Below are 70,005 nucleotides of genomic sequence, written 5' to 3'. Positions count from 1 at the left end.
CCAAACCATACTTAGGTCGTGATATAAGGGCTCCATAAAAATTAGAAGGGATACGTCCACTCAAAAGGATAGCATCAAGATTTGCATTCTCTTGGGGGTGCCATGGGTTGATGGGGTAGAAAAAATTTTGAAATACTAAATATTAGAAGAGTTAACCCTTTTCTCAATCCTCAACATTGGTTGGATCTATTTGAACCATTCCTTTTTTTTTTTTTTGTCTCTAGAGAGTCTTTCATATGTAAATTTTGATTTACCTTTGATAAGCTAATGAGGTGGAACAAAACCAAATGTATTATTATCGTCTATATCTTCTTTAATTTTGAATTCAAACATGGACAATTCAGCAAAATTATATTTTTCATCATCCATGTAAAATTTAGCATCAGCAAAATAAGATTCTTCTTTGATGAATGGTACAGATTTAGTTACCACACATTTGACATATCCATCTTCGCTGTAATTGAACCATTGGTACCAAGTCGAAGATACCACTCTAGTTTTATGTAGCCAAACATGTCCAAAGAGTAGCTCGTAAAATGTTTTAGCATCAACGACTTGGAAGAGAGCTGTAGAAATTAACTTCTCTTTTCACAGCTTCAAGGAAATCATGCCAATAGCTCGTTGACTTTTCTGGTTGAATCTTTGAATCATGATCTTGCTTCTGATAGATCATCAACATTAATTTCAATTTTTTTCATCGTCTTGATAGGCATAATGTTTATGGCAAATCCACAATTGATCATTATCAGATTTATCCATTATTCTCGAATATAGCCACTAATATGCAATGGTCTATTATGTAAACGAGAATCCAATTGTAAATCTTCATTGTCAAATATGATGATAGCCATACAGTCTTGTCGGGTTGTGGATCCAATATATTTTAAGACTTTGCCTTCATATTCTTCCAAACCGATCAATACCGTGACTAAAGTCATTTGATCATCGTAGAGAAGACTAAGAAACTCTCATAAACTCCTATTGGAAGGAATATTGTTGAGTTGTGAGATATTTTTCTTCTGTATTAAACTTCCTTTCGATATATTCCTCACCTCATTTTCCTCTTCTATATTAATAACATTGGAGGTAAAACATTCATTGTCAAGGAACTCTTGAAAAAATAATCACCCAGAGTTGGTAGTCTAGAAGGAACACATGAAGTAGTTTTTACTTCCATTGATTTAGTAGATTCTCTAGACTTAACTTTAGACCTTCTCCTTTGGTTGTTGGTCTTGATTTCTCATCATAAACACTAAAATTTGGAAACTATAGAGCCTTTTGATGACTTTTTTTACAAGGGTCCATGCTCTCGATTTTCTTCTATTGTTACTTTTATTGTGTTGAATTTCGTACTGAATGCTCCCAGTTTTAGTTTATCAAGAGGTATAGAAGGTATTACTTTACTTATTTTGTCTGACATTTAACATTTCTCCTTCCTACTTACGAAGGTTGACCAATCATCACTGATCTCATCTTCAAACTTTAAATCAAAATCCAAAGCATTTTAGTCATCTATCATAATTTCGTAAAAGGTTGGACGATTAGGTGCACATGGTACAACCATCCTGGGTAGATGTATTGATGGCGATTTCTTCGCCATCCTCAAACTCAACTAAGATTGCTCCTTCTAAAAGTTGAGATCCAAACTCCTCAACTGATGATTTATTGGCATCTTATGTACAAAAAAATGTATGCTTCTTCTTTGCAATGAGAATTGGATCAAATGATACAAATGAAACCATTGAGCAGGTGACTATTCGATTATTTTTTTTTTGTTTCAAGTTTGATATTATTTTCTTTGGTGTTGGAAGTTCGATTATTTTTTGTTCAAGAAGTTGATCTAAAATTCCAGAAACTTTAGAATCTAAGAATGGATATTCCTTCTCTTCAAGTTCTTTCAAAGTCATATGCCTCTTCTTTGGGCTTGTCTACGTTAATCTGAACTCGAGCTTCGGTTTTGGATTTGAGCTCGACCATTGGAAGGCTATTTTTACAGGGATAGTAGAGATTGTCATAGCTTCTTCGGGCTTACTTGCATTGATGTCCTTCTTTATTTCTTTCTTAGGATCTTTCTTGTCATTTAGATCACTTGGTAAGTAACTCACATGCCTTGCAATGTAGAGTTTCAAGTCATGAGCACGTGTTGTCAACTCTTAAAAGGAGAGAGACATATTTTCTTGGAGATTATAGAGTAATCTCCAACATATGCATTGTACATATATGTCGATGGAAAATGTTTCACTTATTTGTCCTTTGCAATTAAGCATGAGATTTCTCCAGCATTTGATGTGCTCTACAATGGGCTCTTCTTTACTTTATTTCATTCATGCGGGTTCTAAAAGGCTGATGGTCGCTTGGTGTTGTAAAAGCATGTTAGGAGTTCTCGCTCAAGTTAATCCCAAATATCAACTGACCCATCCAATAAGTCTGTATACCATTTAAATGTGGTGCCTTTGAGGAAACGCATGAACTACTTCACCATAGTATCACTGTAAGTGTTTACATTGTTATACGTCTAAATGAAATGATTAACATGTTACTTCGGGTTGTCCTTTCCATCAAAACACTGGAATTTTGGAGGTTGGTAACCAAGTGGCATCTTTATTTATACACCAATTAAGATTTTAATGAATCACCATACTGGGCACAGATGATGTCTATAATCATATGTTGAAGTTGTTGAGCGGATAGAGAGCCAACAAAAACTTGAGTTGTATCACGCAGCATGTTTTGAGAAACTGGTCTATCGTGCATATCTTGCTTTTGTTGATATTCTTGGACTTCTGGATCTTTAGCTTTGGAAGATCCTGTAGTTTCTTAATTTCTTTAACCAACAGATTTTACAACTCTAGCCTTTGTTGCTTCATAAAGAATAATTCTTCAGAAACTAAATACGTTATAATACCTGGAAGGTAATACTCATTATTAGAGGATATATTGTCATGATTCCTGTGTTTGTTTCTTAAGAAGGATAATCAATAGGATTGAGTTGAGACATTAGGTAAAATATATGGACCAAGTGGGAGAATGTAAACTATTCATTTTCTTAAACAGGTAGTTTCTTCAATTGATAAATTAATGTGGTCCAACATTTATGGAATTTCAATTTAAGCTTAATGGGATTGCAGTTTCATACCGAATGATCGGAAAATATGGTAACGAAAGCCATAGCTTGATGGAAGCTTGGTTATATAAAGGGGTTTGGTCCCTAAACTCAAACACGACAACAATACAAAATATATACTATCAAATTTGGAGTATTGGAGAGCTTAGAATTGCCTAACCTAGAGAATACAAAAGCTTGTGGAATATCATCAATAGCCAGAAGCATTAACTTGATCTATAGGTTTTCGGTTTTCTCGATCCAAGTTGTTTCCGCATAATTATTATGGAACCATATTCATTCTTATACTGATATCCCTTAAAATACTTCTATATCATTATTAAAGTATATGGAGCATGAGTTACAGTGAGATTTATGAGTACGTTCGTACATTAGCATGGATATTGGAAAAGAAACAATGAACATAAGAGGTAATCTTGAGTACTCAGATATAACATATGGAACGAGAACATAAAAATGAATATAATGCAATCTTCTTGAGGGCTATGTACTCTACTTCGTGTCTGGGTAATATACCACCTGATCTCCATATGGTCATTAATGGCAGTCAATGATAGGTTGTTTAGAGATCCAGTGTCACTATAGGGTCGAAGTTGGGAGGTTCTTTGGTGGCTTTGGAATTAAGGATCGTCATGATTATCATGGTATGCATAATTCAAGTCTCAATCATATTTATTATAATTCTAAATGTTTTATCGTATATTCAATGTAAACGATAAAACACCACCATATTTATATAAATTACGCATTAGTTGTTTCTTGTACCTAACGAAATAATCAATGCAATCGAAACGAAGAGTGTACTTATCTCAACGTACCTTGGTCGAAAATATTCTTGCATAAACTTAGTGAAATATTGCTTGTCCACTATGCTTAATGGTAACTTGGCATTGATAACGAACTTCATCATTCGTTCACGGTATTTTTTTTTCTTTTGAATAGATTAATGTGCTTAGCGTAAAAGAATTAGTACCGGAGAAGAAGTGCCAAATTGAAGTTGTGTTTGTATTTGGCCAACAAGTCCGTGTTGGCCAAATGGGGTTGTCTCGATTAAGGATGCTCGATCAATGATTTGGGCATCCTTAATCAATATCTCTTATCTTCTCCTTTAAATATGAACAAATTGATTATGACCTTGTTTGTACAATTCTCTTGGCTATTATTAGTGCTTCATCCCTATATTCTATGTTTGAGCTCCATTTTTTTAAAATCATTTTTTTTTTCCTCAAAACTCATANGGCTATTATTAGTGCTTCATCCCTATATTCTATGTTTGAGCTCCATTTTTTTAAAATCATTTTTTTTTTCCTCAAAACTCATAAATAAGTACACATTCTCCCGTAAAATAACTTTACACATAAATTCAAACTTTTTTCCATTTTTAACCACATAATTTCCAAAAAGTCACTTTTTCGAAATTTATTTTTCCCAAAAAACAGAGATCAAAGAGAGCAATATATTTATTATATTTAGATATAGGTGTAGAATAGACTCGATCCAACCAACCAGTCTTAAGCCGTCCAACATCAAATCTGGTAGGATCTGAGGAGGCAGGGAAGAACGATAAAGTAGTCATCAATATTCTTAAGTTCGCAAACAAGACAGAAGCAGTTAGACAGTATCATGACTACTCTATGACTCTCTGTCTATCGGTGTTTGAAGACTCGGAACTGTCGGGCTATCTTCCAGCAGCAACCATATAATTCATGTTGATTGCATAAAGAAGTGGTTGTCGATCAAGCCAATTTGACCATTGTGCCGCAACAATAATGTTGGCCTAGATATAAGTTCTTTATTATTTTATTTTTTTAATTATTATTTTTATTTTTTATTTTTTTTGAATAAAAATCCCTTTAGTGAACAAGTATTCTGCATAATGTTTTCTGAATGTTAAGTCCGAAATAGGGCTGGAGATAGCCAATATCTTAAATTAAGGGTATCCCAATTTCCATCCATAATTTATATATATATATATATATATATATATATTCTACTTGAAGGTCATCCCTAATAAAATTTTTAATTTTATAAAAGGTACTATATTCATCCATGTTTATTCCAAAATTAACTTTATTAAATTCATTTATTTAAACATTGTATATACATGTTACTTTTATATATTCATCCCACTTTAAATCTATCAATATTATAATTTTAAAAATCACTTAATTTATCCCAATATTGAAACAATTGTTTTAATCACTCGAATATCCCGCTAAAATGTAATATGTACATTACTTTATTTTTCCCTGCCTCTTTTTTCAACCAAGTAAATTCAGATTGAAAGCCAAAATCCATAATCGACTAGGTCCCAAATCAAAACCAAATTCACAAAATGCCATCAATGATTATTGAATGAGTAAAATCGCTAGATCTACCAAAAAACAAATGTATATAAATATGAGGAAAATGCTCGTGATTCATTTTTAACTTTTTGACGAAAAAATTATAACGTTCTTCACAAAAAAGGATTTCTACACAAGACTGCACACATGGATGGATCCACCTGGGGTCATGGGGTCAAGTGATCCCACAATTTTTTGAGGTTTTTTCCCCCAAAAATTTGGTAGTTGTCCTAAGTATTCACCTATTGAAAAATATGCCTTATGTTTGTCTAAGTTACCTCATTTTAGTTAATAACCCTTTCTCAGCAGCACGGATTCCATCATTATTTAATTGTTTGAATGTTCGTACTATTGGGATTTCTATTAAAATAAAATGATAGACAACAAATTCTATAATTTAAAGCTCTCTTATTATTATTATTATTATTATTATTATTATTATTATTATTATATTTAATTTAATTTAATTTAATTTATTTTTTATTATTTTTTATTTTATTTTATTGGTATATTGTCCTAGACGTCCCATAGAAGTGGGAGACCTCCCTGTGACCATTTTGATTCTAGTCTCTAGTTGTAGGTAAATATATGAATTTAAAGTGAAAGAATTTATTTAAAATTATTATTATCAATTTAAGTAAATTTACATAATGTTAAAAATGTAATATATAAAACTTTAAAAAATGGATATATACATAAAAAAATGTGGATGGAAATAGATGCTCTCTAAATTAATTGGGAGTATGGAGTGTATTAAAAAAATGTTGGATTAATTTAGAAGTCAATTTTGTTAAAAAATATTGTAACTTCATTTTTTGAAAATACTATTAATAATTTTTAACTTATTACACGTTCCATGATTAAATAAATAAACTGAAGCCCAGGCGTCGCAAACATTGCCCCCTCCGTGAGGAGCTTTAATTTTACAATCAAACCGATTAACGAACGAACTTTTATAATTTCTTCATTTTGTACTGAAAATCTATTAAAAAGTTGAAGACAAGAAAAACTATTAATGACCGTCTTGTATGCAACCACAAATTGGACCATTTGTACTCCCGAGTCAAACAATAAAATGTACATACAAGTTAAAACAATAAAAAATGAACACCACATTTATTACGATGGTCCAACAAGAACTTTAACTAATACGAAATTACATCGATTGAATTAAAAAAAAATAAATAATAATAATAATTGTTGACCTCGTTAATTGGACCCTCCACGTGGCCAATCGATAGCTGCTCCACGTAATCCTCCCCACAGTCAACGCAAGGTCAGATGCACATGACCGGAATCAGTGGGGGTGGCAGCGGCTGCATACACTCCAACGGTCAAATTAGCTCCTGGTGATTGGAACATTGACAAGGTTGTGCAAAAAGAGTGGGGAGGAGAATATATATTTACTTGTTATGGAGAGCTAAGTGCTAAGAATTTCATTACATTTGACTCTTGTCAAACCTTGGGTATTTATAGTTGAGGAGAATCGTTAGATGTGGGACACGTGTATGCATTTGACGGTGTGAGGCGTCTGCTCATAGGCGTCAATCAGCCGCATCTATAGAGTGGGCGGGTAATAGCTTCTCTCGAGTTGAGTTGACATAAAGTTGATACGTCACATCAACTAGGCCCATGGAGATGTCAAATCAATTAAACTTTGGGGGAAGAGAGGATCTTGACACAAATCTCTTTCTGAAATTGGCGGCAGATCCTCTGACAGAGGTCGTCGGAGTGCATTGTACTTCGGGGGGTCAGAGCCAGGAATGCTTCGGTTGGATCAATACAATTGTTCGTGCCTCACAGCGTGTTAGCGGCTCGCCAGCATTGGTGATGGAGTCACTTCGAATCCACTTCGGATGAGTGTTGGACACCTCGTCTGATACAGTGAAAGACTTTCCGAAATGGTTCAGATAGGGGGCGTAATAATAATAATAATAATAATAATAATAATAATAATAATAATAATAATAATAAAGTCACTCCCTCGAACATATGACAAGTGAGTTTCTAATCGGTTATTGTCAATGGCATCAAAGTAACACAATTGTTGAGTGCATTTTCACACACTAATTCGAACCACAAAATATGAGTAATTGTTGATGAAATTGATTGAATATTGCTTAATTCTATACAATTTTATTTTGTAGGACTATATTAATGGATGTGATGGAATTCAAAAGAAAAGATGCGAAAAATGTTCAAAATGAAAGAAACGAAAGTTCAGTGACTAAAGTGCAAATAATCAAAAGTTAACTCAAAAGGTGAATCGAGAATGCAATCAAGCTAAGTATCAACTCAAGGATAATATGAGATGATAAAAGAAAGAAAATGAAGAAAAAGGACCAAGATGGAAAAGAATTAAAGTTCAGGGACCAAAATATAAATACACCAAAAGATGAACTGGAGGTACAAACGAAGAAGTAAGAGACTCAAGGACCAATTTGTGGAAGAATTGAAGTATTGGGAAAAGAAAAACGAGAAAAGAAGTCCTAACACACGAGATTGGAAATCAAGGGCCAAGACACCAATTATGGAGAAAATTGACTATCCATGCGGTCTCATGGTTAGAACAACCATGCGGCCGCATGGTGGTAGTCAGCAATAATTTTGGACAACATCAGTTTAATCATGCGGTCGCATCGCTATTTTTTTGTGCACGATTTTCAGTTTTCGTTTTTGCTTCAAACTCTTATGAAATTAAGTCGTGGAACATATAAAAACCCTTGAGTAGTCATATCAAGAGAGAGCGCCTTGAGGGCTTCGTGCATGAAATTATAATGTGTGGATTGTTTAAATCCGGAAGGTGAAAAATTTAAGTGAGGATGGTTTTGGAAGTCAAATGTCTAGAAAAACAAAGAAGGGGCATAAAGTAAAAAGTGGAAAATTATCACTTCTCTCAAAAAGTCTTTATGACTCGAACAAGTAACTCTATAAGGGTTTAAAACCTGATGCCCTAATACCAACTGGTTTGGGAGTCATCGGCCTAAAACTCGTTACAAGGGTCATATAGAAAGCAAGAAAAAGGAGAATTGATAAAAAGTCATCTTATCGAGCCTTTATAACTCGAGTGAATAAGACTACAAGGGTTTAAAACCTGGTGCCCTAAAGCTAACTGGTTTGGGAGTCATCGCCTAAAGTTCGTTACATGGGTTATATAGAATGCAAATGAGAAGATGATACAAAAAAAAATAAATAAATAAAATAAAAGCCCTCGTTGGACATTTGGTTGATAGAACTATAACCTCAATGCGAGGCAAGTAGCTTAGTTTAATCCTAAAGGTTGAAGCAATCAAAATAAGGAGAGTCTCTACTTGTTGATATGTGAACTTGTAATGGTAAAATCTATCCAAACTAAGAGAGGGTAAGAATTAGAATTGTTTAAACTCCTAACCTTAGAATACACCCCGAAGAAATTGTGTGAAAAGAATACATTTGGGGATTGTGTATCTCTCGAATGACGTAAGGATAAATTTGACCACTATGGGTTAGGAATAAACTAATCATAAGCTTGATATGTTGGCATGAGTTCACACACACACGTTGAGTATTGCATTTGATGAGTAAAGGTTGATTCAATTCTCGCACTCTTGATATTGTTTCTATTATTATTACGAAGTCCAATCCTGAGACAGGGCAAGCCATAAAGCCATGTTTGTTTAGCATTAAGTCACTACATTATTTGAGGACAAACAATAGTTTAAGTTTGGGGGATTTGATAAGTGTATTTTTACACTAATTTAGCTCACAAACATGACTTAAATATGGACAAAGTAGTTGAATTATGACTTAATCTCGTTAAATTCATGCAATGTAGGTGTTTCTATGGAAAAGATGGAATTTAGAAGAAAAGAGCCGAAAAAGGACCAAAACGGAACAAAGCAATAGTTCGGGGACCAAATGTGCAAATGTTGGAAAGTTGAGCTAAAGTGCAGAACTAGAATGAAAATATATCAAGTATGAGATTGAGGATGATACAAGACGATCGGAGGAAGAAAGAAGTAACATTGGACAGAATTGAAGAAAAGTGAAAGATGAAGGATTAAATTGCAATTAATCAAAAGATGAGCCGAGCAAGTGATCAATGAATTGATTGACCTAAACATCAATTAGGAGTCAATATTTGATAAAAGAACAAAGGAAAGAAAGAAAAGAGATCAAAAAAAAGAGAAAACGGAGTTCAGGGACCAAAATAGCAAGGTTGTAAAGTTACAACCTTGCGGCCGCATGCAACTATACCATGCGGCCGCACATGAGGAGGTAGGGATATTATTGGGGCATATCACTTGAACCACGCGGTCGCATGGGTTAACACCATGCGGCCGCATGGCTTGAAAATTCGATGAAAATTCTGAACTTCCGTTTTTAATTGAAACTCCTTCGGGGCTCCGTGAGGACATGGTATGAAAGCCAAAATTCATCAGAAATAGGGTAGAACGTCCAGGGAGAAGAAAAATATAAATTTTGGAGGCAAGAAACACGAACTTGAAGCCGATTTCACAAGAATTCAAGCGGGTTTTCAAGGTTTTATTCAAGATTTCAAGAATTTTCATACGGGTGCTATTCTTTCTATTTATTAATTTCGTTTTTTTCTGTAATTATGAATCTTCTAGGCTAGGTTTTCAATTACTAGGTGATCGATGAACCATTGTTTGTTATTTTAATTGCATATTTCATGAATTTAATATAAAGACTCGTTTGGATAATTTGATTGGTTTATATGCATTAATTTTCTTCCACAATTAGTGGCCAATGATTGTGTAAGTGTTGATAACTTGTTTCTTACATTCGAGAGAAGTGGAATAGGTTCGATAAGGTATAAATCAACATAGGGTCTGATAGGAGATAGAGATATATCCCTATGCTTTATGCAATTCTTTAATTGTTCACAAAACCATATGCATTTTTGTATATTTGTATCATCCATAGAGATACAGGCTGGTGGTGTACAAGAATAGGTCTAATATATATTGAGAGAATATATTGGATAGAATTAGGAACATTGAATTGACAAATTTCTATCGGGTCATTAATTTTATGAAATTAGGGTTTTTATAACTTCAATTGGGGATTCGTGATCTTAATGACTTTAGTTTGATTCATTTCCATAAATTAGTTTTTGAATTTGCATAATTTTATTTACTTGAGTGTTTGAGTCGTTTAATTAGAGAAATTTTGAAATTAGGGTTTCTAATTGAGAAATTAGGGTTTTTAATTGAAATTAGGGCTTTTTGCATTTAGACCATATTTTCACTCAGTTAGATTCGGCTAAAGTTAGATTATATAGAATTGAACTACTCAATCTTTGAGGGACGATATTCGGACTTTTTAAAATCCACTTTATTACTTGTTACGAACCGTACATTTGCGATAATTTTAAATCGAAAGAATTATTTCGTGAACATGGAATTTAATAATTTATTGTATAAAGCAAGCTCAGAAATTTGTTAGATGACTTCTAGGCTTGACCGACTCCCTGCGAATTATTTTCAACAAATAGGAGATTGAATAATCAACAAATAGTTCTTAAAGTTGGAGCTTAAATATTTATATTAAAGTATTGAACTTATGGGCATAAGGGCTTTAAAACTGCAACTTCCAAGGTTAATCATAATAGTGGAATATCAGACGAGAAATTCATTCATAATTGTCGCCGTCTGATACAGTTTCTAATGTGCATGTATTTTTGTGTGAGTGGTAAATGCAAGTAATTTGAGCCGCATATATGAATGCGCGTTTTCATGTTTGGTTCCGATTTTTTATTTCAAAAAATCAACTTTTTGATCTTTATTTTTCTAAGTTAGTCATCATTTTTTACTTCTCTAACGGTCAAAAAATAATTATCATAATTACTACCAAACAAACACTCGGTGGTTATGATCACTTTGTGTTCGAACAATAAAGATTAATTTTGTTCGGATCCAAAGGCTAGGTTCTGTTTTCCAAAATCATAAATACGGTGTCTTTAGCATCATCGTAGTTTCCTATCAAGGCACTGAGAGTATCTTTGGACTATTGTATTTAGAATGCTAAAAACTTTTAGAGTCCTTTGATTATTTGGAATAACAATTTCAAAGAATTTTTTTTTTCAAAGTGATTCTCAAAATTGGGGTGTTAGACTGTTAGTACTGGGGCTTTGTCTAGGGATGATGGTGTTCTATCATCATCCTCGTCTTTGATGATTTCACCGTGCTCTCCCGTAGTACCTTTGATAGTTCTTCTATCTGGGAAGCAGGGGCAGACCGGGCAGGGGGGGGGGGGGTTTACAGGGTCAAGCAACCCTCTAGATTTAGCTTCTTCTTTTTTTTCATTAGAAGGTACCCTATAAATTTTATTTGTGATCCTCTAGCCCAAATCGTCTGGATCGTCCTTGCTGAGAAGTATACAAGTCAATGAACATTTGGGATTGTCTCGTTTGGGACGATTCTCTCTTTCTAGCAGTCTCTCAAATAGACGAGATAGAGAAACATTTAAAAGAAGCTAACAAATTGGTAGCAATCATTTTGAATTACATTTGCCATGTTTTGTTCAATGTATATACATTTGGAAGGAAATACTACAGTGGCATTATATTTCATCAAACTTGATTTCTCTAAAACGCTTTCGTTAGCCACTGGCTGACAAGAGCAATATATGCCATAAATCTCCACCTTTGGGTGGTTCTTAAATATGCGAACTTAGAAGTCACCAAAGAGAAGGGATATTGTAAAACATTTTTGCTCGTATTGTTCTGCAGACTCTGTGTGTCGAATACGTTTTATGTTGTTTTACCGTCCAGAGAGATTTGCAAGGTCACCACATTATTTTAGTTTCATTTGAATGTAATGTTTTTGAATGACTTGATAATGTAATTTTTGTAATTTTGTATTTCCTTTTTGTAATGAAAAAAATCTTTTGAACTTTCGATTCGTTCATTGATGCCAATATTAGCCACTTGAGTATATAATACGGCGCATTCTGCACAAGTTGGAAAGCTCGTACAATTAACTAAGTATGATTTATAGACTTCGCGATATCATTGAAGTGTAAATCCCCCTCAAGATCCACCACCCAGTATGACTCGTGGAATTAGTTTCCATTGTTAAACTCGAAATTGAGATTAACAAATTCCTATCATCTGGTCAGAATTTTACAACTCACAGATTTTATGCTTAATTAAGAGTAAGAAGAGAAATTACTGTTTGAAAGGAGGATATTCAGATTTGCATGCATTTCTTTATTCCCAACTATGCTTATTTATAATTTTTTATGAGGTCATGGGGGTCATTACATCCTTCCTGTTAATGATTCATGTCAATCATTAATTAGTAAACTTGTCACCGTTTGTAGAGACTCACTCACCTGCTAGAGATTCTAATTCTAGTTACGTGGATGGGGACATTCTACTCTTGTTGGACCGGTGAGTATATAATTACATTAAATTTTGTGTTGAAGATCTTGCTGCAATTTGTTGCCGCGATATGATCTTGTTTCAGTTAAATCCCTCGTGGCATATAATTTCCTCTGTTAACTGGAATACTTAAAAGAGCAACTTGAAATTTCACAATGAACTTCAGCAACCATTTTTGAAATAATCTCATTATGTTAGTGGCAGTTTTTCAGTGAACACATAAGAGCAGATTTACTTTTGCCAAGAAGTGATAAAGAAATGTGAATAAAGGGAAAATCCAACAAATATCAAACGGCCTAGATGTACCAAAAACCAATAATTGAACAGGAAAAGAAACACACTGTGCATGGATTCAGCAAAATAGCATTCTCAAATAACATCCACTTCCACTATGTATAATGGACACCAAATTAAAGGTCTTAATTTGTATACCTATGAGTTGAAAACAAAAACATGGTACAACTGGGAAATTCATATTTCAAAAAAGATTTAAACTTGTCCATCAAGACACTATTACTCTATTAGTCAAACCAGTATTAAGTTAAGAGCATTTCTGTTACACTTCCACAAGTCAGCAAATATTCTGAGATTGCACCTTTAATGCTAAGAATGAACATTACCCGGTTTCAATCAAATAGAAAATCATCAAATCTTTCAATCTGTTATTAAAACGAAAGGCCATGGCAGAGCACAATGGATTTTCAATAGGACATAATACAGTATACAGAATGGATGGGACAACAAGAGAGAGCTAGTTTACAGCTGAGGTATACAACTGATTACACAAGCTCTAGGCTTCTATAAATAAGTATAGGTGCCAATTGATTCATGATTACAAACGTGACAAAGGTATGTTAGAGGCGTTATTACTGGTCAGGAAGGGGTAATCGGTATATCCTACAACGGGATCATGGGTATAGAAAGTAGCCCTAACGTACCTGTTTAAAGGTGCGTTGAGCTTGAGCCTCGACACTAAGTCCGGGTTTGCAATAAATTGCCTGCCATAAGCCACCAAATCAGCATCGCCCTGAGCCACAGCTTCAATTCCAAGCTGCCTAGTGAATCCACCACTACAAATGAAAGTTCCCTGATAAGTCCTTCGCCAAGTCATCATGAATCGTGCCTCCTCATCTGGACTCCCATGATTGCCAGATTCTGTTTGCCCATAGGCTGTATATCGAGGCTGAGTCACGTGTAAATATGCGAGCTTTAATCCACAATCTATTTGGAGCCTGTTGAGTCTCTCAATCACTGCCAGGCCTAGGCTGAGTGGATCGGAGTCCATCGCATCAAGATGATCGATTGCAGGTGACATTCTAACACCGACTTTCTCGGCTCCAATGGCTGTCACAACTGCTTGAACTACGTTCATTATGAATTTGCAGCGGTTTCCAAGAGATCCGCCATACTCATCTTTGCGTTCATTGATCCCATCCTTGAGGAATTGGTCAATCAGGTAACCATGAGCCCCGTGGATCTCAACGCCATCAAAACCTGTTCATTTTGCATCATTAGTAGGTATTAGGTAACGATATCACCCTGCTGCTAACCTTGTACTCGAAAAGCTAAAAGAGTGAAGAGATTTAAGGTGATACAAAGAGATTACATTTGTCAGAAATAATATATTATAATGCTTAATATTGTGTATTGAGAATTTTCTTCACTCCTATTAGGGGTAACTGCATCTGCTCTCCTTGTTTCGTTAAAGTACAGCAGAAGCCGTTGTGTCCTTAAAATAATATGACAACCCTATAGTAAATGACAAGATTCTCAATGGATTGAACTGTATCTGGAAAAATGACTTCAACGATGGAGGGATTTTGTATTCAAAAGTCTCATCAAAACAATAATATATATATATATATATATATATAAATATTTTAGCATGGCAACATTTGCATTGACAATTGCAATAAGCATGGGGAAATTGCGAATGTGGAGAAGATGGGGTGATAAGACAAAATTATTCCCACAGCCACCCTCCGCGTGCAATAATTTAGTACCTTAAATTTCCATCCATCTTTTATTAGCCTCATTACCAATCTTCAGGTGGTGAGAACAATTATAGGATATTCATTTACCGAAAATACGTATAGCTTGTTGAATCATCAAATTTTCCATACGAGTATCTCGATAACTAGTAAGTACATTTCAAGTAACAAAAATGTGTACCACAAAAATTAACTTCGCTCCTCCATAGAATCATAATGTGGATTTTTCAAGTGAAGATAATATAATTATATTTCTAACACAACATTCACATAATCCTCTAATGAAAAAGGTTGACTGACCTGCTTCAATTGCATTTAAGGCAGCCTGGCGATAGTGTTCTACCACCTGCGGTATCTCATAGGTTTCCAATTGACGTGGCTTTGGGTAAATCCCGTAACTCCCATCTGGCATTAGAACTCTCCACCTCTTTGATATTGGCTTGTCCGTGGAAGCTATTGGAGAAACCCCACCAGGCTGAAGCACTGTGTGTATATCCATGGAAACTTACTAAATTTGAACTATTACGCAATGCATATGGAAATTCTTTTTGATTACTAGATTTTATCAATGATTTCTGGTACAAAAAGACAATAAAAACCATTTGGGAAACTAAAACATTTTCCAAACTTCGTGTCAATATTTAGTCAAGAACTCAGTAGCACAAGTTGTATAAATATAACCCTCGTATCTCATCTTGTCACAGATGAGATATTATCAAAAAATACACTTCCGAAGATGCTGCTTCTTTATCTAAAACCAGTATCAGCATCCAATTCTTCAATTTACTAACTGAAGCACTGTGCTTATAAATTCCACTCTCGAAATAAAAGTACAATGCACATAGGAAATGCTTTTTGATTACTGGCTTTTATTAATGATTACTAGCATAAAATGTCAATGGATTCATTGGTTTTGTGGGGACGGGGAGGGGGGGATTCGTGAAAGTGATTGCCAATTTTCTCATCACCTCGGTTGTGGGTAAGTTTTATGAACAATTGATAAGCACTACTAGAAATTACTTTAGAGTTGTTCTCAGTCAAATCACAGCCATTTATTGGCATTACTAAATGCTAGGAAGCATCATCCAAACCCGTGACTCTGTAAGACCTCCATGCAAGCCCTCGGTCATTGAGCCGACCTCGTCTATTCGAAAGGACACAACCCCAGCCAGCCTTCCGAATTCTACCCCAGCTAGGACATGCGAGAAGGATATAACTCGATACGGACACACACGCAATTTTTCAGAAAGTACAACAAAACATGGTGCTTCCTAGGCTAAATGGAATACCTTGATGCGATGCCCTGCCCACATGCCACAGTTGACAGAATATAATTGCTCCTTTCGCGTGCACAGCATTTACTACTTTCTTCCATGCCTCAATTTGCTCCTTGTTAAAAATGCCAGGCACATGTGGAAACCTGTAGCCACAGAAAAGAAACAGCAAAATTATCATCAGATTGGAACAAACATTAAGGGCCATTTGGTATGACTGTCGAGAAGCCAGAAGGAGCATCCTGACCCGAAAAGTTGGTTTTGGATTCATTTGGCTAATTTTACAGAAATGTTTCTTCTAATTAGAAGGCTTGAAAGCTGGTTTAATGTGATTTCCTCTAAAAGAACTTTTGAATTAGAAAGTTCTTTTAGAAATTAGTTTCCAAACAAAATTAAGTTTAGTTTATGTAGGAACCTCTTCAAAAAAATTAAAAGTTATACCAAATGGAGCACGTGAAAATCTCTTGAATGGTCCTGTAGTAACGATGGTAATAACAACTTAAGTACAGTTGATATAGTTGAAGCACATGAATCCCACAAGGCTTTATAGTAATGATAAACTTGAAATGTATGATTGAATATTATTCACCATTACAAAAACTAATGGAGCCACTATATATATATATATATATATATATATATATATATAGACACACAAACTTTTAGAAAGAAATTATATTATATTTTTAAATTTTATGTAAATTTACTTAAATAGACATATATAAAATTAAATAAAAATATATCACTATATATAAATTCATTCACTAATAATTATTTTCAATAAATTCTTTTGAACATTTTCATAAAATCCTGATATTCATGAAATGCCCTCTTCAACTAAAGTCAAAACAACAAAGAAAAAGACACCATTAGAGTGAATATATATATGAAGAAGAATTTGAAAAAGTAAGGATTACCTTTCATTGTGGGTTTGATGAATTTAGTACGTGAATAATTCTTGATTTGTGTTTTGATTATTTGATAATGTGCCTTTTGAATTCAAGTTGTATTAGTAAGAAATTTCATTCTGAATTATTTAAATTTTATGTTGGGATTATTTTTCTTTTCTTGATTTTCTTTAATTGAAAACATTGATTGCTATCTTTTCTAATAGTATTATCAAAATAAAATTTAAAAATTTTGAATTTTCTGTTGGGATTATCTTTTTCTTTTCCCCCTTGATTTTCCTAAATTCAAAATTATCACAAGAAGTAAAGAAATTTGAAAACGCATGTTGATGGTAATGATTAATATATGAAAGGACTATGAAAAAAATTCTAATGGGATAGATATATAACAATGGTGGGATAAATACATAAAAATGGTGTGGATGTACATATATATACAAATGATGTGGATAGATAGATGAAAGGATTGAAGAATTTATATAAAATTTAAAAATTTTGAATTTTCTGTTGGGATTATCTTTTTCTTTTCCCCCTTGATTTTCCTAAATTCAAAATTATCACAACAAGTAAAGAAATTTGAAAACGCATGTTGATGGTAATGATTAATATATGAAAGGACTATGAAAAAAATTCTAATGGGATAGATATATAACAATGGTGGGATAAATACATAAAAATGATGTGGATGTACATATATATACAAATGATGTGGATAGATAGATGAAAGGATTGAAGAATTTAAGATGGTATAGATAATATAAAAATGGTGTGGATGGATACTGTTTAAATGAATGGATTTAATAAGGACAATATTGTAATGTGATATAGATGAAAATAGGTTTTTCTTTTTCTTTTTCTTTTTTCTTTTTTCTTTTTTTTTTTTAAGCAGGGAAATATATAAAGTGAGATAGATATATAATAAGGATAGTTGTAAATAGCGGCTCCCAAAGTAATTTCGTTCTCACTATATTAAATAAATATAATTATTTTGCCAGTACTAAATGAAAATGAACAATTTATTTACTTTACTAATAAGAAATTTTAAGTAGGAAAATAATTTATGTAAATATATTTGGAACAGAAATTTTATTAAGAATTAAATTTTAACAAGAGGTTAATCTTATGCCAAACATGCCATGTGTCAACTGTCATGAAGTGTAAGATGTAATACCAATATATCAATAAAAAATACATAAAACCACTAAAATTCGTAATATAAAATGTTAAGATATACGTCAAACAATAATTCATAATAGACCTAAAGTAAGAGAATGACTAGACATTGTGACATGTAAATTGTAATGCTTATAAAAATGAATTAGTAACGTGATGTCAATAGAATAAGTAGAAAACAACAGATAAAATAACAATTTGATTAAATTTTTAAAAGGATTTATTAAAATGTCACTCAATCGAGCATACTACCAAAAAAATTCATTTACTCAACTTTAGCTAATCTTGTAGGGACTAGAAGCAATTTATGAAAAGCACCTAAAATTTTTCCGTGCACTTTGTCCTTTCTAGATGTTTTTCAACACGGCCAAACAAGAATAAAAATTCAGAATTACCCGGCGGCGGTGGGGGATATCATGGTGCCCTCCGTGATGAGAAATCCACCATTGGTTGATCTTTGGGCGTAGTATTCAACAAGGGCCGGCCCTGGAATGTTATTTAGAGCTCTGCACCTGGTCATAGGAGCAAGCACCACCCTGCATAATTAATTCCAAACTTTATTAACTTCGAAGAAAATAGATAACAATTACATTCGGATAAATTTAATAAAAAAAGGTTAACATTTAAAAAGTTCAAAAGTTACTTCACAACCAAATCGAGAGAATCGCTGATAAGCAACGAAAAAAATTAGTAATTTTAACTGAACTTTTACAGCCAATAGCCTCAATTTCTGTTGAATTAAGTTTAAAATTCATCAAATAACAGCAGAGATTACACCAATCAATCGATCGACAGCTGGCCACGAGTTCGTGCTCAGCGAAACGCTCCCCCCAATTGGAGAAAAGAAAACAGAAGCCGTAAAAGTAGGAATATGTACCTATGAGAAAGATCGAATTTGCCCATCTTGTATGGCGAAAATAGAGCTTCAGCTGCTCGATCCAACTTCATTTCAGCCATCGTTGATCTGCAACGGAAATATTTTGAGTGATCAAAGGAATTGAATGTGCCTTTTATATTAAATTGGATGGTGGGGTTTAAAAAGTGAGTCTGTGTGGGAATAATGAACGTGGGTGGGCTTATGCAATTTGGCACGCGGTTAATGTGATCTTTGAAATTATTGTATGTGTTGACTGATATTTTGTTTTTGTTTAATGGCCCCCCATCCAATTATGAGGGTGAATTGACCATGTTGTCCCTAAAATCTAGGACGGAGAATTTTGTGTCCTAACTCCTAAATGTGGTGAGGGTTGAACAATTAAAATTGTAAAATCGAATCGAAATTACTTTTTTTAGCCGTTGGTCTGAGTTCATTTGAATTCATCGATGTATTGGTTTCGAAACGGTTTAGTTTAGGATTCAATATTTGTAAATTGTTTCAAACTGTCAAATCATTTAGAAAAAAATTTAAAAAAAATTCATTTAAATTTTATCCAGTCCAATTAAAATTAAATATGTCAATGTTGAAAAGAAAGATTCGGTTTTCTCAAGTAGTTTTGAATATGTGTTTTCTCTTGATTTGCAGTAATACAATTGAAGAACACAAAATGAGATTGAAATTTTTTTTTATTTGTGTTCTTCGAAAATATTTGAACCACCAAATAACTTGAAAGGCATCTCTTAGGTTTCGAAAGACAACTAATGGAAAGATTGTTTTAAGAAATTTCATTCTGAATTATTTAAATTTTATGTTGGGATTATTTTTCTTTTCTTGATTTTCTTTAATTGAAAACATTGATTGCTATCTTTTCTAATAGTATTATCAAAATAAAATTTAAAAATTTTGAATTTTCTGTTGGGATTATCTTTTTCTTTTCCCCCTTGATTTTCCTAAATTCAAAATTATCACAAGAAGTAAAGAAATTTGAAAACGCATGTTGATGGTAATGATTAATATATGAAAGGACTATGAAAAAAATTCTAATGGGATAGATATATAACAATGGTGGGATAAATACATAAAAATGATGTGGATGTACATATATATACAAATGATGTGGATAGATAGATGAAAGGATTGAAGAATTTAAGATGGTATAGATAATATAAAAATGGTGTGGATGGATACTGTTTAAATGAATGGATTTAATAAGGACAATATTGTAATGTGATATAGATGAAAATAGGTTTTTCTTTTTCTTTTTCTTTTTTCTTTTTTCTTTTTTTTTTTTAAGCAGGGAAATATATAAAGTGAGATAGATATATAATAAGGATAGTTGTAAATAGCGGCTCCCAAAGTAATTTCGTTCTCACTATATTAAATAAATATAATTATTTTGCCAGTACTAAATGAAAATGAACAATTTATTTACTTTACTAATAAGAAATTTTAAGTAGGAAAATAATTTATGTCAATATATTTGGAACAGAAATTTTATTAAGAATTAAATTTTAACAAGAGGTTAATCTTATGCCAAACATGCCATGTGTCAACTGTCATGAAGTGTAAGATGTAATACCAATATATCAATAAAAAATACATAAACCCACTAAAATTCGTAATATAAAATGTTAAGATATACGTCAAACAATAATTCATAATAGACATAAAGTAAGGTAATGACTAGACATTGTGACATGTAAATTGTAATGCTTATAAAAATGAATTAATAACGTGATGTCAATAGAATAAGTAGAAAACAACAGATAAAATAACAATTTGATTAAATTCTCAAAAGAATTTATTAAAATGTCACTCAATCGAGCATACTACCAAAAAAAATTCATTTACTCGACTTTAGCTAATCTTGTAGGGACTAGAAGCAATTTATGAAAAGCACCTAAAATTTTTCCGAGCACTTTGTCCTTTCTAGATGTTTTTCAACACGGCCAAACAAGAATAAAAATTCAGAATTACCCGGCGGCGGTGGGGGATATCATGGTGCCCTCCGTAATGAGAAATCCACCACTGGTTGATCTTTGGGCGTAGTATTCAACAAGAGCTGGCCCTGGAATGTTGTTTAGAGCTCTGCACCTCGTCATGGGAGCAAGCACCACCCTGCATAATTAATTCCAAAATTTATTTAGCTTTGAATGAAAAAGATAACAATTACATTCGGATAAATTTAATAAAAAAGGTTAACATTTAAAAGTTCAAAAGTTACTGCACAAACAAATCGAGAGAATCGCTGATAAGCAACGAAAAAATTAGTAATTTCAACTGAACTTTTACATTTTAATTAATTGACTCATAAGCTATCAAGGAAGGAACAACTAATAGCCTCAGTTTCTGTTGAATTAAGTTTAAAATTCATCAAATAACAGCAGAGATTACACCAATCAATCGATCGACAGCTGGCCACGAGTTCGTGCTCAGCGGAACGCTCCCCCCAATTGGAGAAAAGAAAACAGAAGCCGTAAAATTAGGAATATGTACCTATGGGAAAGATCGAATTTGCCCATCTTGTATGGCGAAAATAGAGCTTCAGCTGCTCGATCCAACTTCATTTCAGCCATCGTTGATCTGCAACGGAAATATTTTGAGTGATCAAAGGAATTGAATGTGCCTTTTATCTTAAATTGGATAGTGGGGTTTAAAAAGTGAGTCTGTGTGGGAATAATGAACGTGGGTGGGCTTATGCAATTTGGCACGCGGTTAATGTGATCTTTGAAATTATTGGATGTGTTGACTGATATTTTGTTTTTGTTTAGTGGCCCCCCATCCAATTATGAGAGTGAATTGACCATGTTGTCCCTAAAATCTAGGACGAAGAATTTTGTGTCCTAACAAATGTGGTGAGGGCTGAACAGAAATTGTAAAATCGAATCGAAATTACTTTTTTGAGTCGTTGGTCTGAGTTCACTTGAATCCATCAACGTATTGGTTTTGAAACGGTTTAATTTAGCTTTTAATATTTGTAAATCATTTCAAACCGTCAAATCATTTAAAAAAAAATTAAAAATAAATTCATTTAAATTTTATCCGGTCCAATTAAAATGAAATATGTCAATGTTGAAAAGAAAGATTCGGTTTTCTCAAGTAGTTTTGAATATGTGTTTTCTCTTGATTTGCAGTAATACAATTGAAGAACACAAAATGAGATTGAAAAATTTTTATTTGTGTTCTTCGAAAATATTTGAACAACCAAATAACTTGAAGGGCATCTCTTAGGTTTTGAAAGAGAACTAATGTAAAGACTAAGTCCTTGTTTGAGTCACATTTTTTTCTTAGAATGCATTTTTAAATAGTATTTTGATGGAAAATACGTGGTTAAAATATAAATAAAAGTTTTGGATTTGCGTATAATATTATTTTATTGAAGAATGTGATTAAAATGATGTCAAATCACTGTTTAAAAATATATTTTTTTGAAAAAATGTGACTCAAATATGGCCTAAATTATTTAATGCTGACATTTAAAGTGTAAATGAGAAATAATTGTAAAAAAAAAAAATAAAAAAATAATAATAATAATAATAATAATTGTATAACATAAGTGTGTGGCCACCAAATAAGGCAGTTCACACGCAGGTCGGTCCCCATCTGGTATCACCAATAAGCGGCTGCCTTAGTGGCTCCATCATCTGAAATGGGCAGGGCAGGTTGGGGAAATTGTACCGGTGATGTTGTAGAGGAAGAAAATTATATATTTTCTTTTTATTTAATTATTTTCATTTCATTTAATGTGCTATGGTCTTTGACAAAAAAAAATAGCATTTACTTTTTTTTACGACTAACTGAAGAAAAACCAGTAACTTAAAGCATTCTAATTTGAAAAGTTCGAGAATCCTCGGCAGTTTCAATCAGCAATTAGCAGCCTAGGCTTTGGACTTTTCAGTTGTTTAATTTAATTATATTAGTTTTTCAAAATTTATAATCTATACCCCATATGAAAAATATCCAATCGACATCGGGGCTTTGAAGTGGTTTATTACTTGGATAAGAGATGTATTGGGTTCGCTCAGAGGTAATTCGTCTCTTTTTGGGATAGTACAAACGCTAATATGTGCAGAGAAAAGTCAAATTTGGAATATACTCCGACTTTAGGTCAGGTCAAACGGGCCATGAATGTGAGTATCGAATCTATTTTCTTATATATGAGATCGCCCAACAATCACTCATCCAAGATAGGCACAAGGAAGAAAGAGCTAATCCCCCTACAGGAGACTTATTTTTTCATGTGTATTCTTCTTTAATAGAAACTCAGTGCTATGTAGCCCACGGGTCTACTTATTTACGTTATCCGTTTCGATTCTCAACATATCACTTCACAGTGACACCTGCTCACCCCGTGCTAGCAGTAGATATAGCTGATGAGCCTTTCAATAAAAAGTGAGTCATAGCTTTTATAATATCAGTTGTGAATTTATCTAATTGGATCCTCTAAAATAGGCCCAAAAAAAAAAGTGATGTTTTTGCAGGGCTTCTTACACCGTCTAATTTACGAGATTGGATGGGGCTGAGGGCTCGAACAATATGAATAACGATCTTCTTCATACAAAATAAAGAAACAAGGCTCTGAAATATCTCGAACATTTGGTGGGGTGCATATCAATTTATTGCTAATAAATTTATTATGAATATCAGAATTTTAATCAAATTTGTTAGCTTTTGATTTAGATTGGCAAATTCCATGATTAAAATATAAGTAATTGAGTTGTAATAAGAGTCAAAATGATTGGGGTTGATAGAGTCTCAAATGAAGTCGAACACAATTCAAGAAGATCAAAAAAATGGGATTTGCCGCTCAATGAATGCCAAGCGGTGCTCAAGAGCCCAAAAAAAAAAAAAAGCCTGTCGCGAGGTTGGTGCTCGATAAGGAATAACCAAAGTTTGTTTCGCGATTTTTGAACAATTTTTCTATTCTATTTCAACCCAAAAATTTCATATTATAAATACACAAGCCATACAATGTCCCAATATGTGGTTGAACAACATTCCATGTTGGAGAACACATTGAAGATAAAATAAAAAAATCAAAGATCAATTGATTTAATCACACATTCAAAATATCAAAATCCTAAATTCTCAAAACACCAAATCAACCACTTCTATTACATCTGTTAGACTTTTGATGATTCAAGAAGGTGACTGGAGTTCTGATTTGTGAAGAATGAGTTCATTCTTGGTGATCCATGAAGATAAAAGATTTTTGAGTTCTGGAACTAGTGCTAGAGAGCACAATCAAAAGAGTTCCTTGGTGATTACATGTCAGGGATCAAAACCTACTAAGATTAACATATAATATTATTTTATTAAAAAATATGTGATTGAAAAAAAAATGAATTAAAATTAAAATGGAGTCCAAACAAGTGCTAGTTATGTCTGGACCAATTTTGTAGGTTAATCTTTTATAGTGGATTATTTATGGACAAGTTTGCCTGGAGGTTTTTGATCCTTGTGGATAGTTCTTCAAGAAATTATCCTCTATCATCAAAATCCCGATTTTGTTTACTTTCCACAAATTTTTAAACTGCATAATTTATATGTGAGTTTAGATTTGAGAGGTTTAATTCATCTAGATATATTTAATTATGAATATATGCAATTAATATATTGAAAATTTTAAATTTCACATATTAAACCTATTCACCACTTTTAGGAGTTAGTTGGGTTGAACTTTGTTATTTCAATTAGTATCAAAGCCTAAATTCAATTCCTAACCCTAATATTATATAGAAGTATCAATCATTCTCTGTATCTTTGTATTTTGAAGAAGCAATTAGGCTTACTGGAAAGTAAGGAAGAGAGCTTTCCTAAAATCTAAGGATGAGAGAGTTTGGGTGAGTATAGACAAAAGTTAGACTGCTCCTGCTACATTTCACTTTGAACTAAAGATAACCTAGTAGAGTGAAATATCGATAACCTAGTAGAGTGTAACTAGAATAGTTAAGGGTTTCAAGCGTGTGTTGCATTTGTGATATTCTATAATAATTTTTCTCTTCATCAACCCTAGTTGTTCCTCACCAAAAAAATCTAGGCTAGGTACGTAAAGCTGGCAATATATGTATATTTCTTGAAAGTTTATGGGGTCCAAAGTTTTATAAGATAGATAAATATTGGTATTGTTGGTGACTATTTGGATCAAACTAATATGGAATACCTAATATTGTTGTTTGCCAATACTAAATATGCAATATTGAATGAATAACACGACAACTATCAAAGTTCAGAACTAAAGCATATGCATATTTGCTATTGTTAGAACATCAATTCTCTCTCTCTCTCTCTCTCTCTCTCTCTCAGAAACAAGGGTTGGCGAATATTGCGTATTTTGCACCAATTTATAATTTATTAATAATCGAAAATCAATTTTCATTTACTCTAAAACCAATAAGTATTACTCACATATTCATCATTTATTTTATCTATTTATAATTTAAATCAAGGAATTATATACATGTTCCACAGAATTCATTCTTTACTAGCTTTCTTATTTCTCTCGATTGTTATATGTTAAAGATACACATTTTTATAAGGAAGTAATCAAATGCAAGTGACTATAATCGACAAAAATTATAAGCCAAGCAACGGTGCAGGAACAAATATCCTCACTTCATGAAATTATAGTTTAAGAAAATGTACTGGGATTTGAGAACTGATAATAACATAGTATAAAATCAATTTGCATCACTTTCAACAATTGAAAGGTTCACAAGAGTCTAGCAGCTACATAACATTGGATAATGTTGATAACTAATGCTGCGAATTTGAATATTGAAGCAAAAATAATGTAATTTCATCCAGGTAATGAAACATTAATACCAATGGAGAATCTCCAAACAAAATCCAATTTAACTTTCTGTTTTATCCGTCACCTTCAAGATTTTATATTTATGTATATACTTCACAGATCTGCAGGACATGTATATAACTTGATGATAAGGGCTGGGGCAGTAAATTTCTTCACAATACTGGCATGGTACTATGCAATCTGCCATTGAGCCGCTCATCTCTGCTAGAAGCAAGACATCTACTCTTTGGGTGTCAACTAAGTCATGGCCATCTTTTGTAAGTAAAATTTCATTAATTTGAACTTCTATTTTTCCTGGGTTTTCTCACAAATACAGCCCGGGAGAGGATTTGCATAAAAACTCTCTTCCAGCTTTGGGAACTCGCCTGGCTCCCTCATATAAGGGCCTCCAACACGGTCGTCGTGGAGCTTTTTGACTTTAGAGCTAAATTTCTTCCATGTGATTTTTCCTTCGTCAAGTTTATCAACTAGTTTTACAAAATTCATCCTGCACTTGAAAGGAAAAGAAAAAGAAATAGATTCTCCAGGTGAGTAGAGTTGTTCTCTATGCCATATGTAAACCTATTTGATGATGCTTCTTGAAAGAAATGAACTAAAGTTGTTCAATTACATAGCCAAAGTAGTGGGGTTTGAATGTTACCTGTCTGGATTGATAGTTTTCTTGAAATTCTCAAAACGCCTATGACCTTGTACTGCCTTAGCCATATTGCCATCATAGGTGTACACAAAAACATCACTCTGAAGGGCGACAACATAATCCAAACCAGCCAACATATTTTGGTGATTCCTGAAAGGATCTAATTCTTCCCTTGTTGAAAGAGTCGAGTGGGAAAAGATATTTGGGAAACTCTCCGTGAGATATTGCATGCTATCATTTCCAAAAGCTTCACCAGCTACCAAGTATATTCTAGTGCTGGATGGGAAACCCAGGGCTTTGAGCAAGAGGGAAGTCTCTCTAGGGGTCAAAGGGCACCCACCAAGCTTTCTTCTTTCTACTCCATCGATCTCTTTTTCCTTCCAATGGCCGACTTCGTAGCGCATTGTGCGGAGTTCATCATCTTCTTCTGTTGTCAAATTATGACTGCATCCAGTAAAAGCAAGCATATCCTTCTCATACCTGCATTAGTAAACCTAATGAATCAGAAACAATATTATTGTAGGTATTTGATTAGTAAAATTATAGCTAGTCTTGGAAGCATAACAATTATCACTTGAAGGAAAATATTCGCATAATATTTATTCAAACCAAAAACCCTACAACACTTTTTAAAATCCAGAAAATTTTAAGGTTGTTTACACCAATGAGTCCAAATGCTTAGTCTCCATCAACACCTTCGGAAAATCTGTTACCTGGACCGAAGGAACCTCAATGAAGAAACGATGAGTGTATTGCAATTAGGAAAGGCGAACCCCACACATCTCAGGTCTTCTTAGAAAGCCCCATTGCAAGAAACCACGAGACAACATATAAAGATTGTGGGCTGTCGGCTGCGAGATGGCAGAGTTCCAGGGAAGATGAACCACGGACACCATCGAACTGGAATTGTAGAAGACGGAGAAAATAGCGGAGAAAGAGGGGTTTTCACTAGTCTAATTTAAGTAAAGAAAACAACTAAAGAAATAGCAAAAAAATACAAGAATATCTTTAACAATAAAACCTAATTGATTTTCTTAAAATAAGTATCTAAATTTGGCAAATCTTCCTTATGATATCTATTATGATCTCCATCATAAGGTCTTTCTTTTTCTACCCTCAACACAAAACTAAGAATTATGATCTTAAATAATGCATTATTTCTCTCCAAACACCTGCTATTATGGAGGCTATTGTAGTGTTTGAATCTATAAATCATGGAAATTCTAGAATGCTTTCAGTAAGCAAACAGGAAGACAGTTCATTGTCAAGGGGTGATATCATCCATTTTTCAAAATAGCAAGAGCTGATTGTGAAAAAGAATGCTGTGATTCTTGTGAATACTACTGCATGGTTACTTATGGGGAGAAAACAAAACCAAACGATGAAAGAAGAATATCCTAAAGAAGGTTGCAGTCTTCCAGATAATTAGAATGGTTTTCCCTACATAATGATAGATGAAGTAGAAGATCATGAATATTAGTAACTATGGATTCTTAATTATATTTAAATTGTTGGTAGTTCGCATCCACTACATGGCCAACAGAGAAGACACTCTACGTGTGGGTTGCAACTTTGCATTAAAAGATTTTAAAGATAAAAACGATCATAGACCTCTTTTTTGCATTTAGTTTCTAGTAGACCTATCTTTCTTTGGCACATTTAAAGAAAATATACCTGCACCTGGATTCTATTATTGAAACACACCCATATAAATCTTGCCTAGGCTTCTTAAAATGGAAAATGCAACCTAAGTGGAAACCAAGATGTAAAAATGGGATGGGAAGTGTACTAAACACTCGATTAAGCGGAAACCACAATGTTAATACTGGAATATAAACCAAATGCTGCTTGACCCAACAAGAGTTATGTAGAAAGGTTAGCTTTTAGCCTAATGTTAAAAACTTTCTGCTAATATCATAATGTTGAATTGGCAATACAAGTTGAGGAAAAAATAAAGCCACGATGATAGGTAAATATAACCATTTTTTTGGTTCTCTCGGAGAGCCTGAAGTTTAAAGGTAACTGCAGGAAAATTATAACATCCAAACATTTTAATGCTGGAAAAACTTGTTCGACCAAAAGCAAACCTCAAGTGCAGGGAAAGATAAGGATTCCCATTCTGCTGCATTCTCGACACTAAAGTTTCTCCAAGTTTCTCAATTGAGGCAGAGTACTTTAATGCTCTGTAGTTAACATGGCATCGTAACTTCTGTATAGAACTTGGAAGACCATTGTTTGCAAGCCGGGAATCAGTATGAGTAAAGTAAATCACTTTATGCTGCTTCAAAAGTGGAAGGATCTCTGTTTTGTAGTAACTGACCTGTTAAAGGATAATGTGCATTAAGTACTACCAGAGCTCACTGGAATACAAAATAAATGAGATATAATCAGGAATGTGTGCAGTGATTGTTTATAGAGATACAAAGCTCAAAAAGCCAATTAAAAGTAAGAGAAAAGATTTAAATCATATTACATTGGCAGACTTGATTTGTTCTTAGATCCATAAACTTTCAACACAGTTTTTCATGATATATAATAAAAAAAAAAAAAAAAAAAAAAAAAAAAGATTGATTGGGAATGTGAAATTAATGTCCATATTCTGATTGTCATCTTCATTTCTCTTGCATATCAAATCCACAACATTATACTAATGTTCCAATTAGAGTCTAATGGATATGTAGCAACAATCTGTAGTCATATTCAACATTACATATTAGAAGGTTGATAAGATCCGTACCTTGGACCAAGATATTGGTGTCTTTGCGAAGGGTTCAACTCCGGCATATTCCGGAGGTAAAGCATCAACGACGTGAATGTCATCTTTTAGTGACTCAATGAAGTGTTTCCAATCAAACAGATCTTTAAAGCCACTGGATATACAAGAAAAGAAAAATGCCAGAATTAATTAGGAAGCCACGAGAACTAGTATCAAAGCATGTAAACATGAGCATTGTGCAGCAGGTGTCCGGATGGGTGACATCACCAACAGTAGAACTTAAGGTGCCTGTGCAAGTACTACAAACATAAATTTCATATATCTGAATGTACAAATATAGTTGCTAACTGATGAATACAAATCACGAGCAAAATTCAAAGAGCACCTATCATCAGCCCAATATGAAGCATGATCAAGAGATGGAAGAACAAGTGTCGCCTTCATAACTTTAGCAACAGCAACCATATCACAGATCTGCACTCTAAAATTATTTGTTTATCAGATTACAATCAATAGAATTCAACTATGATGACCTATTGAATCATATGAACATATAACCATCAGACCCCAAATCTCATCTGATTTAAGCCACCATTTGCGTTTATGAGAAGAAAACCATTTGTTTTCATGTCCAGCTCTGCAAGAAATAAGGAAAATAACGTCAGACATATGCATATTTACCAGAGGCAATGTAAACGTATTGAATGAATCGTCGCCCTTACTTTTATGACTTTTTGGCCGATCGATGCACTGAGAGAAATTCTCACTATTAGGCCTGGACCAGATCTCAGAATACTGAAAAAACATAATTTCGAAATTTAGTCGTATTTCCATTTGAAGACAGTAAAAAAATTATATTTTCCGTACTTACATGTGCCAAACTATCGTGGCTATCCACCACACCTGAGGCAACCATCACTAGTGTCCTTTCCAACTCACTTTCTCTGCCCCCTTCATCAGTTTCTCCCTCTCTATATCCGTAATCACGAGACCCTTGATCCTTTAAAATTAGATGGGATACTGAGGAGCCATACAAACCCTAGTAGATTTAAAACAATAAAGGAAAGACAACCAATATGAGCACCCAAGAATTCACTCACGCTGAGAGATAGAAAAGGATATTGTCCTAGAACAACAGAGAACTACCTATAACAATGATTTTCAGTCAAACAAAAGCAGAAAATGCTGAACTACTTGAAGCCTACGCAACAGGAAATGAGAAATAGGACTTCAAACATGGAACTAATAGGCTAATAAATATTACTTCCCTGCTGACTACAACTTATAATTTTTATACAAAATGATGCAGTCCCATCAAATTACCACTTGTATTTTCCAATTCTTAAAGTGTAATGAGGATTTCGGTAGAAGTGAATTATATAAGGCTACAGGATATTGTCCATTGGCACACAGTGCAAACTGAGGGCACCATTGGATACTCATCTTTGCAAAATATGTACATGTTGAAAAGAAAAACAGATGAAAATACATACAATGTTTTATTTCTATTATTTTGGTACTAATTTCAATATGGATCATTCATTCACAACTACAGAAACTGCTAAAAATTTGAAAATTGTCCACGTGAAGCTGAAGCCTGACCTTCGATTAGAAAATGAAGTTAATACCCATTAAGTAACAAATCAATCAACAAAGAGAAACAAAAATTCCCTTAAAGGAACCGAGTAAAACAAACTATATTCATTACAAGAAAGTGAGATGAAAAACAAAACGCCACATCAACCCAACAAATACTAAATATGCCAAATCAGTAGCTAAGACAGAATAGTAGCAAAAGGTTTTCGTAGCAAAACCATTACCAAATAAGCAAAAAAACAAAAATAGCTAAAATACATTTCAAGAAAGTAAAGAAACCTGATTGTTTCCAACTCCATCGATAGCAGATCCAAACCACCCAGTAGCACAAATCTTCAATACACCCCAAAACAAACACACCCCACAAAACAACAAGAACATCCAGTGCCTCAACTTTTTCTTTCCCTTAAACTCCAACCCCAATTCCCCCAAGTCCACACCCAAAGATGCAATCTTTCTCCTCAAATGCACTCTTTGGGCCACACTGCTCACATAGGCAGGCCTCCTTTCACCCATAGACTCAGGGCCATTCCCAGAAACTGGGCTTTCAGATCTGGGTGAGTTAAGGTGAAGATCAATGATCTCATGATGACTGTTTAAAGAACCACCGTTATTGGTACTGCTACTAGTATTATGAGTGTTTTGTGAAGAGTTGTTGTTGTTGCGCTTGAAGGAGTGGGCTCGGCGGGTCATTGGCCCGGAGAATCTTGGACTGTTGACATGTTGAGACACGCCACCGTCGGTGGCGGTGGCGTGGTGGTGATGGTGACTGTTATGCTGATGACCCATCAATATTTATGCTTGTGTATACAAATATATGTGTTCATATATCAAAGCACGCGTGTGAATGGGCGATTTGTTGGGGTTGCGAGGAAGAGGAGGACAAAGAGAAGTAGTAACAGTATTTTTCTTTCTCACCAGAAAAAATTACTCATGAATCTGTATACCGTGTGTGCCATATTTTCTTTTCCTCCGGCATTTGACTATTTGTAACTCTTTTTTCCCTCTTTTATTTCTAGTAAATAATAACTACTCAATTTCGAATAAATAAAAAATTTCAGTACTAACTTATTTGTGCATAAGATATTAAGATAAAAGTTGAAACTTTCACTTTTATGATGTATAGTAAAATTTTCCAAAACAGATTTTAAGAAAGAAAAATGGTAGGCAAAGTTAACGAACTAAAAGAGTCGAGATTTCGATACATCTATTTCTCAATTCATTAAGAGCTCAATGAATTGTATTTGTAAAACGATTTAAATGTGTTGTCAATAAGGATTACACCCCTTATATCGTAATATATAGTTCGATCATTTCTTATAAAATACGGTGCGTTTGAATTACATAGGTTATGGCAAATTCTTCAAGCTCAAGGCAAAAACAAATGTAGCATCTGTTAGCAGGCTTATGACACCAATGTAATATGAGCAATCACTCCTGATCAATCTCCCTCAAACTTTATACATGTTTGGTAGACATAATTAGAAATGTTTTACAATGGTTCTATTCGATACGTATTTAATTTATTATTAAGTACAAGAAAAAAAATATTGTTTACAAAATTAAAATAAGTAATGATCAGAATTAAAGAACACTAAGCCAAATTTATTAATGTAATGATTATACTTGTGGTAATTGTCATCACATCCAACAAATACTTAAAACAAATCTTTTCTTTTTAAATAATCAATTTATGTAACAGAGTTTGACACTATTCAATCACATAATTAAAGGGAAACTTGGAAAGATTCGATAGGAGAAGAAATATTGTATAATTAACTATATTAGGAATATTTTATAGTATTTACCACAAAATCATATATATTGCCAAAAACACAATAATTTGTAAAATTTTCCCTCTTTTATAGGGCAAAGCAATCTTAAATTTATGAATATTTTTCATGGAACGCCCACAATCTATCAAGGTCACAAACATTTTTCAAAATCCACAAGATTAATCAAATTTATGTAATTGATCATAAAAGGTAAATAATATACTTTGAGAACATAAGCATTTTGAGTTCGAGATCAATATTTAACTCAAGTGATAAGAGCAAAATTTTATTAGGTCAATGACTTTGATTCGAGTTTCTTATGGGATTTATGGTTGGAATTCGAAAGAAGAAAAAAAGAAAGTATTTTTTTTTTTCAAAATTGTTTCATTTTATTAAGAGTAATACTATTTTCAGTTTTTCACTGTCGTAATTGTTCTATGTGGTATATATGTATCGATTAGTGATTCGATACTTTAATGTGCTAGTTTTTTATTATCTTATATAATAAATCACTAAATGTTACATATATGTCGCATAAAATGACTTTAATAGGAAATGATTGTAAATAATATTATTAAATAGACTGGCCATTTAGAAGAATGCCATTGTGGGAAGGGGTTGAAAAGTGCATAAAAAATCATGTCCTTTTTTCTACACGTTTAATGGGGCCAACACCACTCGCCATCTTGTCTCTCAAAAGACAAAACTGATCCAGCTGGCTAACTTGCATCTCTCTCAATTTAGTCAATTCAATTTTTTTTTTTTTAAAAGTTTATTCTAATTTCTAATTGTGGATTTTATAATATTCATGATTCTACAATATTAGATAATTAAAAAGAGAAATTTGATGAGTAAATTTTATCATTGAAAGCCATTGATGGTGCTAAGGTGTTGGAAATAAATGAATATTATCATCACGTACTATTTTAGGTGGATTCAATGTTTAATTAAAAGTGTCAATAATGGACATATATTAATTGAATTTTTTTTCCCTGAAAATGGAGGTCTATGATATGATTTAGCCTAGGAGTGGACATTTTTTCTCGGAATCGGTGGAACCGGACCGGAACCATTTAGAACCAATCAGTTCGGTTCCGGTTCTTCTAAAAAATAATTTGGTTTTGGGACAAATTATTAATAACCGATTGGTTCCGATCCGGTTCTTGGTTCTAGTATGGGAACCGCGGGGAATCGAACGGTTCTCATAGATTTTTTTTTAGTGGGCATTTTTTTCTTTTTTGGTAAAATATAAGACTAACTCTCCAATTTGTCCCGAAACCAAATTGGTAATATATATGGCTTACTCTTAAAGTGAAAAGAAACTTCCATCAAAGTAAAACAAAATTTTAAAAAAAAATTATAGTATAACAACATAAGCAAAAGGCAGTGACATATGGAAATGAAATGAATGTTTATGTATATAGTTCATATGTCACTTTTTAATTAAATTTCTGAGAAAAATACTGAATTATGATTACCTGAAGGCTCAATAAAATGTTAAAAAAAGACCCTTCAATTGGCATTTTTTTCAATAAAACATATGGCTTACTTTCCAAACACTTTTATTTTGTTTTTATTTTGATAAAAGTTTATTTAATCATTGAAGTACTAGACGGTTTATATAAATTAATATTTGTTTGATAATAATAACTTATATTATTTGGATATTATTTTAAAATTTGTATACTTAGTTTTCTTTTAATCTTGGTATAATATGTTCGGTTCTTCTATATTTTTTTTAAAGTATCACATTAGTAGTTTTTTTAAATTTTTTGTTAGTAAACATTTTATTTTGACATCTTTATATAAAGAATCGGACTGGACCGAACCGGAACCGATTGGTTCGGTTCCAGTTCGGTTCCATAGCTAACAATGGAACCAATGGTTCCATTTCTAAAATTTTTATTAGTATTCGGTTTGGTTCGGTTCCTTTTGGAATCGGATCGAACCGGACCGCGTTCACTCCTAATTTAGCCCATTTATGATTAGGAGTGGAGCCAGAAATATTATTTAGTACCGGCACAATTCTTTTATTGTGTTCATACCCTTTATATGCTTTAACAATTATTTCTCGATTGTTGTCTCTATAACAAACCTAATCGTGCTGACTTTGATTAAAAAAATATCACATATTTTCAAAGAAGATTAGAAACTAGTTTGATAATAGTAAAAAAACGTGACCTACTTGAAATTTCGCTATAAGTCCTGCCAATGAATTTTACCCTTTTATATAAAGGAAAAAAAAAAAAAAAAAAAAAAAAAAAAAAAAAAAAAAAAAAAAAAAAAAAAAAAAAAAGGATTCAAAAAGTAGACGAATAGAAACACACACACAGAAGCTGCCTACAAATTAAGACGTAAAAGTCCAGAAACAGTGATGAATTTCTTCAAGACAAACACGCTTTTACTTCACAAAAGTAGAAAAGTCACAGACACAAATGCAAAGACAATGGTGATACAAGCATTGACATATTCACAAAGAGCCAATAAATAAATAAATAAATAAATAAATAATAAAAAATCCAACATTGACAAATGACAGCAGTATATTCAAAAATAAAAAAGGAAACTGCAACTATGCAAGATTAGATCCCAAAAAATAAAATAAAATAAAATAAAATAAAAAGACTGAGTTGCCTAATTAACCATTAATTTCTATTCTATTATATTTTATTTTTCTCTCTTTTATTTTCAATCATACAATATTTCATAAAATAATATTACTTGTAAATCGATTTTTTTTTTCAACCACTCATATTTCAAAAAAATATTATTCCACCCATTTTCTTTTCCACAAATTGATAATTTGGTACATGCGCATGTACAAAAACACACGAGGGGAAAATAGAGAGATTACCACTTAGTACTTGCCACAAATTTTATCTGCGGGTGGCGATGGCACCGACAGGCGGCAACAGTTCACAGGGCATTAGCTAATAGGGACTGAGTGCGCAAGGGAGGGACGGTTTGGAATTTGATTGGATAAGGATTTGTTATTTGATTTTCCAATTGAATTGTGAAACAAATACAAACCATTAACTCAACTGTGAACTAACCAAGCAGCCGGCTGTCCATCGTCCAAAACAAATACAAACCATTAACCCAACTGGGGAAAATTTTGAATTTATTTATTTATTTATTTTATTTTTATTTTTATTTTAAAACAAGAGGCACAAAAGAAAAGGCCCAATCCCATCATCTTCCACACTTCATCTCTCAGTCCTTGTAAATTTCCAACGGCTTTGCCACTGTTTGTGGGCATCGAGAATTTAACAGGAAATGTTCCAATGTTCAGTCCGGGCACACACTGGACCTCATGGCTCCACCCCTGTATGTGGTCCTTGTTTTAAAATTTATTTTTCTCAAACTTATCTTTAACTACACATTTTATGGAAAATGTTTCAAAGTTCGATGCAAGCTGGACCCTTCATGGCTCCACCCCTGTATGTGGTCCTTGTTTTAAAACTTATTTTTTGTTAGATATTTTTCATCATTTTGCATGTGTTTAATTTTTTTGTTTTGCGAATGATTTGCCGCCCGGATTAGTGTTTGCTGCTGCGCAATGGGGTTCGACCTACCCGAAAGAGAATTTTATTTTTCAAAAGTTTTGAATAGGTGCATCTGTTCAATTTTAACAGTCACTTCCAAGGTATACACCTATTCAAAGAGTTGTCTCAGTGTCTATAAATTCTGGACGAATTCTCATTTGCAAATACATTAAAACAATTTATTTTTCCTTCTTTCTCTTGGCATCAATCAGTTATATTCGAGTGTTTTCTTGGTTTGATCAAATAGTCACAATTTGAATCAAAGACCTCCATTGTATTTTGAGAGAGATTTTCTATTATACCCTGTTGTGACTTTGTTGAATAGGGGAGAAACATCTCTTAAATGATAACGTTTCATTTCGTGCCTTGGAGTTCATTAACGTGTTCAGATTTTCCTACATTATTTTCAACATTTTTCTCGAACTTATCTTTAACTACACATTTTATGGAAAATGTGTCAAAGTTCGATGCGGACTGGACCCTTCATGGCTCCATCCCTGTATGTGGTCCTCCTTTTTAAAATTTATTTTTTCTCGAACTTATCTTTAATTACATTTTTTATGGAATTCACAATTTCTATCAACTTTTTGACTAAGTATTTTATCAATATCAATTAAACTCTACTAAAAATTTGATTTATAACAATATAATTGTGATATGGTTACATGCACTTAGGTGCCAAGAACATTAAGCCAAAATTTATTATGCATTAAATTATAATTGTTGTGATCGTCATCACATTTAACAAATACTTAAAAACTAAACCTTCCTTTTTAAATAATCAAATCACGTAATTGCCTACAAATATATCAAGGCCGTCTATAATGCTCCATATCTTATGATCAAGTAAAATATAATTGTTTGAGTATAATATCTAAATTTACAAATATTTTCAAGACAAAAGTATTTCGCGTAAAGAATTCTTTCAATGTTCCTTTTTTACAATCCAATTAATAGTTGAACCGTGCTTTTGCTATACAGCAAGGTCACAATTTCCTCACATGAGGGGGCTCTAGCCTTAGCGTGGGGCCCCCTTATGTGAGAGGGTTGTAATTGTACAGTCCGACGTGGATTGTACAATCAGTTCAACCCTTAATAGTTTAACATAGGGTAAATTTCTCTGTGTATCATTGATTTATTTATTTTTTTTACAGTGGGTGTTCGAGCCAATTTTCGCACGCCTCGACTAATCTCAGGGACCTTGCAATTTACAGACAAGTGCTCACTTCAGTGGCCTTGAGAGAACTCGAACTGATGACTATTATGGAGCAAATTTAAGACCTGACAACTGAGTTACCCCTCAGGGTTGTGGTCATCAAACTTTTAGCAAAATATCAGTTGAAGTCATTAAATTTTAATTTTCTTATTTGAGTCATTACACTTTAGTTTAGTTTCAATTCTACATTTTGTCATTAGTCGCTCTATTAGTGAAAATAAAGTCCAGTCTAGTTTGATATCCATTAAATGCTGACTTGTTATCGCCACAGAAATACGTGCTATATCCGTAAAGATGATATTAACTTTGTATTGGATTAGACATGATTTTCACTAACACCAATGGTGTTAACTTTATTTAGGGATGGGTACACTGCTAATTGATCTGGTTCCATAAATAAAAAACTAAATTGAATATTAATACATATTTTAAGAATGGAATAATAATGTTTCATCTCTAAAAATAGAACCTAACGGACCAATTGAAGTTTGGTTTGATTTACACTACAACAAAATTGTGATTTTGCGATTGGATATTGATAAACAAAAAGTTGATTTAGCATGACACGTGTTTTAAGTTTGTTGTAAAGATTGTTATAAAAAATACAAGTACCAAAAACTATAAGGCGACGAAAAATTCTCGTGAAATGTGAGAAGACGTGGCAAATAATAAAGATTCTCACCAAAAGCATGAGGGAAGCAAGATGCTAAATATTTTTTGGTGGGAAACTTATAGAGACAATTTTTTATTTCTTGCAACAAAGTATTTGTAATGTAATAGGGTCTACTTTTTGCGACAATAAATATTTATTGCTAAAAATTACATGAATGAAGAAAATATCGCTATAAGAAAAACTGTTTTTTGCAATAGAAAAAAACATAGCCTTAGGTCTTTCAAAACGTTCACCTCTATGCTAAGGGCTCTAATGTTGTTGTAAAGTATAAGGATGCGGCTTCACATTACAAAAGGCCTTAAATGTACTTAAGTTTTAAGAACCTTTTTGTCCATTGCTTTTATTATATTTTGCAACATTCTTTGCTAGTTGTAGTCCTGGCAAAAAAATTCGCCCAACCCCGCCTTGATGAGGCCCTGCCCCGAATGGGGCAAAAAAACCCGCCCTGATGAGTTTGTCGGGGCAGGTTGGGGGTGCCCCGCCCCGTGATTTTTTTTTTATTTACATTTTTGAAATTTCAAGTTATATTATTATTAGATAATAAAATACAAATGTAAAATTTTAATTAATTACAAAAGAAATAAAATTCATAGAGGTGTTTGATAATCATTTTTATGTAAAAATACATTTTAGAATAGTAAATTGATGTGAAATGTGTGATTGAAAAATAAGGAAAAGTTTTTGATTATGCGTAATATTATTTTAATAAAGAATGTGCGGTTGAAAAGAAGAGAAAGAAAAATGCATTTTGAAAAAAATGGCTACCAAACGGGGCCTTAGTAAAAACGTAATTTTATTTGAAATTGTTTAATTTTTAACATTGTTTATTTCAAGTGTTTACTTTGAATTTATATTTTATTCTCTAATAATAACATAATTTGAAAAAAAAAAAAAAAGTTAAACGGGGCGACAAATGGGACGTGACCTCGCCTTGCCCCACCCCATTTGAGGTGGGGCAGGTCACGGGGCGGGGCGGGGCGGGGCATTGCCATCCCTAGCTAGTTGTCTTAACTTATTTTTACAACAATCAGTGACCGTTGTGTGTAGTTTTTTTCAAACATTGTGGTGGAAAAAAGTAATTACTCAAAAATAGAAGGCATCATAAAAAATTATCATAATATTTATGTGTGTGTGTGTATATATATATATATATATATATGGTGACACACTATTATTTATTGCAACAGTTTTTGTCTATCTAAATGTGACAATTTAATATGTAATATAACTTTTTTTTTAAATTTTAATTATTTTCGACTAGGAAGAAAATTATCTCATTCTTAATATTTACAAAATAACAATATCTTTAATAAATGTTACTTGAATTTTAGAAGTAGACCAATATTGACATAGTCAGTCTCAATCTACTTGCTTTACATCAGTTGGGTAGTTCTTTTATTGTAGCATCTAATGTATTTCCATTAAAATATTTCTCTTTGTGTCTACATATGTAATCATGATACCGTCTCACTGGAGTTTCGATCAAACATTTAAGGACATGCTCAATTGTCGTATTAAACTTGAATTTTGTCTACAAAAAAAATAAAAATGAAAAAGAGTATATATATAAGTAAATTATTTATAAAAGCATGGAAAACTACTAACTATTCACCAATTTTTTGTAAAAAGTGAATTTGTTTTTAACTTGCCAATACTTAATTATGCAATTTAGAGCTAAAACAGTTATTGTATGAGGCCTACCCAATGTTAGATGCAGAGCCGCATAGTAGATCGATATGAACATCATGATTTTTCTTCTTCTTTAGGGATGTTAATCCTCCTTTTGTAAAAGAGTAGAACATATGATCGAACGATGTAGCCACACACTCATTAGCCAAAAGTGGGTTGCTGATTTCCAAATTATTTACAACCAAGCTAAAAAATGAAAAAGAATTGAAAAACTTAGAAGAAAAAAATTATAAATACATTAAACCCAGCCTAATTCTCCAAAATAGAGGCGGACAAAAATTGAACCAACCCACAAAAACCGACCGAGAATCGGACCGATTAATTTAGGTTGATTTTTGCTTAAATTTTAACTAGGTCCCTTTTTTATTTTTATTTATTTTTTTATTTTTTTGGTAAGGTTGGTTATGGGTTGACCTATAAAAATTGGAAAAGATTGACCCTCGAATTTTGTATTGTAGTTCAATCAAGCCAATCAATCTGCATTGCAGCCTTACGAATCTGTCTTTGAATGGTTGTTCATTACCTATTGATCCTTCAGATTCCTTAATAGATTTCCCAACTTCAACACTAAATTGTACAACGAAAACTTTCATAGTTTCTTTTGCAACCATCTGAGCATTTACATTACTATTAATATCGCATTTCTACTGGAAACAATTGTTGGAGCATAAAAAAGTTTTGAATTTCCCTCAATATCTCGAGTACCCCAATTTGTTGACTAAGCTCATAGAATTTTTTTTTTTTGTTTGATCTAATTTAGGATGCATCATCAATTGAAATAGGCAGAATCTTGAAAATAGAATTTGTCGAGGAATTGATTCGAATCTTGCACAAAATCAAGCTCAGTTTCAACTATAAACCAATATCAATTACCAACCAAAGATTACTCGAAACCCACAACTAATTACTAGCACCCACAAAGGACAAAATATAGATGATTAATTGCAACTACAAAAGAGGAAGAATATAGAGGAAACAATTGGTTAAAACTCAAGCATGAAGGAAAGGAAGAAGAACAAAGACGACTGCCTTACATTTTCTCTTTTGCAATTAACACATAGCTATTATGAAGACAAAGAAGGCCATTTATAGTTTAGGTAAATGAATCAAAGTTGGGCCAAGAGAATTCTTAAATGAGCCAACAATTATAAGGGCCGCCCACAAGTGAATTGGACTGAGCAATTTTAATTACTAAACTGCTTCCAATGGTCCAATTTTTTTTGGGCCAATCACTTAATATATTTAATCCAACCTATTTTAATATTATTGCATGAGATTTATTGGGCATCAAAACCCAACAAATCTCCAACTTTATGCACAATGAATCTGCAAGCAAATAATACCAAGTTTATATTTGCCCAATTGGAATTATAGATCTTCCCTGTGTCTCGTATTCAAAACACATATCATACTTGCTCTATATACTTACCAAAGGTTAAGAAAAAGTACAAACAAATAGTCACAATAACCAATCAAGAGCACAAGCATTCAATGAAGGCACAACATGGGATAATATACAGATCATTTTCAGATATTTTCAACATGCAAAGAACATCGGACTAACACCAAGTTAATCAAGTAAAATGACCAACATATACAACCAATGCATAAATTACCCATGAAAAGATCTCACGGCAATTATCCTACCCCATTCCATATAGTCGCATCTCAAGAACACATATCTCCTCTTATCGTCAATTATGCTCTCTAGACTGATCATTCCTCATGTCTAATACCATTATAAATCCTATATTTATGGGATATTCCTCTATCACATCTTCAACTCTCTCAACCTAAGTGGTTAATGGGTCTCCACCTAGTAGAGGTGATAGGAATGTCACTATCTCACTCCACCTGATTAGAATTCTAACAATAGAGAATACTAAGCATTTATTAACATAATCACCTCACCTATTGTGATCCAAATGTTATACTCCACACCTCCGTACATATCACCAATGCATCCTTCAGACATCTATACTTCACATCACTAGTTGGCATAGTTATTGCTAATTGCACATGCTAAAAAGAAAACACAACCACTATCAATCCCCACAATAGTAATACTAACCACTATGCATGTACCACATTACAGACAATAATATGACCATTCTAAAAAGAATTTATGTAAAAGCACATATCAACCATATTGAAAATGTAACATAAAACATTACACCGAATCAAGCAATCATTCATACATATGGTATTTCGTATAGATGCAGAAGCAACCATCATGTTTACTATCAATAAACCTCACTTGGGGTCATAACTAGACCTAGTGACAATATTCGCCAGACCTCTCACATTTTCTTTCCACTCACATTTCTTTTTAGGATAGTTTCTTATAAAATATTCATTTTTACCCTAACTATAAAATTGCTTGCCACTCGTACTGGACTTAGTCTTCTCCCAATTTTTGTTCCTTTTTTTTTTTTTTTGGGAACATCCTCATCACTCAAGTCACCGTTGTAGTGATTTTTTACATGACTGTTTTGCTTAAAGTGTGTTCTACCCCTCATAATATGTATCTCAGCGCTCTTCTTATCCTTTTTTCCAGCTCTAATCTTTATCTCTTTACTCCTAAGAGAATCAATGGCAATTTCAGGTGTTAAAGTGTCCTTATCATGTTTAATTACATTCTTAACCTCCATATATGCATCAGGCATATAATTAAGCAACATAATAGCATTATATGTTTCAAACACAATTTCACCCCAATTAACAATATTTTGAATAAGTTTGTTAAAAAATCCAAATTGTCATTAAGATCATTTGAATGATCTATTTTAAAACTGAAAAATCTCCCAAGTGAAGTTTATTAGGAGTAGATTTAAATAAATTAAGTCCTCCAAATTTTTTCGTTGTTTTTTTGTGACGTGTTAAATAATTATAGTATAAGCAATTTCCTCAAATTCTACTTTTTTTTTTGTTCTAACAAATCAACAAAAATCTGCCATCTATGACTTTTGAAATCTTTTGTTAGAAAATCTACCTTATTTTTTGTTGCCAAGTAGGAAAAAGAAATCATATTTTCCATTCAAAATCTCCAAATTAAAATGTGTAGTCATTTATGAATACCAAATAACCAATATGCACAATTAGGTCACATAAAGTAGCCTTATAATCCCAATATATACTGTTCTAGATTTCTAGAGAATGATCAAACGGGTAAAATCCAAGTGTTCTAACCGAATAGTCAAAGCAATACTAAGATATGTCAACAAAACCAATTTCTTACATAATGCAAGTCCAAGAAAATTGAATCGAAGAATCAATTATCAACTTCAAACACATAACAAATTAGGGCAAGCAATTCGTAAATTTTAACATTAGGCAATGGTTACCACATATGATAACCCCAATCCTAATGGCCATTATCTTTTCTATGTGTGGTGATCACACGCTTCGTCTCGAACTCTAGCCTACAACCTTTACTTCGACTTGCTAAGTTTTAATATGCCCTCAATTTCACCAACTGACCTTTGGATTAGCTGAAAAACAAAATATTAGTTCCAATAATTCATATAATGACTGTAATAATTAGTATAGGTATCTCTACATACTATACTAAATTATCAGATTTTAATATGTGGTTTAAATCTAAAACTTATCTCTCGATTCTCAACAAATTCACAAAATCATTGAATTATTGATCTAGTAATTCAAAGCATTAAATACATAACTAAAATCAACACATAAATAATGAAAGAACTTGACAATCTTGAATAAAAGAATAAAAGGGTCTTAATAGATTACACTGTTTTCCTTAATGAAAAACTTAGCTAAAATATTAATAGAAAAAAACAAAAGATTTGCACAGAGCACATCATCGGGTTTTGAATTGAGATGTAAATAAGTGGAAGAATCTTCTACAAAGTTCACTTTCTGTTTCAAATCTTGATTCCAAACTCTTGATTTCTTGTTTTTTCCCTTTGATTTTGCTCTTTAATTCTTCCATATGTATTCTATGCCTCTCAATGTGTAGAACTCTTCAAAAGTGCCTCCATACTTGTATTTATACTTCCCTTAATGTTTTTCTCAAATTTGAAATTTTTATGGGCTTCAAACAGGCCAAATATCCATTCTCTAGACGCATCAAGCGGTGCCTAGGAGCCATGATGGTGGTGCTGTAGCGCCACTTCTCAGGAAATGCAATTTTACTAGATGTAGCTCCTTTTGAATTCAAATATCCAAAAATGGTCTCAATCTCTAACTAAAAATCTAGAACATTCCTGTGCGGTAGAAAATTGATTTGTGAAAATATTTTTGTCATATTTCACTCATTTTGACTTCTAATTGTATCCAATTGACCACTACCATTCTCGGATCTTCATCGTAAGGTTCGACACAACTTTTGAATAATAAAACTTTAGTCCTCAAACTTTAGACCTTGCCCTTTTTCTTCTCATTTTATATTAATTAACACCACCTCACTAAACTTATAAAATAATACTAATAAACACATTAAAAATATTCAATACACAAATTCTAGCCACTAATCAAATTAAAGTAGTATAAAACTCGTGAGTAAAATACATTCATTAAATGCCCTCAAACATAAAATTCTGCTAGTCCTCAACAAACACAACGAAAAAGAAAACAACTAAGGAACATACAAACAAAAACATAGTCAGATAACTTACATTTTGGCTCAGTATTGAAAATATTAGATTACATTTATGAATGGCTTCAAAATCACAATGCAAGAGCCAAACTTCCACTTGTTCAATGCAAAATAGGTGTGTGCATGTTTGAAGAATCAAGTGCAACGTTGTACGTTTACAAGTTAGTTCAATTCCCAACCCCAATGGTCAATTATTTTCTTTCTTCATTTGTCAGATTTATACACCCCAAACTTGTTTTCTTTCATTCACTTTCCAGGGGTAATACTAAAGTTTAGTTTTACTGATCAGTTCCTTACACTACTCTAATTTGGTTAAGTCTAACTAGTAACGTCAACAATTTATTCATGTGATGGTTCTCTGAAACTATGAGTGTTTTAACAATCAAGTTTATACCAAGTTATTCAAACCTACTAGTTATCGGATTCCCCAACAATCAGCTCTTACTTGTTTATATATATATACCTTGCCCTTTTTTTCCCTTCTTAACCCCTATAATGAGCTTTGAGTATATGACTCTCTTGTTTTTTATTATCAAAGGGTACCAGGTTTCAAGATATCTCTATGGACTCACTAACTTGAGTAAAAAAGATGCAGGCGTGAGGCGTAAACTGAATAAGTGCAATACTTATTTTCTATAAAAGAAAACCAAAATTTACAGGGGTTAAATCCCTAACATCTGGTTATTACCAAGCTCATTCGAGAAAGTTAAAAACACTCTACACAATCTTTTTCATATGTACAGAATCATCACAATCTTAAATTATTTATTTTACCATCTAGAACAACCCAAATTATTATATATAAGGTTAAAGGATATTGTGAATCACGGGTTAAGAGATTAAGCGTCTAATTTATATATTCAGCTTATACATATGAATCTTCATGTTCCTGTACGATGCAAAACTTAATTATCGTGCATAAATATTGTCACGCTTCACATAGATAAGTAGAAAATTCAATCAAATCACATGATTAATCCACAATTCATAAACTAATACATGCTCAGTATATTTATCATAGTTGACAAGACTAAATAACTTACACAACCATGCATAAAAAGAAAATTTTCACACAATTGCCCCCCGAGGCACAGCTCAACTGGTGGATTAATCAACATTGGCTTGCTTCCAGCGGCAGGGTGGAGAGTTCGATTCCTGGTGGGAACCTGCGACCAAAAATTTGGTATGGAGCAATCACTGTGGAGGAGGGTCTCTTGTGCGCAGAAGTGTACAATCAATGGGGGGAACCTGTGATCCAGTTGAGGCATATCCGCAATTTACCCCCTCCAAGGTTCTAGGGGCATGGGTCTTGGAGGTCCAGGATTTAGTCTGGTATAAGTTGGGATACCTGGATATCAAAAAAAAAAAAAATTTCACACAATTCATACAAAATTAAATTATATCACATAAGAAAATGAAAATAACAATTATCAACTAATGATTCACCCTCAAACTCAAAACATACATTGTACCCAATGTTAAAATAAATACAAAGGAAGGGTTAGGACTTCCTTGTATACATCATTTGATGTCATAGCTATCGCCCTGGTGAGGTGGATATGGTTTGGCTTTCTAACCACGTTGTTGTCCACAAACTTGAGAATCTTCCTACAAATAACACAACGAGAATGTTATGACGATAAAATAAAAAATCCTAAAACTAACAGTTAAGTAATAAGAAAGGGATAGAACTTAAGTTGCCTCTCAAGAAGCACTTCTTTTAAATCATTGGCTTAACTTTTTGCCATGATTGATTTTGGTGGCTCGAACTAAGTTATGCCATCCTTGCATTTTGTACAATTTTCATTTATGCACCATTTCCTTACTTTCCATATTTTGATATTTTCATTTTCATCTTTACCAAGAAGTCTACCAATATTTGATTTTCTATTTTGATAGTCTTGTTGATCAGGTAGCCCTTTTTCATTAATTCTACAACAATCATTGATGCTAGAAAATTTCTTAAATGGGGTGTAAATATTGTTGGTGCATTTTAATATTGAAAAATTCATTCACCATATTTTCTTTTATAAGTTTGTAGGTTTTGGGAATTAGGAAAGTGAAGAGGTTGGAGGTTTGGAAAATGAAAAGTGAAAAGATTCATATACTTTTGACACCTCTTTATTTTGGGTGGCATATTTTTACCTATAAATAGGACCATTTCTTGGTCATTCATCAACACATCACAACAATCACAATTCTTTTAACTTTTCTACTTACATTTTCACTCATTTTCTTAAGAGATTATTGAGTAAAGAAGGGTGTTTCTTTTAGCAAAGCTTTGAGCTCAACTACTTGTACAGAATTTGTTTGAGCCATACGATGAATGGTTGGATTGTTGTATCTTGGATGGGAAAGTCATAGAAAAGTTTTGTTACACTATGTTTTAGGCTTTGCTAAGTGTTGGAGGTTTGAATCTCCTAAAAGAGAGCGAGATACCCATGCCACAGTCCATCCGATTTCGTTATCTTTCTATTAGTACTGTAATCCCAATTTTTATTATTAAAATTTCACAAATAGAGAGTAAAGTTAACATTCAGGTATGAGAACGATTAGCAAACATGGCTTCCTATTTAGACCATGTTTTGGCCGAAGTGTTATAGGAGGAAATAAGAGGTGCAATATTACCAGCAAGTGGCTTGGATATATTGCAAAATAAGTCGATTTTGGTACAATCATAACTTATGTTGACGATTGACTGATCTTGTAGTCTCACTAGATATTACAATTTTTTCCTTTGACAAAGATGTGATTGTTGGTATATCTAGATAGATCATATCCAAATACTTGGTTAGCAAATTGAGATCTCCAATGGCATAGTTTCCTCCTCTAGCGAGTTTGAAAGGAATCGAAAAAGTAACATTGAGGAAAATAAGTAATTTGAGACCGATTGTTATTCCCCAAAATAGAAGTTGCTGAGGTTGTAGAGTTTTTGGAATTTTCAGCCATTTTGATGGAAAGGTAGAATAAGAACAAGGTGTGGCCTACACATATTTATGCTTAGAAGCAGGTTCGCTTTGATACTATAAAAGGTACAACAAAAGATAATAGAAAATGGTGTATTTCATTTATTCTGTAATGACAGTATTTTTCAGAATATTTAATCCTACAATTTGGCCCTAAGACACAGGAGAGATTAAGGGCATATTAAAGACGATCCAAGAATATTGCCCATCATCCTAGAATATTGCCTATCATCACATTCTGTAACAATATACCAATCTGGAATTCTTCATACTTCTCTTTGAGTGTTGGATTTCTCAACATCGTTCTTCTTGACGAAAGTTGGCAGACTTTAGTAATCTTCATCTAAATCAATATCCATAGGTTGTGCAGCATCAAAAGGCACAAAATGATAATTATATTTGTTGACCTCACAAATTGGACCTTCACGTGGCCAACTGAGAGCCACTCCATGTGTTCCTTCCTGCACACAACAACACACGATCAGGAGCACACGACAGGAACTAACGGGGGTGGTGGCGGTCATATATACTCCGACGGTCAAGTTAGTGGTCGATGATCGGAACGGTGCCAAAATTGTGCAAGAGAGTGGGGAAGAGAATATATAATACTTGAATATATAGAGCTAAGTTTAGTGTGAGTTTCATTACATTTGCCTCATGCCAAACCTTGAGTATTTATAGACGATGAGTACTGTTGGATGTGGGACACGTGTATACATCTGATCGCGTGAGACATCAACTTTTAGGTGTCAATCAACCGCGTCAAGAGTGGGAGAGTTATTAATTCTCCCGAGTTGAGTTGACATAAAGTTGATGTCACATCAACTAGATCCATGGTGATGTCACATCCATAGAGGATCCTGACATAGATATGCTTCTGAAATTGGCGACGGAGGTACCTGTTAAGGGAGCACCTCGGGGAGCCAGACTCCTCAGTTAAAGGGGGATGCTTCGATTATTTTAGTAGATTTAGTTTATGAAGTGTGTGCCTTGCGGTGCATCAAGTTGGTGTTCGACCGAAGTCGACATCACTTCGGGGTCACTTCGTAGGGACACGTGGCACTCGTAGAGGAGAGGGACAGGATTTTCGAAGTGGTTCGGTGCAGGGCTTAATAATGGTCCCCTCCAAGTTTAGGCATGAATATTCGGTAGACTTGTTTATCCGATTATGTTGACCTTAAGAGAAGAATTGCAGTATCTGGTGAAGTGTTAGCGTTAAAGCGCAAAGCAAGTTGATGTGTCGAAGGCTTTGTGGCTAGAGGGTATTGTTAAATCGATGCGATATTGGTAGGAATCATCTTGGTTGGTACTTCGTTAATTTGTGAAGGGTAGTTAACTTTCTCTCAAGGCGTATGAGTCATTATGCTGAAGGTGGGAGGAGCTCATCTGTAGCCATTGCGTTGATCAGCAGGGGAAGACGCGTCGATAGATTTCCTAGAGCTTTGTAAGCTTCGAAACATTTGTCCGAGGTGAAAACCCATAGGGGACTTGGCATCAGGTACATTGAAGCTCTATAAAGCTGAGTAAGAAGCATATCTACTACCGGAGTGTTGACCCATAGGGGACGACCCGTTGGGAGATAGCTTAGGCCTTGTAAAGCTTAGAAATGTTGCGTCCAAGGTGAAGACCCATAGGGGACTTGGCATCAGGTACGTTAAAGCTCTATAAAGTTGAGGAAGAAACGTATCTGCTACTGGTGCGTTGACCCACAGGAGACGATGCGTTGGGAGATAGCTTAGGCTTTGAAAAGCATAGAAACGCTGCGTCTGAGGTGAAAACTCATAGGGGACTTGGCGTCAGGTGTGTTGAAGCTTTGTAAAGCTGAGAAAGAAGCATATCTGCTACCAGTGTGTTGACCTACAGGGGATGACGGGTTGGGAGATAGGTTAGGCTTTGTAAAGCTTAAAAATGCTTCGTCTAAGGTAGAGACCCATAAGGGACTTTGCATCAGGTACGTTGAAGCTCTGTAAAGCTGAGGAAGAAGCGTATTTGCTACCCGTGCATTGACCCACAGGGGACGATGCGTTGGGAGATAGCTTAGGCTTCGTAAAGCTTAGAACGCTTCGTCCGAGGTGAAGTAGGACATCTTGACTTTGATCCGAAATGCCTTATCATGACGTTAATCAATGTGACTGCTGTCACGTATTTCCAAGGCGATAGTTGGATGTGATGCCTATTCTCAGAAAAAGGGCTGCGACGGCTGTTTATTGTTTATAGTTGCTGTTGTTCGAGGCGATGTATTTTATGCGTGCATGAGGAACACAGGCAGATCTTGAGCATTGATCAAATCTGGCGCTTCATTTCAACGATCCAGATTTGTGATGTGATGAACGACCTAGATCGACATCATTTGAATTCAACGGTGGGGATTGTCTAAGGCCTCCTATAAACGGAGGACTTAGTGCATTTTTCAAGATTTCTATTCTTGCGTTCTCTGAAAATTATCTTGCTTTCAAAAGATTTGCGATTTTGGCGGTCTTTTAAGGTTTTTCGACGACATTCAAGTTTTTTTGACGATTTCCAAATTCATTTCAGACCCTCTAGCGGTTGTCGAGGGCTTATTCTCATTTCAGTAAGTAGCAAGTTTTTCATAATTATCTCGAGAGAAAATGGCTTCTGAGGGTAGTGGGTCATCTGGAGGGATATGGAGATAGTGAGGGTAGACTAGCCTATATTGGTGACCTCCTCAGAACTGTCCAATGCGATAATGGGGAGAAAACTTCTGGAAGTGGCTTGACAGCTTGGTGGACACTTATGTACACTGGGGAGCGTTTGACTACCATTCCAAGTTGAAAACGGTCGACCTGGCTAGACTTAGGACCGAGTATAGAATCCCAGATAGTGTGAGTTTAATACTTCCGGGGCTAGATGAGCTAGCCTATTACCCAAGGTCGGGGTGCGTGGCTATTAGTGAGGCCATCCTATGGGCGGGGCTTAGGTTACCCATTCAACCCTTCTTTAGATACGTGTTAAGGTCCTATGGCCTAGCCCCCATCCAGTTGAATTCGAACTCTTGGAGCCAAATGGTGGGTTTGTGGATGCTGTGGAAGGAGACATCTTATGAAGACGAGATGTCCTTATCTGTTTTTCAAATAATATATATACCCAAGGTTCCCGGGGGGGGGGGGGATAAGATGAAAGGTTGGTATTATCTGACTTCCTGGGGGTCTCATTCTCCATTCATGTTCGATCTGCTGAGCTCCATCAAGGAATGGAAGAGTTTGTGGCCCAAGGTTCCCGGGGGGGGGGGTGATAAGATGAAAGGTTGGTATTATCTGACTTCCTGGGGGTCTCATTCTCCATTCATGTTCGATCTGCTGAGCTCCATCAAGGAATGGAAGAGTTTGTGGTTCTAGGCTTCCGGGAGATAGGACACAATGGAGGGTGACCCCCTGGCACCTCTTACAGTTCCCACTAAATACTCCACATTTAGTGAGTATTTAGTGAGTACTAGCACTTCGTTTCTGAAAATATGTTTACTTGTATTCGGAATATAACTCATCTATTCTTGTAGGTCCTTTTCTTCAGTGTGAGTTATCCATCGAGGAATTTGATACGATCTGTATCGTGTATCAACTCCCTCCGAAGAGAAGATCGTACAACTAGTTGATAAGGAAGAATATTCACTCCGTTACACACGAGCTGATGACCTCCTAAGGTTAGTGTAGAGGTTACATCATTGTAGTCTACGGTTGAAGTGTTTATACTTAACTGATTTTTTGTTTTGTTGCAGATGACTTCAATAAGAAGAGGCCTCTAAAGCCTGACTTCAAGACCATCCAAAGAATAATGGCTGAGGTGAGGGCCCTGAAGACCTCCTCTTTAGCCTACAAAAAATAGATAGAGGACTAGACAGCTGCTAGCAAGAAGCTGCCTCAGGCCGAGGAAGAGGAAGAAGAGGAGGAGCCCTTGCTAAAGAAGGGCAAGATGGTAGCTGGGCCTTCAACGGCCCCAACTATGGCGGGGGGCCACTAAGCAGACGACGATCCCCGTAGGGGTCGTTATTGGAGAGAGGTCTACCGGTCTACCAGAAGTGACTCCCGTACTGGCATCTATCCCCACCGTTGCAGTGTCCCCTGCTCCGACTATTGCGAAGAAGAGGAAGAAGAGAACCCGCCCCTCAAAAGAATAGGATTTCTTGGGCTTCACCTTCGAAGAGCCCGTGAAGGAGGTATTGGAGGTTCTTCCTCCAGAGACTATTGTTGTGGCTTGGGTCCACTGCAAATACTGGACCGAGGCCTAGAGGGATCACACATCATCCTGCACAGTCAAGGACCTTGTGGCTGCCAACAGCGCCTGCCTCGCCCAACTCTTGAGCACTAGTGTCCAGTTGAAGGGCCTAGTGAAAGACCTTAGGGCGAAGAAAACTAACTTAGCCCAAAGGTTGGAGAAGGCCTCTTTTTATGGAGAGGAGGTGAAGATGGCCTGGGCCAAAACAGAGGAGGCAAAGGTGAGGGCGGTAAAAGTTGAGGTCACATCAGAACAACTAAAGAAAGAACTGTATGAGATTGAATGCCATGTAGCCGTTCTGACGAGGTGGATCGACCACGCCAACGAGCATCACTGCCTAACAGTGGAGGCCCTCGACACCTCAAATAAGGAGAACAGTAAGTTGAGACAGTGGTATAAAGGCCCAAGTCGAAGAGATTGACTCTCTGAAGATAGAGGCAAAAATAATTGGAGTGTCACCCGTGCAGCACTTTATTGACCATTTTGAAGAGCACGGGCTGTATGATACCTTCACCAACTATTGGGCTTCATGGAATGCCAAAGTTATGTTGTAGTGCCTCAGGCAGGTCTACCCAAACTTGGACATCTTGACTTTGGAGGAAGAGTTTGGTGGGCCTACCAGGGGTTGCCCCTAAATAGCCACTGCTGATGAGGTTGGGGTTGCTCCGAGAGAGGCCGTGGCAAGAGCAAAAACTACTCCCGAGGGGGCTGAGGTGGGGGCAAGGCCATAGTGCTAGTAGAGTAGGACCTTTTGTAATGGCTTCGGCCCACCACTTGCAATATTTTTGATATTAATGAATTGAAATTTATTTTCCAAGTGTTGAAGCTTATTTTATCAGTGCTGAATTGTTTGTTCTATTGTAATTTGATCACTGCTTAGTATTACTAACCATCAATAAGCAGTTGAGGCGAACAATGGCAATCCATAGAATATAACGACCTGAAGATTTAAATAACTTGAATTCAACAATCATACACTAAAGCAATCCAAGCGCTTAGTCAGATAGGAATAAGTTACAATTTGTTGATCATAATCAGATTGGTTCGGAACATGCATTTATTTATTGGTAGTACTTCCTTAATTGTTCAATATTCTATTGATGAGGCAGCATTTTCCCTACCATATCTTCAATTTCACAAGTCCCGGTTTAGGACTCTTTGATGATGCGGTACGAGCCTTCCCAGCTCGGTCCAAACATTCCAGAGTTTGTTGGTTTTGATGATGGGAACACCTTTCTGAGTACCAGATCGCCTAGGCGTAGAGTTCGGGTTTTGACCCTCGAGTTGTAATAACGGGTCATCTTCCTTTTATACGTAGTCAGTTTGACTGGGATGAATCTCTTCTTTCTTCCGGGAGGTGGAGTTCGCACACTCTCGCTTCGTCGTTGTTGATCTCATTGAAGTTTATACGACAATGCGAAGGGACTCCTATCTCGATTGGACTCATGGCCTCGGCTCTATAAGTCATGGAGAAAGGCATTTTCCCTGTTGCGGTTCGACTTGTTGTTCGTATGGCCCAGAGGACATGGAAAAGTTCATTAACCTATGCTCCTTTCGAGGCGTCAAGGTTTCTTTTCAGGGTGTGCTTGATCATTTTGTTGACTGCCTTGACTTGCCCATTTGCTTGGGGATGATGAGGTGCTGAGAAGTCCTTCCTTATGCTGAGTTCATCACACAAGTCTTGCATCTTTTTTTATTGAACTGTCTTCCATTGTGAGATACTAAGGAGTGGGAAATGTCGAACCTGCAAATGATGTTCTTCCAGACAAACTTTGTGGTGTTCACCTCAGTGATTTTTGCCAAAGGTTCAACTTTGACCCGCTTAATGAAATAATCAATGGCGAGAACGGAAAAGGTTGCATTTCCTCTTCCTCTTAGTAGGGGTCCAATGAAGTCGATACCCCATTTGGTGAAGGGCCATGGTCTAGTGACCACGGAGAGTTCCTGAGAAGGCTGTCTCTGAAGATTGGCGAACCGCTGGCACTTGTCACGTTTTTGAACAAATTGACAAGAATCCATTTTTAGGGTCGGCCAGAAATAAGCTTGTCGAAGTACCTTGTGTGTCAGGGCTGCTCTACCGGAGTGGTTACCGCCGACTCCCTTATGAATTTTTCTCAGGATGTACCTGGCCTCTTCCCCTCCAACGTATTGAAGTAGAGGTGATGAGAAGCCTCTTTATATAACATGTCATCTTGAAGTATGAAGTGATCAGCTCTTCTTTACTTTGTTCTTTGAGGGTGGTAGTGATTGATCTTTGAGATAGGCTATAATCGGCTGTATCCAAGGTGGGGTACCTTCAATCTACATTACTTCTTCACCTTCGGAGATAGAGGACTTTGGCAAACGCTTGATTGGAATGATTCTTAGCAACTCAGAATCCTTGCTACTGGCAAGTTTGGACAGGGCGTCCGCATGTGTATTTTTGAGGCATGGAACTTGGACTAGTTTGAACCTCTCAAAGTGGGGGACTAGGTTCAGAACTAGTCTCAGATAAGCGGCCATGCCACTGTCTTTGGCCGCAAATTTTCCATTGACCTGACTCACCACAAGTTGTGATCGCTCTAGTAAATCATATCCTCTCACGAAGGTGGAACTTGATATATTTTATTTTCAACCTCATAATCCCAATTAAGGTCGCTAACAACATATACTCGTTCATATAAATTATTTTAACAATAAAACCCCAAATATTTAACACTTAATTTGGTTCCAATACTAAAAATCCACGAAAATTAGATTGTTGACAAAACTAGCACTATAATTCTAGAATACTGAAAAGTAGCACCAATGTTTATATATTAAAATCTGTCACCGAAAACATTGACAGAAATAGCATTTTCTGGGCAGAATTTCAAAAATAGCACCTATACTACAATAGCTCGAAAATTGCTTTAAAAAAAAAGGAGAATTCCCATCTCAAATCCTTAATCTAAGTATTTAGCATCATATAATTACAAGAAACTCAGAATATATCTTTATATTACAAATCCATTTCAAAATTCCACCTTTTCAACTCCAATTTTCAAATAAACATTTCCTTGCTATATTCTTGTTGAAAACTTTGAATACACATCAATAACACCTAATTCTTGGTAACTTCGAAGTTTTAAATATAAATTCCATAAACCCTAAAGGAGATAATTTCACATTCTTATGTTTACCTCTCTAAATTAAAGGAAGAATTTAAGAAATTGAGAACTTAACCTTGTAAAATTGGAAACTATATCTTCATTCTTTTTCTTTTTCTCTTCCATTTCCTTCCTTCCATTTCCTTTTATTTTTCTTTCCTTTTTCTCTCTATTCTCGGCTTCTTGCTACCTGTGTGTATATATTTGTGTGAAATGGATTTATATGTAAATGGATTGATATGTAAATGAAGTCAACCACCACCTGACCACTTTCATTTTGTTTGCTTTTTCTTTCTTTCTTTCTTTTTTTTTTTTTTTGCTTGACAATTTTGACTTCAATTTTATATTGGACATATATATATATATATAAGTCATTACTTATATATATATATATATATATATATATATATATATATATATATAAGGCATTACACGCGAAGCCAAGGAATCGCATTTCACATGGCTAGGCATTTCCTAAAGCGAGGAATAAATATCTAGCAGGCGACTTTCTCTAACTATCGAAGCCTTATAAGTTAGCCTCAAGTGGATGAGTTCTTATAGCTATCCTCGATGAAAGTTTGGGGGCGAGGAATAAGCATCTCACTAAGATAAGGAATCCGCATATGGCTAAGCGAGGAATAAACATCCCGTGAATTAAGGGATAGACATCTTGCAAGGCTATTACAGGTCTCTTTTGCAAGGGTAAACATGTTCGATGATACGGCGAATAAACATCTCGCAAGTTGAAGGATAAACACCTCGCGAATGAGGCCAAGAACCTTTTGTAAGAGTAAATACATCTGGCAAGACGGGTAATAAACATTTTGCGAGACGAGGGATAAATATCCTTGAATAAGGCAAGAAAATGATCATTTTGTCCGCAAACACTCTAACGAGACAAGGAATAAGCATCTTGTGAAATATGAACTAAACATCTCGCAAATAAGGCTACGAAATGCTCTTTTTGCAATGACAAAGACGTTTGGCAAGAAGAGTATAAACATCCCCATGAAACAAGGGATAAACATCTCAAGAATGAGGTCAGGAAATGCTCATTTTACAAGGACAAATATGCCTAGCAAGGTGAGAAATAACATTGTGCAAGGCGAGGGATAAAAATATAGTCAATAAGGTCTGGAAAAGCTCTCAATTGAAATGATAAATACATTGGATGGACTATAAAGATGCTTACTTTTCAACATCAAATATTTTGAGATTTGACCTCTTTTTTTTTTTTTTCAAGGGACAAGGACTACAAGAAGCCGCCTCTTCATTTATTCAAGGAACAAGGACTTCAAGATGTCAATATAAAAAAATCCAAATAGTTGTAACCATATTGTTTCCTTGTATATCTAGTCTTGGTTATCTTTCTTGATTATATTTTTATTATCTTTATTATATTTGAATAGTTGTTTATAAACTGTTGTAACAAACACTATCCTTAGCCACTATATAATCTCTATATAAGAGACAATTGAGTATGAATAAAATCAAATCAACTTTTGTAATTCTTTATGATATCATAGCACTTGCTACTCTAACGAGATTATCTTTCAATCTTCATGGCCTAAGCCTCTAAATAACTGGTTGTTAACACTCTTGTACAAACTGGTGGTGACTCTTTTCTTGTTGCCATCAACGTAGGCTTAGGGTTTTTGGGTCACTCCTTCCAACTTTGTGCTCAATTAATGTCTCTCCTCATTGGCTATGACCTCATGGGATATATCAATGGTTCCATCATATCCTCCTCCAGGACACTTCTGGGTCAGTACCTCCTCTGATGGTACCGTTACTGAAGGTGCTCCAAATCTAGCCTTTTGGCTTTGGTTTTAACAAAATACGCTGATTCTTCATGCTACTCTTGCCTCTGTTTTTGAACCAGTAATGCCTCTTACTGTGGCTTCATCTACTGCTCTTGATGCTTGGTCTCAGTTGCAGCGATTGTATGCCAATCGTTTATGCACCCGTGTTATGAAACTTAATGGTGAGTTTACTCTCATTTAGAGAGAGTCTCGTTCCATCTCGAAATATCTTCATGCCATCAAAGTCGTTGTTGATGACCTTGTAGTTATCGATTCACTTGTTTTAGCAGATGATATCACTCTTTACATTCGAAATGGCCTTGGAACTGAATTTCGTGATATTACAGCCCCTATTCGAGCACGGAGACATCTCTTACATTTTAAGAACTTCATGACACACTTGTCAATCATGAAAGCTACTTGAGACGTCTTGAAGCTTCAAACACAGCCCTGGTCACTACTGCCAACTCCATTCAACGATGTTCTCTTCCCTTAAATACAATCGCATCCAACATTTCAATAATGGTAATTCGCATCAGCACCGTAACACCAATGGCTACTCTAGTTGTATAGAGAAATCTGACCAACCTCTGACTATTTGTCAACTGTCATAAAGTTCGGCATTTGGCAAAAGGTTTGTCACTTAGTTTTTGGAGAGAAATTAGTACATTGTGCCACTACCAGCAATTCTAATGACAAAAAATAACTTGTAGATTCTACTGCTTCCCACGACATCACATCCGATCTTGCTAATTTATCGATCCATTCAAAATATGATGGCCCAAATGAAGTAGTTATTGGCGATGGCTCAGGTTTGCGAATCATACATGTTAGCTCTATGACTCTTCCCTCTTCTTCCAAGTTTAAATTAACCAATACCCTGCGTGTTCCTAATATTCACAAGAATTTAATATCTGTTCAGAGTTTTACGCATTCAAATAATGTTTTTCTTGATTTTCACCTTTTTTCACTTTTTCGTGAAGGATTGGAGCACGGAGATGACTCTTTTTCGTGGTAATGGCTCCTTCCACCAATAGGTATTTCATTGTAGCACTAGTTAGTGAAAGAACAACAATCAATACTTAGCACAAATGGCTTGGGCATTCGTCAAATAAAATTGTTGAATTGGTTTTTTGTAAATTTTCTCTTCCAGTTCTAGTGTCTAGGTCTTCTCCTACAACACTTTGTACTGCTTGTCAATGCAATAAGATGTTGGTTAATGGGTTTAATCATCACAATAAGAAATTAATTTTCCTTTGAAGATTAAAACCATGATAATAAAGATTTTTGGTAAGCTTGAGATTATTGGATTGTATAATCCTCACACTTAGATAAGGAAGATGATGACCTTTGAAGGAACTTTTAATAGCCTAGCCAAATGCTTCCTCTCTTAGATCTTCTCACTTGTTCTCCTCTAGGTGTATTTCCTTTTGGGAAAATGAAAAGTGACTAACCCTAAATCTTATAGAGATATGCCCATAAGGGACATATTTATAATGCTCAATTAGGGTTTTAAAATTGCACAAATTTTCTTCGACTAGATTATAGTAGACCAATTAAATTACACACCTTTTATTGGAGCCAAGAGAGGGACCTAACTGGACCCACATAACCCAAATTCCAATAGATGTTTCTAATTAGGTCAACTCTTGACCAATTGAGATAAATCTATTAATCCCGGCTTATTCTACCTTTAAATCGAGATTACACTCTCAAGTCGAATGATAATTATAGAAGCAAATTATGATCCAATAACAATATCCTTTGATTATCGTTCCACAAGTCAACCCTCATTTGACCGCCAATATGTTGAAACTAATGACTGTTTTGCTCTAAGTTCCATTTTCATAGGATAAATTCGCTGTGATCAAATCACAATATAAAGTCCAACGATCTCATCGTCGGCCTATTGAGCTCAGGTTCAATTTGCCTACGAAAATACTTAAAAGTGACAATCATCTCATCTCAATGATTAATGGATTCCACTATCGCAATTATATGATCTCTAACTATTTCAGCCCGATTCCCAAAGCACCGAGATCAATACTCTATTTAAGACTTCACTCATTGGTACCTCAAAAAACTTGAACTAGCAATTAAAGGTACATTACTCGCTCAAGATTTAGGTGACTTGTTTGATAATCAAGTAGAATATCATTTTGAACGGTCACAAATGAGTCATCTACGAAGTCCCATTCAATATGCATCAAAACACATTATTGTTCTTATTTCAAGATCTAGACAAATCTTAATAAGAGCAATGTAATATTATTAATATAAAGCATCCAATTTTATGTACAGATTACGAGCGACATAATTTTGATCACATCACGAATTGTGTCTTACTATGTCCGAACCATCGAGTATACAATTTGTGACATCCTATATAATCATGGAACCTTAGATAATCGCTTCAAATTATAACATGAAAATAAATGAACGTTAATTTATAATGTAATTTTATAGAACACTGCTCGAAGAAAGGGCATCAAACTAACAATCTCCTACTTGTCAATTTTTAGAGTATGTGTGACATAACAAGAATACCTATCCCTTAAGATGCTCGTCAAAAGTTGTAGCTGGTAAGGTCTTGGTGAATGGATCCGCAAGATTTTCTACTAATGCAATCTTACTAACTATCACGTCTCCTTGATGAACAATCTCTCTAACAAGGTAATATTTCCTCTCGATGTGCTTGCCACGCTGATAACTTCTTGGTTCTTTAGCATTGGCAACCACTCCACTATTATCGAAATAAAGTTTCATGGGTCCTATTGTTAAAGGTACCACGTCAAGGTCCAAAAGAGACTTCTTGAACCATAAAGCTTCTTTAGTAGCTTCACAAGCTGCTATATATTCTGCCTCCATGGTGGAATTAGTAATGTAAGACTACTTGGTACTCCTACATACCGCAGCTCCACCTCCCAGTGTAAATACTGATCCTGACGTAGATTTCTAGAGTCATGATCGGATTGAAAATCAGAATCAGTGTATCCAATAGGATTCAGATCATGTCCTGAATAGCCAAGCATATAATATCTCGTTCTCTGAAGATACTTGAGTATATGCTTCACCACTACCCAATGTTTTGGTCCTGGATTAGACTAATAACGACTAGCAATATCCACAACATAACAAATATTCGATCTAGTACAAAGCATAGCATACATGAGACTTCCCACAACCGAAGCATAAGAAACCTTTCTTATGTAATGTATCTTCGTTTCAGTTTTGGGATAATGCTTATTAGATAGATGAATTTCATGTCTAAAAGGAAGTTGTCCCTTTTTGAATTCTACATTGTAAATCTGGACAATGTTTTGTCAACATATGAAGCTTGGGATAATACAATCCTTCTATTTTTCCTATCTCGTAAGATATGAATTCCTAAAACATAACTGGCTTCTCCCCAGTCTTTCATGTCAAAATGCTTTGAAAAAAATTTCTTTACAGATGACAAATTCCCTACATCATTTCCAATAAGTAGAATGTCATCTACATAAAGAATCAGAAAAACTACTTTCTCCCCTTATATTCGCTTGAACACATAAGGTTCATCCATATTTTTCTCCAAACCAAAGGTTTTAATGGTTTGATCAAATCTTACATTCCAAGATCTGAACGCTTGCTTGAGTCCATAAATGGACCTCTGTAACTTGCAAACTTTCATTTCATGGCCTTCTTTCACGAACGCTTCAGGCTGCATCATATAAATGGTTTCCTCAAGACGTCCATTTAAAAATGTTGTCTTGACATCTATTTGCCAAACCTCATAATCATAATGAGCAATAATGGATAAGAAGATTCGAATAGATTTAAGCATGGCAACCAATGAGAGGGTTTCTTCATGGTAGATGCCTTTTATTTGGGTAAAACCCTTGGCCACTGGCTTTGTTTTGAAGGTTTTAACCTTTCTATCTATACCTCTTTTTCTTTTATAGACCCACTTGTACCTTATAGGGTTTATCCCATTAGGTGCATCTATAAGATCCCAAATCGTGTTGGAATACATAGATTCCATCTCTAAGTTTATGGCAAATTTCCATGATTCAAAGTCTACATCCTTCATTGCTTCCTTAAATGAAATGGGATCTTCTTCTTGCTCAGTAAAGATCACCTGATAGGATTTTCCATAGAGCAAGTACCTAGAAGGTAGTCTTACAACCCTCCCACTACAGGTAATGGTTGAAGGAGCCTAATTGTCCAATCTGACCAAAGGTCCTTCCTCTCCTCCCACTGCTTGGTTTTGTCCTTAGTTAGGACCAAAGTCCTTGTTATCCCCATTGAGAAGGGCATGTGGAGATGCAACAATGGTGCCTCATTCTCTACTGCCTCTGGTACTATTTGTCCGTGAGGTTCCAAGTCATTACTATTTGATTCTATGCGAAAATATAGAACTGGGTTGCTTAAACCATGTTTTAACACCTCTTCCAATAGAATCTTAGGGGTTAGCTTGTGTTCTTCTATATAGTTCTCCTCTAATAAGGTTGCATTTGTACTAACAAAAACATTCTTATCAAGAGGGTTATAAAAGTAGTAACCTCTCGTTTGATCTTGATTCCATCTTATCTGTGCTTCCTTTTAGCATATGTGTTGGATATTCCCATATTCGAATGTGGTGTAAATTTGGCTTGCACCTATTCTACAACTCAAGAGGCGTCTTGAAAACTGACTTAGATGACACCTCAAGATATAAATAGCTGTTTGTAGTGCATATCCCCAAAAGGAAATTGGCAACGATGAATAGCTTGTTATTGATCTTACCATATCTAAAAGAATTCGATTTCTTCTTTTCGAGACAACATTTTTTAGGGAGTTCTTGGTGCACTCAGTTGGGATAATATCCCATTATCCGAAAAGTAGACTTTAAATTCTTGGGTTAGATAATCGCCACCTCGGTCGGATCGAAGGACCTTGATACTCTTACCTAATTGTTTCTCAACTTTTATCCGAAACTCCTTGAATTTCTCTAAAGCTTCGAATTTGTGAGACGTAAGGTATACGTATCCAAATCTAGAGTAATTATCTGTGAAGGTAATGAAGTACTTGTATCCACCTCTACTCGAGTACTAATGTGTCACACCCCCATTTATATAGATAACTATCCATTAATCTATGTAGGAGTGAAATTGATGACTCGACCTAGACATAAAAATTCACACATTTTTTTTCACCTGATAAAACGACACAAGCTATGGCTCTAAACCAAAATCATATCGCTATAATCAAACATATACATTTTGATGTTATAAACATGTCTACATGCCATGTCAAAAGATATATAACATAGAATTCCCAACATACAACATAATAGGTCATAAGCTCAAAATAGCAGCCCACAAAATAACCCTACAGGTCATCATCCATGTACATCGAACTCTAGAATCCCGTAAGAGCTCCTTCGCTAGCCGTGCTCTCTATGTAGTTCCAGGCTCACCTACAATGTAAGAACTACGTAAGCCCATGCTTAGTAAGCAAAAATCATTCATGTCATGAATATGAATAATATCGATATATGTCACATGTCATTTACTTTAAACATAACATTAAAGAAGCATCATATTTCAATATTCATCAAAATCGACTCGAAATCATTTCATTTGAAATATTTAATTTTATTGGGCCCTTGACCCACCTACTATGCACCGGATAGAGCTCTGCATAATATTAATATCAATAATCAAATGTCCAATATAAAGTTGACACCGATGAGTCGACCATGCTCTCGTGACCACTAAGGGCCATCCTTTAACTACCCCTATGATCACCCAAGAAGTCTCCCACCCGGTAGCGCCAATAATCATAATATCACAAGGACACAGTCGAGTGGTCGACCCTCCGTGATCACCAAAGGCTCATCCCCTATCTACCTTTGCAATCACTCAAGAAGTATCACCTGCGATGCCAAACATATCACATAAGCATACCTCATATGTCTCGGTGCCCTAGTAGTGGTCAATAAAATATTTATAAAGAAAACTCACTTTGAAATCATGTTTCGCATGCATGATTTTCAACCATGATCACATGTAGTGCATGCATATGAAAATACTCATGAATGACATATTTAATGAAAATCGATGTCAATAGGTTCCACAACCTCATACTCAACGATCATAACCAAAGTTATTTAAATATTCCAACATTATCATGTGACAAATACTAGGTTCTTGCATCGTAGTTGGAAATGAATTTTTACTTACCTTTCGCCTTTGTGTGTGCAAGCTCTACGGAGTGTATATCAATTTCCTTTTTTGGTCAACGTCGAAAAATCACCTGTATTATCACCTAATATTAAAGATAATCCTCCATTTAATAATCTTAACACACACAATCCCAAAATACGTCCATTCACGATAAAACAATTTATACGAAATCATTATTGCAAGTTACCGATGACATTACAAACTAATCACATAAGTCTCGCTATTTTTCGAGTCCAATTATGGACGTCAACGTCATCCAATTGTTTTCATTAACCTAGTGCTCCTTAGAATCTATTTTCTAGGCCCAAGAGTTCATTAATGGACATATAAATATTGAAATCACATTAAATATCCAAATGGACAGAATCTATTTTCTAGGTTTCCATCACCATCCAATCATTTTTCGAATTCTTTTTCATGCCCTCGCCTACATTTAACAGCTCTCAAACTTTTAACACACACCTATAACATATATGTGAAGATAATAAGGTCATAATTTTGTGACAATTGAAGTGTTTTGAGCTTCAAAAACAGTCCATTTTCCACTACACAAAATTAGGCAGTTTTTCCCTTGGACTGTTTTCGGCTTCCATTTTATTTGTATGATACCAATAGAATTCTAGGCCATTAAAAATCATTTCAACACTTCATACTTACATATAAAAACATTCATATTGATATAAATAAGTTACACACTAAGTATCATCCCAAAATCAAGGTACAAACTATCCAGCAACCTACATTTCTGCCCAGATTGTTTTCCCTCAAGTTCTTGTAATTAATTACTTGTATTTTGGCATCATAAAATCATTAAAAACACTAAAAAATAATCACAAAAAAGTTCATATGTTCAAAAAATTATAAACCCCTTAAAAATAATGGATACAAACCTCAAAACCATGAAGTAACTTAGCAGTCCAGAATTTGAGCTTCCTGTTTCTATTGCTCTTTAACTCTTTCACTCTCTTTTTCACTTGGAATCGCTTAGGGACGAGATAAGGAAGCTAATATATTATATAGGAGGCAAATAAGTGGTCCTTAAGAGGTTGAGGGCGTGTTTCTTGCTTAAAGACTAAGGATTTTGTGGGATGCAGCCACATCAAGCTACTTTGGTGATAATAAGCAGGAGGTGGCTTCTTGCTGCAATATTTGACCTTCCTACCATTGTATTTGGATTTATTTATGCCTTATAAGATATCTATATCCATCCTACACGAGACCATGCCTTAAGGTTGAAGAAATTGAGTGTTAAAATGACAAACATCCCAAGCACGAGGTGTTCAAGCATGAGGTGGTTACTTGTAGTAAAAATCTGATTTTATATCTATCCTTGTAGGTAAAAATCGAGTGTCATTGGCTTATTTTTATGCATTTACAATATATTTCACTTTCCCTAAGATCCCAACATATTTTGTAGAGCTAATTCCTCAACCGTTCATTTAATTTCTTACCCGATTGACACCCGATTGTCAACCAATTTCAACAATTCTCACATCAATATTTATAACTTCATATGAGACATATATTATTGCGTTGTGATCATGTCACTTCATGCCTCATGTCCAAAATATGTCAATTACCTAACTAGGATTTAAGGTGACCTCGATCAACTGAATGAAAGGTTGAACCTTTGTCGATACTAATTTCCGACCTTCTCGATTTTCCATTGCTTACCCATAACTCAATATAAAATTCACCACCTAGGTCGATGAGTCAAAGATTACCACCATGTAAAGATTTTAAAGCCTCGATGATCGAATGCACTGTTTTAAGAGAAAGCAATTAGGAAATCGATGCAAATGACAATGTAATTAGCGTGAAAATGCATGAATCATATTGACCACATGTATAACGTGAAGCTCGGGGTATTACATAATGCGTTCATAAACATCAAAATGTATTAATTCCAAAACTTCTTTAGCTCTTAGTCCTTTATCCTTAAAGGGTCTCTTGGTCATCTTTCGTTCTATACAAGATTCACAAATTGGTACGGATTCCACCTCTAACTCATTTGAATGACCATCTTTACCAATCTTTGAATACTATTTAGATTGAGATAACCCAATATAAGATGCCATAAGAGAATTTCATTAGTACACTAGACGATTTCTTTCTTTTCTTAACAATAGTAGTCTTATGTATAGAGCCAATCGTAGGACTTAAGATATAAAGACTATTAATCATATGACCCGAATATATAACATAATTATTCAACTTAATAACCACCACAGAACGGGTAAAAAGTATCGAATAACTAGCATGATATAAAAGTACAATGAAGACTAAGTTCTGTGTAAGTTCGGGAACATAATAATAGTCATCTAATATCAAATATCTACGATTCTCAAAACATAAAGTAAAAGTACCAATAGCTTTGGCAGACACCACTGCTCCTGTGCCAACTATGAGAGTGTACTATCCTTCACTGATGTGCTTGGTTTCCTAGAATCCTTGCAAAGAATTGTAAACATGATTAGTTGGCTCCAAAATCTACAATCTAGGTATTAGTAAAATCAACCACTAAGCATGACTCAATGAATAGGGCACTGCCTTTACCTTGCTTCCCCTTAGCTGGGTGATCTATGCAATTCCTCTTCCAATGACCTTTTTGTCCACAAATAAAGCACTGTTCCTTTGATTTTCCATCAACATTGGTTTTCTTTCCCTTTGACTTGCTATTGGCTTTTCGTTTGGCCTCTTCCTCTTCTTTCCTCCTTTGCCACCAGAAGGCGTAGGATGAGAGGGTCCACCTGTAACGATCAAAGCATTTCCATTTTTAGCCTTCAGAATAGTTTCAGTATTTTGGAGTTCTTTAATTAATTCCGTTAGAGACATGTCCATTTTGTGTAGATTATAATCAACAATAAATTATGAGAACATCTCAATAAGAGTCTCAAGGACCATGTCAATCTGCATCTCGAAATCAATGTCAACTCCTAAAACCTCCACAACATTAAATTGGCCAATTATGGTTAACATATGGTCCCTCATAGATGTACCCGAGTTCACACACGTGTTCATAATTGCCCTAATAGAGGCTTGCCTAGCTTGTTGGCTTTGATGTCCAAACATCTCTTGAAGACTTTCCATTATGTCAAAGCAATTTCCATATTTTGATGTTTCTGTTGTAATATATTTGACATGGATGCCAAAATGTAACAACAAATCATCTCATCAGAATGATGCCATTTTTGATATGCAACCTTTCGAGATTCCATGGAGTCATCATTAGAGGTTTCAGAACAATCTTCAGTCAGCACAAATTTGTGTTTTTCAGTGGTAAGAACAATGTTAAAATTCATTTTCCAGTCAACGTAGTTTTCTCCCACAAGTTGGTTTTTGTTAAGTATCACTAATAATCGATTAAGCGACATTTTTCTGTAAAATTAACTATTCTCGTATTAATAAAATGAGCAATAATCTTTCTATGATGCATCTATATATGAGTATGCAAATATAGACCTAAAACTATATCTATTAATCAAAGACCTTAAACCCTTACAAATTTTAACACGTCCTCTATAGGAGGTCGATGTAATTATTGGCAAGGTTGGGACCCTCCGACTCATTTTTCTGAACTAGGCATCTCATGCCACAAAAAAATGAGGATTGATTGATCATTATTTGGCATATGAATAATTTTGTTGAAATCTTCTATAGGAAGTCTCCAAAAAATTCATATATAAGTATAATAACCCCCGTCAATAATTTTAAAATATACGAAACATATAAAATGTCATCTATAGGATGATCACCCTATCATTCCATTTAAAAAAAAAAATTCAATTACTAGATTCAAATTTCAGTTAATCTAAAATAACGTAGTTTTCTTATAGGAAAACCGATATAATTCGATATTGAACATACGTATTTTAATAACAAATTGGATGAATGAGGAGGCCATAGGTTTAGACATGCCTATAAACCCTCTTCCAAGTATTATTTTGAACCATTAGATTTTCACTTAATAATGAATCTGCCAAATATAAATAATTGTAATTGCACTAATTATCAAATAAAATATTTTTTAAAAAACATTCAATTAATGTAGAGTGTTGAAAAAATATTTAAATGCAAATGAATATGATTTTAGTGCACCAGGTGGTGTCCATTTAATTTACATAACATGTAATAATAATTAAATATTTATCAATCCATAAAGTGGTAAAAGCAATAATTAAATGAACAATAATCATTGATGGCCCATCCTAGAAATTTAAAACGGAAAAATTCGTATATGCATCACTTGAAAATAATATTTCATATGTTACTATGCAATGCTCTGATTACTGGAAATACTTTGTTGGTTATGAAATATATTTAAAATTACTGACTTCCAACAATAGAACTCGAAACATGAAAAATTGAATGAATAATACCATACAAACTTGTAACTAAATATGTTTTAATGGGACGTATTTCACGCCTCCCATTTAATGCCTATTCCTTAAAAAAGAAAGGCAATTCATAAACTGATTTACCACTCTGAATCTCCATCACGAAGAAGAAATCGCGGTATCCACCATCCTAAGTATGTACATCACGAAGCCGAAATTTAACCCACTGAGCGAGTGTACGTGCTCGTGTGATTTATAAATCACACGTACATTTGGGAAGAAGTTTTTGGATTTGGTTATGTAAAAAAGTTTCGATGAATGAGTAGAAGAAAGGAAAAGGGGGAGAAAAAGAGTAGCTCAAAATAGTTCTAAGCAATACTCATGTTTGGTGGTACAATCTCATAGTTTGAATATCATAAATTGTTCTTGTGATATGGCTCCATATATGGGTACAACAAAATCTGGGAAATACATTTGAAATAACCGATTTCGTTGGCGTGGTATGTTTCAAGTCTGCCATTGATATTAACCTAAATATGGAGAGGTACCATATGCATTTCAATTACGTGTTAGTCATTTTACATCCATATATCCTGACACGATTATATGATAAATGAGTTTAAATATTTTTTAGCTAATATGTACGATGCATACAACCCTGGTGTTTGTATTACAGGCATGGATCACGTGAACGTATTTATAATAAACAAATCGGACACATTTGGGCTACTTGTACCATTTGATTAAAAGTATGTCGAACTAGTAGAAATGATAGTGGGTGAGATGAAGTTGAAAGCAGGGTATCAAGTCTAAAGATTGAGTGCAGGATAATTTAATACTTTAAATAACCGGATCTTTCATCTTAAATCATCAAGAAATACAAGAATTAAAGCGGAAGCGTACCTGAATCAGACATGGTTAATGCAATAATGAATTTCGCAGTATAGTCTTCCAAATCTACATGCAGTCTCCTTTTTCTCTCTATGATGGGATGTAGTAGAGAATGAATAATACGTACGTGTGATCTGGGGACCATAACCTATTTATATAGCGACGCCCTTTGACCTAATTTGGCCCATCATAGAATTAGGACCCGGGCCCGATCTCTACACATTTATAAACCCACACTTTAATTGGATACATTAAAACCCAAAAATCGAAGCCTTATTAAATCACTTTAATTGGGCTTAATCGAATTTGATAGCTTTTAATTTAACACACAATTATTCACACATATAAGCCCATCTATTGATTAAAAATCCTTACAATCTCCCACTTGGTTGTGCCATCAAACATAACCTTATGAGTACTCAAAATTTTACTATCATTACTGAATGCATCCCCAAAACAATCCCGTCCATCAATCATATCAACATAGGATCAAAGCGACTTTCGCTGAAGCCCATCAATAGTCATGTATACCGATATAACCGAATTACATGGATCAAGCATGGATGTGTAGCATGGAAATTACATGTGATGTGATCTGTAACATGCCTATTTCCAATTGGTCCACATTAATGCCTTAGTGAGATCATTTTAAACAAGTTCAGAGATAATAAACCAAATAACTTTATAACTAAAAATAATTTTAACTTTAAATCGTATCCAAAATAACAGTACATGTGTCCAATATGAAAAGCAAAAATACAAACTCCCACTGAAACTAGATATCCTCAAGAGACACTATACCTATATGAGTAGTGTGCTCATGAAAGACCTTGGGTATCAATCCCTTAGTAAGCAGATCCGCAACCATGGAGTTTGTCCCAATATGCTCTATTGACACCTGTCCACTCTGAACTCTTTCTTTAACAGCCAGGAACTTGATCTCTATATGTTTTGACTTCGTCGAGCTCCTGTTGTTATTGGAATACAGCACTGCTAATTTATTATCACAAAATATCTTAAGTGGTCTTTCTATATTGTCCACAATGAGCAGCCCAGTGACAAAATTACGCAGCCATATTTTATGATTTGATGCCTCATAACACGCTATAAACTCCGCTACCATGGTGGAAGTAGCTATGAGTTTTTGCTTAGCACTCTTCCAGGAAATAGCACCTCCAGCAAGCAGGTAAATATAGCCTGAAGTGGATCTCCTACTATCTTGGCATCTCGTGAAATCGGAATCAGAATAACCGATGATCTCCAACTGATTCGATCTCCTGTATGTGAGCATGTAGTCTTTCGCTCTCTGTAAATACCGCACGACCCGTTTGGCTGTTTTCCAATGATCCATTCTTGGGTTACTTAAAGATCTCCCTAGCATCCCGATAATGTACGCTATATCCGGACGCGTACAAACTTGAGCATACATCAGACTCCCTATAGCTGAGGAATAAGGAATCTTCTGCATTTCTTTAATTTCCAAGTCATTTTTAGGGCACTAACTTAAGCTGAGCTTGTCTCCTTTAGCCATAGGGGTGTCTCCTGGTTTACAATCTTGCATGCCATATCTTTTAAGTATCTTTTCAATATAGCTCTTTTGTGATAATCCAATAATACCCCGGGAACGATCTCGGTGTATCTGAATTCCTAATACAAAAGAGGCGTCACCAAGATCTTTCATCTCAAAATTCTTTGCTAGAAATCTCTTGGTTTCGTGCAATAAGCCTATACCATTCCTGGCAAGCAATATGTCATCGACATATAAAACCAGAAAAATATACTTGCTCCCACTGAACTTGTGGTATATACAATCATCGACCAAATTCATCTCAAAACCAAATGAGATGATCACCTAATGAAATTTGTAATACCATTGATGAGATGCATGTTTGAGTCTATAGATGTATTTCTTTAATTTACAAACCATTTGTTTTGCATCGTCCAATACAAAGTTTTCTGGTTATACCATATAAATTATTTCATCAATGTCACCATTGAGAAACGCTGTCTTAACATTCATCTGATGCAACACAAGATCGAAATGCGCTACCAATGTCATTATTGTTCTGAAAGAGTCTTTT

At 34.5% G+C, this 70,005-nt stretch overlaps 2 protein-coding genes across 4 annotated transcripts; both read right to left on the bottom strand.

The window, feature by feature from the left end:
* Nucleotides 1-13,480: 13,480 nt before the first annotated feature.
* Nucleotides 13,481-21,748, bottom strand: LOC111399759 (12-oxophytodienoate reductase 3). Of its 2 annotated transcripts, none has more exons than XM_023027230.1 (5): nt 21,576-21,748; nt 21,057-21,197; nt 16,137-16,267; nt 15,148-15,330; nt 13,481-14,350 (listed from the first exon to the last, which is right to left on the bottom strand). In XM_023027230.1, the coding sequence occupies exons 1-5, from the start codon at nt 21,653-21,655 to the stop codon at nt 13,689-13,691; spliced, it is 1,197 nt and encodes a 398-aa protein (XP_022882998.1). In that variant the 5' UTR covers nt 21,656-21,748; the 3' UTR covers nt 13,481-13,688. The 2 variants fall into 2 exon arrangements, with proteins under 2 accessions (XP_022882998.1, XP_022882996.1); XM_023027228.1 differs by lacking the exons at nt 21,057-21,197; nt 21,576-21,748 and adding exons at nt 18,598-18,738; nt 19,080-19,239.
* Nucleotides 21,749-25,677: 3,929 nt separating this feature from the next.
* On the bottom strand, nt 25,678-31,816 carry LOC111399758 (O-fucosyltransferase 35). 2 transcript variants are annotated; one of them, XM_023027226.1, is made up of 9 exons: nt 31,122-31,816; nt 30,118-30,285; nt 29,969-30,041; nt 29,813-29,883; nt 29,632-29,720; nt 29,268-29,400; nt 28,618-28,850; nt 26,534-27,010; nt 25,678-26,380 (listed from the first exon to the last, which is right to left on the bottom strand). In XM_023027226.1, exons 1-9 carry the CDS (start codon nt 31,629-31,631, stop codon nt 26,179-26,181), a joined length of 1,956 nt encoding a protein of 651 aa, XP_022882994.1. In that variant the 5' UTR covers nt 31,632-31,816; the 3' UTR covers nt 25,678-26,178. The 2 variants fall into 2 exon arrangements, with proteins under 2 accessions (XP_022882994.1, XP_022882995.1); XM_023027227.1 differs by having other exon boundaries at nt 30,118-30,246.
* Nucleotides 31,817-70,005: the final 38,189 nt, after the last annotated feature.

Source organism: Olea europaea, chromosome 9 (genome assembly GCF_002742605.1).
Source record: "Olea europaea var. sylvestris chromosome 9, O_europaea_v1, whole genome shotgun sequence".
Classification (NCBI taxonomy): domain Eukaryota; kingdom Viridiplantae; phylum Streptophyta; class Magnoliopsida; order Lamiales; family Oleaceae; genus Olea; species Olea europaea.
Note: the sequence above shows the minus strand (reverse complement) of the source record. Positions and strands in the feature narration are given on the sequence as shown.

Excerpts from the sequence above, each read along its gene's own strand:
- LOC111399759 (XM_023027230.1), bottom strand. The coding sequence starts at position 21,655 with ATGGCTGAAATGAAGTTGGATCGAGCAGCTGAAGCTCTATTTTCGCCA. Across the intron at positions 21,198-21,575 it reads AAATTCGATCTTTCCCATAG|GGTGGTGCTTGCTCCCATGA; the intron begins GTACATATTCCT and ends TTAATTATGCAG. Across the intron at positions 15,331-16,136 it reads GGGCAGGGCATCGCATCAAG|TGCTTCAGCCTGGTGGGGTT; the intron begins GTATTCCATTTA and ends ATATACACACAG.
- LOC111399758 (XM_023027226.1), bottom strand. The coding sequence starts at position 31,631 with ATGGGTCATCAGCATAACAGTCACCATCACCACCACGCCACCGCCACC. Across the intron at positions 29,721-29,812 it reads TAAATCAGATGAGATTTGGG|ATCTGTGATATGGTTGCTGT; the intron begins GTCTGATGGTTA and ends TTTAGAGTGCAG. Across the intron at positions 26,381-26,533 it reads AAAACTATCAATCCAGACAG|GATGAATTTTGTAAAACTAG; the intron begins GTAACATTCAAA and ends TTTCAAGTGCAG.